This window comes from Cricetulus griseus, chromosome 2 (genome assembly GCF_003668045.3).
Source record: "Cricetulus griseus strain 17A/GY chromosome 2, alternate assembly CriGri-PICRH-1.0, whole genome shotgun sequence".
Classification (NCBI taxonomy): Eukaryota; Metazoa; Chordata; class Mammalia; order Rodentia; family Cricetidae; genus Cricetulus; species Cricetulus griseus.
The window spans coordinates 364776471-364848559 of record NC_048595.1 but is presented as its reverse complement, the minus strand read 5'-3'; the positions used below and the strand labels follow the sequence as shown (position 1 = coordinate 364848559).

General features: G+C 46.8%; 1 protein-coding gene across 1 annotated transcript; it reads left to right on the top strand.

Annotated features, from left to right (window-relative positions):
* The first annotated feature begins 11777 nt into the window (after positions 1-11777).
* Positions 11778-48506, top strand: Ube2ql1 (ubiquitin conjugating enzyme E2 Q family like 1). The gene is made up of 2 exons (XM_027400122.2): positions 11778-12575; positions 48375-48506. Exons 1-2 carry the CDS (start codon positions 11778-11780, stop codon positions 48504-48506), a joined length of 930 nt encoding a protein of 309 aa, XP_027255923.1.
* Positions 48507-72089: the final 23583 nt, after the last annotated feature.

Sequence of the window (72089 nt, the reverse complement as noted above, 5' to 3'; positions counted from 1 at the left end):
TAAAATACACTGTGACCAAGGAAATTCATAAAGCATTTAACTGGGTTTACACGTCCAAAAGATTAGCATCTATGGTAGTGAAGAATGGTGGCAGGAGTAGTTGAGAACTCTCATTTCAAACCCCAAGCTGGAGGCAGAGAACAGGTTGGCGATGGTAAGAGGGACTTTTGAAACCAAAAGCCCACCTCCAGTGACACACTTCTTCTAGCAAAACCACACCTTCCAATCCTCCCCAAACAGTTCCACCAACTGGGGACTAAGTATTCAAGCATATGAGCCTAAGGGGACTATTCTTGTTCAAACAGAGAGCTCTTGCTGGGGACACTCTGGGAAACGGTGGTCTATTTGTTTCTGCTGTAGTCTTCCAGAGATTCCTCTGGGACCCATGCTTACAGGTGAGCTTCTCTGATGTTCTCTAGCAGTTAATGTTGATGGGAATGTAAAATGCTACAATCACTTCGGAAGTGTCTGGAATTTTCACATGAAGTTAAATATATAACTACCCATTCACATAGCTGGGCCATGCTTTGCCAGCTCTGAAGAAAAGTAAAAATGCATCCTAAAAGATTTGAACAGGATCATTCCAGGAGCCATATGTACAGTAACCCAAGCCAGCAGCAAGCCAAATGTCCTCCAACAGCAAGATGGGTGAACAGTCTCTAGTGTCTGCACCCAAAGGTCATTTCCAGCCATAAAAAGCAAACTATCCCACACACAAGATGGCCCAGCCTCAGCATGAGACTATAGATTAATAGATGCTAGATGTATGAGAGTACATCTTGTATTATTCCATCCACGTGTCACTTGCACAGAGAGATAGATGAGGAGAGAGAGAGAGAGAGAGAGAGAGAGAGAGAGAGAGAGAGAGAGAGAGAGAGACATAAAGCAAATTTATGGTGATAGGAACCAAAGCAGGTTGCCTATGGTGGTGGAGTAGTAGGGGCTTGACTAGAATATGGTATGGGAGAACTTTCTAGAATGATGATGGAAATCCTCCATGTCTTGATTGAGGTATTTCCTAAATTACATATGTGCATATTTTTGAAAACCCAGAGTTATGCAGTTAAACTCTGTGCCTTCCAGTGCAGGTAAACGAATGCTCTATTTTAGACAATTTTAAAATCAGATTCTAGTACCAAACTGCTAGCAGAGTTAGAGAGTTTATTCTTGATTGTATTTTCAAAGCTGACATTGTAGCAGCAGACATAATGACAGCAAAATAAACAGCAAAAACATCTATTCCATCCCAGTGCTTTGAGAGTATGCAATACAACTGGGATACACATTTTCCTTGTTTCAACTAATTATGGGGATTTTACCCACCACCCTCAGCAACTTGGAAGCCAAATCAACTTTCTTTTCTCAGAATACTATGTTAGAACCTATATTTAGACCTAGCATTGAAGGTGACATGGAATAGAGACACTATCTTGACACAATGTCAGCTGTCATCTTGCACTTCCACACAACCGGAGAGCAACTGTCTTTGCCTGAAGCAAGGATGAAAAGGGCAGGAGAAATGAGACTACTCTTCTGGAAGTATCTTTAGGATTAAGCCATTTCTTCCTCAGAAAAGAATGTGTGACTCATCTCATCACTCAACTGGCAGAGAGAGCCTACATCCCATAATGACAAAAATCTTCTCAGATCCCTTCTTCCCTGCTCAAAAGCTAAGCTCAGCCCACAATGAACAGTTGAGGGACCCACATAGCTACTGGGTCCTCCAGGAGCCTACAGACCCACCTGTGTGAGAATCTGACCAATGGACATCCCGAGGTCACAGATGAACAGTGGGGCTGTTGTGTTCCTAACAGGTGCCACAGTGACCATGAAAGGAACCCATCAATCATGAGGTGCTCCAGGGCAACTCCACAGCCATGACCTAGGTGTGGGTTTGCACTGTGAAAGGATGTCAGCAGTATTCTCGGGATTTCAGCCCCTTCTACCTACTTCTTCAACATTCTCATTCTTTCTTTGGTCCTTGAACATCCCAGCATTTTATGTCCAATTATCTGGATTAAAATCTTCCATTGGAATACACAATGTAACCAACTCAGGGCTCTGTGTAAGGGAATGTATCCAAACACAGACTAATTGACTTTGAACTGGACTCTGGTCACTGTGTCAGTGCCACTCAGAAAGGGCAGTAGTTAGGGAAAAGCAGCTGCCTCAAAAACCCCATAATCAACACTGACTGTGGTGGCCCCAGGTGAAGGCTTGAAGCAAAGGAAAGCTCTGAGAGCAAGTGGATGCTGCTATTTGATTGCTGTGGAAGGAGTGGTGTTAACTATGGGAAACTGGAGGTTGCACTACTTGTGAAACAGTAAGAGGATTTGTAACTGTTTATATAGGAGAGAGACCAGAGACAGAGAGAGAAAGAGACAGGGGGAAGAGAATAAGCACAGAGGGACATCCTGGAATGTCCCTAGGAAATGAGCATAACTCAAAGAACTATAGCCCTGACCTTGTTGAAAACCAGCCTCAAGGATCTGAGTCTTCAGATCTCAGAATCTATAAAGGACCTTGAAGTCGCAATCTTGCCATGCCTGTCATGGGAGAGTTAGATTGTGACCTGGGAATAAGGAAGACACCTGATGAGGGGTGTCCTTCTGTATCTATGCTTCTCTTATTGGTTGATGAATAAAACACTGATTGGGCAGTAGCCAGGCAGGAAGGAGAGCTGGGGCTAACAGACCAGGAGAAGGATGGGGATAGGAAGGCAGAGAGTGCCGCCAAGAGACACCATGTAGCTGAGAAAGAGTAACAGGTCTGGCCCTTCTCCAGTAAGATAAGACCACGTGGAAATACTTAGATTAATAGAAATTGGTTAATAATTAAGAGAGAGCTAGCCAGTAAGAAGCCCTAGCAATTGGCCAACAATTTTATAATTAATACAAAGTCCGTGTCTTTATTTGGGGCAAATCGGCTGTGGGACCAGGCAGAACAGAAACCTCCATCTTCAGACAACTGGGATGGCTTGGACTTTGAGAACCTACATCTTCACACTCTTGGCCACCATTGACACTCAAATCATTCCCTTCTGACCTGGCAGGAAGTCACCTGTCTGAAGACCCAGGGATATGTAGCTATTTCCTCTGGACCAAAACATACCTTTTGGGAGAGAGGGAGGGAGGGAGGGAGAGGGAGGGAGGGAGGGAGGGAGGGAGGGAGATACATAAAGCTCACAAGATGCACCAAGCTGCTCCTAGAGTTACAGTAGTGAGCACCTGTGGGAGTAAAGGTTCCTGGGCGGGTGCTGCCTGTGGGTTTTACAGAGATTCCAAGGATGCAGCATTCATGAGTGACTACCCCAGCTGGAATGGGGTTTTGGTGACACTCTAGCTCAGTTGACCCATGCTCCCATAAGTAACAATTAAACTTATTGGCTCATCAAGCCAGACTTAGAATTCTTTCTTTGGCCTGCCCATACCCTCTCTACCTGATGTGCATAGGCATAGATGCCCCAGTAAGAGAAATACAACATCCAGCACTGACTCTACCCTTGCAAAGGGTTTACCTGTTCTCTATTGTCAAACCAGAATCAGCAAAACATCAGGGTACCAATGCTGTGTGTGCCTTATGAAGAGGTAGATCACATTCTCAAGGAATCACAGTGCAGTGTCAATCAATCCTTGCAGGAACCTGTGTCCCAACCAAGGGCAGTAGGGAGAACTGCTCTATTGTAGGTAAGAGGAAAGGCCAACAAAGAGAACAGCTGTGTGTGGTTGGAAACCTATGCTTTAGATTTTCTCCATGGAACTGAGCTGTAAAAAGGGAAGAACACACCAAGTAGTTATCCAATACCAAAATGCTCAACCTTGAAAACAGACATCGAAGTAACATTGTAAAGACTGAGCAGGTTGTATTTATGTATTCAAGAATACATATGCATATAGATATATGTATGTGACAGCAATTAGTGACAAGGAGGCCATGAATTTGAGAGAGAGCAAGGAGAACTATATGGAAGGGTTTGGAGGTGGGAAAGGGGAGGGAGAAATGATGTAATTGTAATCTCAAAAAATAAAATTAAAGTCCACTTAAGACAGTCACAAGGTAAAAAAAAGGCTCTTACTGCCACCCTATGTTCACTGGTCCCTGCTTATTTCTAGTGAGAACTTATCTGGACACACTTTATCCTTCTCCAGGCCACTCTGTAGCTGAAGGAAGTAGGGTCCACCACAGGTGCTGTAGAAATGGACAGGTTATTTGATTACAGTGTTTTCTGGAAAAAGGCAGTGACTGGAGTCACTATGGGAAAAGCATTAACCACCCTCTTTTATTACATGGGAGAGAAGCAAACTTTTTCCATTGACTCTAGTTAAAGCAGCCTAGCATGCTCCACTGGTTATGAGACAGGTTATTGCCAAGTATGGATTCTGCTATGGAGTTAGGTGTTATCTAAAATTCATATTACTTTTGTCAACCAAATTTTCTTTTAGATTCTGTATAGCTAATTAAGTCCAAGTCCTGCTAGTGATTCCCCCAGAATGCACTCTCCTGAAAGCCTCTGTCACAGCCCTCTGTTGCCACTTCCACTAACTGATCCAAACTGGTGAGGTGATAAATAGTCACCTTCCTGAGTTAGGCTTGGGTGGAAAACAGCAAGCATGGGATCACAGAGGTGAAGGCTTTGAGAAGCTCAAGGCAGTGAGAGCCCCATGGATTAGGGAAGAATGAGTGGCACATAACACAAGGCATGTGTGAATGAGCACTGTGTGCCAACACTATTCTGAGCAGGGACCATCTAATGCACATAGGAGGTGTAAAATCAGTCCTTGGTCTTAAGCAATGGGGGTCATCTCAACTATTGTGATCAGAAGGGGACACACAGAAGCCACTTTAAGAATTTATAATCCGGTGGGGTGTGGTGGCAGACACTTTTAATCCCAGCACTCAGGAGGCAGAAGCAAGCAGGTCTCTGAGTTCCAGTCTAGCCAGGAGCTACACGGTAAGACACTATGAAGCTTAGAATGTCACTCAGGCTGATCTGGGGACGGTGCCAGAGCCATCATCCCTAACTTTCAAAGCCCTGTGAGGACTCTTGATGCTGCTGCCTCCAGAAGCAGGTGACCCTCCACTGTCACCCCCATCACACCTTTTGGGCTTCTCTCTTCACCCTGAAGTTTCACTATAGGAATCAGATTGGCCCAAACCAGACAACATGCCTGTGCCTGGCTTCGGGAAGGAGTGGTTATACCTATACAGGCACTGTATAATTTACCCACTATTTCATAGTAGATAGTCCCAAAACATAATGGCTTACCCCAGCAGGATTTCCTCTTTTACCTCTCACAGTTTCTGTGGCTGAGGAACTCACTACAAGACTAGGGCCTCATCTGGGATACTCAAGGCTGAGGACTGGAGTCATCAATATGCCTGCCAGTAATTGCCTTGAGATGTCTGTGAAGACCTCAGCTGGGTTAAGGACTGGAATAGTCATACAGCTTGGGCTTGGGTTTCTCCACATGGTAACTGGGCTGCAGAGACAAGAGTTCTGACAGAAAACAAGCCAACTCAGTGTCCTGTGATGACAACAACCTCAGATGTCCCCTGGCTTCCTTGATGACCTGTACTCCACTGGTCAGTTGATTAAAGGGAGCACAGAACCTCTTCTCCCTGTCGAGAGCAACGCAAAGAAGACTTGAGATGGAATGATACATGGCTATGTTCTTGGAAAACACCATGTATATCAGGGAAATTCTCTAAGGGTAGGGGGGATTGTTGATGGTGTCCCTAGGGTACAACTAGCGCAAAAGTCTTCCCTGCCTAGTTCAGGCTGCAACACTTGCCTCTTGTTGCCCCACCTTCCCCCTTCCTTCCTTTGTGCTCATTACCTTGACTGAGACTCAGACACCTGCAGAAGGTGATGCCACAACCCAAATCCAGAGAAGTCATCCGGTCTGGGGAGTCAGCTCTCCCTCCCACAACCTGTATGTATTCCAGGCAGGACATGGACTTCTCTGATCTCTGACACCTGTTTTGGGAAATGAAGGACTGGGATTTTAATTCAAGAATACCAACAAAAGTGAGTATGTGTCCACCCTGTTTTGAGCAAATGCAGAGTGATTATGTCACATTCCCTGGAGTTTCCAGGGTTTTGATGTAGCTAGAAAATGATAGAGATGCCCTCCATGGAAAACTAGCTCTGGGAAAACAGAGCTTTCCTCCTACCAGCCCCACAGTGAAGGCATGCAGGGGGCTCACAGAGATGCGGGTGCAAGCACCACCCAGAACCAAGCTGGGGACCTAAATCCTGGTTCCCCCGGAACAGCTCAACCTCTTTGCATTTAGTTCACCTGACTATTAAACTAGGGTGGACACAGTGCCTACACAGTATCATTGTTGTGAGAACTAAGCAGGAGCTGCACACAAAGTGTTGGGGTGGTGCTTAAGGTGTGGTGCATGCCAACTGAATACAGACTTCGATGATGAAGAGGTGAAGGTGAATTGGTCCTGTGACCTTGTAATATCACAGATCCATACAAAGAAGCATCCATGTCAACATTTACAGTGACCTTAATGCATGCTCATGAGAACAAATGGCATGTGCAAATTTAGGGCAGGTTATTTCTTGACATGATTATTGCTGATGTCCTATTGACCTTGAGATTGGAGTTCGTAAGGAAATCATCAAAAGCACTGGGAGGCAGTCCTTTTATTATTTATTTGTCTGCTCACTCACTGAGATAGTCTTAGTTTGTAGTGCAGGCTGAACAGAAACTCACCATCCCCCTGCCTCAGCCCCTCAAGGACTAGGATCATAGACATGTACCACTATACCTAACTCTTGGAGGCCATCCATATAGGCAAAAATAAATGCACAAACCCTGTTCTGTCTTTGTAAAAACTGCACCTAGAGAGATGACATCTGGGACCATTGATTAAGGGCTTGAGAGGGAAGCCATTGGCAGGTGTGGCTCAATTCTCAGTGCTCTTCCTGTGTGGTGACTGTCTTAGTTCCCTCCTATCTGTGTTTTCACTCTCAGTTGTCCTGTGCTCTGACTGTAGATTCCCTAGCAGCTTCCTCCTCTAGCTGTCACTTGACGAGACCCCTAATTCTCCTTTGATATCACCATGTTCAATTAGGTGCATTCCAGCCAGCTGTTCTAAAGTTGTAAACTTTAATCATTAATAGGATGGGTTTTTTTTTTTTTAACGTCCATTCATCTTCACTGTGAGTTTGGAACAACCTTTCCCAGTGGTTGAGAATCAAGCAAATGGGGAGCGATTGTAACAAAATGTGTCTCATCACACATTTGGGTGGAATTTGATCTTTTCGTTCCTCCTGTAAGGAAGAAGTTTCTGGAATCTACCAGATTCAAAGTGAGGCAGTGACCAGCCCCACAGCCCCACCCCCTTGAGGCTTGCCTACCTTGGCCAGCATCCTGCAGCTTACATCTATTGGCTGGAGAGAACAAAGACAGGCAGCAGCACCCACCTGCTCTAACACAGTAAGCACCCTTCCAAGTGCCCTTTCTGGTCCTATCTTCTCAGTGTATCAAAGTGTGTCATTGTAGCTACTGTGCAACACTACAGACACAACCCTTCACTCTGCCAGCCCACTTAAAGGTTTTATGTGAACTATAAATACTTCCAACCCCTATATAATCTATGTAACTATTATGACACTGCCACATGGTAAGTCCCCAAATGGAATGTGTGTGACTCTCTTAAACATCCACACTTACAAATATGGGTTGTTGTTTTTTTAATTTTTTTAACTAACGTTTTATATAACATTTGGCTTCAGATTTTTTTAAGATTTTATTTTATTTTTAATTATGTGTATGCATGCATGTGTGCCTGTGAAGGCCAGAAGGGGGCATCAGAAACTCTGGAGCTGGAGTTCCAGGTGGTTTGTGAGCCACCATGTGGTTGCTGAGAATCAAACTCGGGTCCTCTGGAAGAGCAGTAAGTGGTCTTAACCGCTGAGCCATCTCTCCAGCCCTGGCTCTAAAAAAGCTTTAGACTTTTATAGAGTTGCTGGTCCTGGATTCTGTAGGTGAGGTGCATGACACACTTAACCCTGGTGCCAGTCAGTCCTGATGAGAACTCTTGTACCAGCATCAACATTAATCCTGATCATTTCACTCTCTAACCATGGCTACAACCAGACCCCTTGCTTAAATGCTGTATCACTCTGTCTCTGTTGCTACAATGAAACTCCTGGGTCACTTGCAAAGAAAAGAAGTTGTTTTGGCACACCACTGTGCAAGCTCAAAATCCAAATAGCATGTCTGGCATCAGCACTTTCAAGGACCCTGACTGCCTGTGTCACATCATGGTGGATGGTCTTCCCGTGGGAGTGTTTACAGAGGGAGCCAAAGACCAAAAATAACATCCCACTCAGCCCATCTCTTAAAAGACCCATGGCTATTAGTTTAGGAATTGCAACACATGAACCCTTGGGGGATACACCATATCCACATGAAACAACTACCCTAGAGAATAAGTGCTGTCAGAAGCAGGTGCAAATCGGTTACTGTCTGGGATTTCCAATGGCAATCCTGTTCCAGGAGGATGGACCCATCACCGCCCACATTCTCTGGTTTAGAGACCATGGCAATCCCATTCATCCAGGCTTTCTCATCTTCTCTGCTGGGTCAAAGGCACAGCAAATCAATCTCAGGCCAGCTGGTCAGTAGCAAGCCTGGGAACCTTGGGACCTGGGGTGGTAGAGGGTCACTATGATATGGGTCTCAAAAGGATCATCCCTCTTAGCATATGGCAGTGTGGAGCCAGCTGCTGGGTCTCTTTAGAACTCAGTTTCTTTGCCAATAAAATGTGTCTTAGAAAACTTGGGAGGGCTTCCGATGAGGTTAAATCATAAGGCACAAACTGTCTGATAATTAATATTGATTATCAGCTTGGTGTGTTTAAAATCACCATGGAAACATAGTTCTGGGCATGTCAATATGAGCTTTTCCAGAGAAGTTTACCTGAGCAAGGAAGAGCTACCCTGAATGTGGCTGGCATCATGCCATGAACCTGGGTCCCTGACTGAGTAACTATGGGGGACTGCAGAAAGCAAGATGAATTAAACTCTGCTCCCTGACTGTGGATGCAATGTGACCACCTGCCTCTGGCTCCCATTCCCATGCCTTCCCTACCATGATTGACTGTGCCAATAAACTATGGGCTAAAACCAACTTTTCCTTCTGTCTTAGAATTGCTATTACTGTGATGAAACGCCAAGATCAAAAGCAAGTTAGGGAAGAAAGGTTTTATTTCATTTGCATTTCTATATAACAGCTCATCCTCAAAAAGCAGTGAGGGCAAGGACTCAGGCAGGACAAGAACCTGGAGGCAGAAGCTGATGCAGAGGCCATGGAAGGGTGCTGCTTACTGGCTTGCTCATCATGGCTTGCTCAATCTGCTTTCTTATAGAACCCCCGACTGTCACCCCAGAAGTGGCCCCACCCACAATGGCCTGCCTTCTCATCTATCAATCACTAAGAAAATGCCCTAGGACTTGCCTGGAGCCTTATCTTACAGAGACATTTTTCTCCGTTGAGGCTCCCCCCTTTGGGAAGACTCTAGCTTGTGTCAAGTTGACATAAAACTAGCCAGCACGCCTTCCCTAAGTTGCCTTTGCCAGGCATTTTGTCAGAACAATGAGAAAAGTAGTTGATACTGACACTCCTGGCCAGCCTCTCTCATGCCAGCTTTTCACCATTTTATGCAGCCTGCATGCTTAAAGGAAGTAGCTCTCAGGAAGCTGCAGGCAGCTAAGTCTACCTTTTTGCTCTTCCTTAGTGATGATGATGATGATGATGACGATAGTGGTGGTGGTGATGCAAAATGATAAAAATAAGAGAATGCTATAGAATGAAGTCATAAACAAAACAATCAGATTACGACAAAGAGACCTTGGGTCAGCTTCGCTCTGATTTAACCAATAGCCTGAGCTGTTCTTAGTCCAAAACACTGTGTGGTTCCTGCTGAAAGCCAAAGGACTGCCAGGGCCTTTGGGGAATCCTCTCTCCTAGTGCAGTATCAGGTAGGCATGAACCTTTTGCTCCTCTATGCCAGTTAGGCTGGCTCCCCCGTTACATATCTACCCCCAAAGCCGAATTCCAAAACCCTTCCTCTCTGGCCTTCACAGTGACCTCACCAGTTATTTTCCACACTGAAAATTCAAAAGCTGGTAAAAGATGTTGGAAGCAAAAAGGCGGCACGCTGGCATCCAGAAGAAACAAGAACCAAGCGAGTGGCTCCCCCTCCTCGGCATCCACAAACCTGGTGCCAGTTAGGGTGGGATCAGGATATTCTCTGTACTTGAGAGATTGGTTTCACCTTCACAATTGGGCTACACACGCAACACACCGGATCCTTCACAGTTTGAACTAGTCTGACATACCTTTTAGTTGGAATTTTCCCCAGATTTTAAATGTGAGTTTCCACAGGCTAGAGGAAGAAGAGGCAGGAAGGGCTGGGAATCTGCAGGTGGAAGGTGGATCCCTTCCTTATGCGAGCTTTGGGGAGGTCCCTCGCGGAGGGGAACGGCACTGGGGGCGAGGGAGGTGCGGCTCAGAAGGTCCGTTCCCACCAACGGCACCGGTCAGCGGCAGAAAAGACATTTGATGTGCTTCTCCGTAGCATTTTGGAAAGCCGCCACTGCTCACAGCCTGGCCACTGAAAGCCAGAGACGCTATTGCCAGCAGGAGAGGAGAGGCCCAGTGAGGTCTAGGTGGGTTGGCTAAAGGTTTGCTTTTACTCAAGTCGTGACTTGGTTTGCGGCTGGCCTAGCCTCTCATCCCGCCCTCGGATCGGATTCTTTGATCTATCCGTAAGAAAGTGTCCCTCCTGCCCTCCTTCGCTCCCACCCGCCCAGAACTGTTGCGTAGAAACATTAGGCTCGTTCATCTGATTGGAAGGATTAATAAAGAGGTAGATTTCCACCTTTCCTCTCTACGTTGTCCTAAGGAGGTTAAGTGGGATGAGACCGAGACCCCAGACACGGAATCCAGAATTGGGGATAGAAGAACGCAGTGATTCTGAGACCCTCTTAGCGTGCTCAGGCCAACCCATTTCTGGCTCCTGGCTCAGGCAGCTCTCACGCAGCCCAGAGCCAACGGTGCGGGCGCGCACCGCTGTCTCCCCCCAGCGGCAGCGCGTGTGTCGCCGCAGGAACCCGGCGGCGGGGGTGGCACGGCGCAGTCAAGCCCGCGGCTCCGCCCCGCGCCCGCCCCCCTCCCGACCGGCAGTGCCGCCCCCTCCGCGCCGCGCTCGGCTCAGACGGAGCAGCCGCCTCTGCAATGTCAGCAGCCGCAGCGGCGGCGGCGACGAGAGCGGCAGTGGCCCGGGCCCCGCGGTAGCCACCAGCGCCGCACGGCCCGGCAGGCGCACAGCGCGACTCCGAGGCCACCTCGCCGCCTCCGGGGCGCCGCGGGCGACTCTGTGCGCCTCGGTGCTGCTCTCAGACTCCGGGCCAGCCGGTCCGCGGCCGCGCACAAAGGACCACGGACACCGGGCGTCCGGGGACTGAGCCCTGGGACCGGCCAGGAACAGCAGCGGCTCCGCGTCTCCACGCCTCCCCTCCCCGGGCGGCCGGAGCCCTCGCCGGAGCAGACCCGTCATATGACAGCGGCGACACAGCGGCCAGCGAGCTCCGGTACTACCAGCTCCGCTGCGCCACGGCCGCCGGCTCCTGAGGTGGCTCTCGCCGCGCCCCGCTGAGCGGTAGCCTGCCGCCGCCCCAAGCCCCGCGTGTCCCAGCTATCCGGCTCTGGACTCAGGAGCCCCGGGGAGCCCTCGCCAGAACAGAGCCTAAGATGGCCACGCTGCTCCGCAAAATCGGGCTCATTCGCCTGCACAACCGGGACACGGAGGACCCCAAACACCACCACAACCACCGCGGCGGAGGCGGCGGCCAGCAGAGCGCGTCGCTGCGCGGCAAAGGCGGCGGCAAGAGCGGCGGCCACAAGCAGCAGCAGCAACAGCAGCAGCAACAGCAGCAGCAGCACCCCGGGGGCGCGGGCGACGCCAGCCCGGGCCCCGGCAAGGGCAAGAGCAAGCGCGCCGCGGAGCTGGCCGCACGCGACAAGCAGCCGCAGCCGGCCGCGGGGCGGCGGGGCGCGGCGGCCGGGGGGCCCCGGGAGCGGGCAGCGGGCGCCAGGGCGGGGCCGGGCCCCGCGGTGGCCGCGGCCGCGACGGGCGGCAGCCTGGTGCCCGCGGCGCGCCAGCAGCACTGCACACAGGTGCGCAGCCGGCGGCTCATGAAGGAGCTACAGGACATCGCGCGCCTCAGTGACCGCTTCATCTCGGTGGAGCTGGTGAACGAGAGCCTCTTCGATTGGAACGTGAAGCTGCACCAGGTGGACAAGGACTCGGTGCTGTGGCAGGACATGAAGGAGACCAACACGGAGTTCATCCTGCTCAACCTCACCTTCCCGGATAACTTCCCCTTCTCGCCGCCCTTCATGCGGGTGCTCAGCCCGCGGCTGGAGAACGGCTACGTGCTGGACGGCGGCGCCATCTGCATGGAGCTGCTCACTCCGCGCGGCTGGTCCAGCGCCTACACCGTGGAGGCCGTCATGCGCCAGTTCGCTGCCAGCCTAGTCAAGGGCCAGGTAAGACTGCGGAGCCTTGGGGTGGGTGGGGGTTCGAGGCTAGGCCGAGATGAAAAGCGATGTCTGACCCCTCTAGGGGCAAGTGAGAGCTATCCCAACTCATTCTGAACAAACCTGCCCTAGGGACGCTTGGTCCCAACCGCCTCCGCTTCTTTTCCCTACGGGATTTCTTCCCGTCCGTTTCTGCATTCCAGCCCCTGGTCTCCAGCTCTGACCCTACTAGAACAGCTGGGCTCTCTGGCTTGCCGGATCTCTTGCTTTCTGCTTTCTGCTCAGTCTAGCTCCAATATCCTCCCTTCTTCTCTCTACTTCTTCCCCTCAGGCTACACTTCACTCTCCCTTTTTCCCCTCTGATGGTCCTTCCTTTCCCACAAACCCCTTTCCCATTTTCCATTTTCCACCCTCCTGGGTTTCCCATACTCTCCCCCCTTCTCCATTTGTCCACCTGTCCACTGTCTGTTTAATGGCTCTCTGGTCAGCGTGATTATCATGAAGGTATGAACTTTTCCTGAAGCCTAAGGACCTAGGATTCCAGCTCAGCACATCACACACAGGCACACATATACACGCTTAAACCCATAAAGGCATATCTATATACATATGTACACACACACACACACACACACACACACACACACACACATGCACACACGTGCGCGCACACACACATTTCTTCTTCAAACCTCTCGGGTGGACTCTATTCAGACCAGACCAGCTGCCTGCTGTTAAGCCCCTCCCCTGCTCCCTCCTTCCAGCATCCCCCTTTGTGGAGGTGAAAAGTTCTCTAGGAAGACTCTCTAGAAGTGTGGTTCCAGTCTGTACTAGTGTTAGATCAGGCCAGACTTCCTTCAGGGAAAGCTGCCCTGGCTGCCCCCCTTCTCAGCCTGGTACTTGCGCCTTCAAGGAACATCTCTGGAGTAAATGCTGGGCTTCAGTCTGTTCAGACCTTATTTCTTCTGGTTGTTAACTTGTGTCGCCCCCCCCAATACCCCCCCACCCCCTGCAACATGGGTTGGAAGCTAAAGATTCTACCAAACACAGAAAGGAATGCTAAGCAGGTCACCTGAGCCTCCTCACCTATTGCATCATGGGGCCACTTTACAGAGGTAGAACCCCAAAACTTACAGGACATAAATGGATTTTCTGAGATACATCTCCCACCCAGCTGCAGGGAAGGGCATGATGGGTTTGTTTCCGCATGTTCTCTATTCTTGGCCACATTCAAATCTATGGTGGGCATTTCCTAACATGGTTTTGTCAAGTCGCATTTCTTTCTGGCGTGCATGTCTTCAGTATTTCCAGAGAATTCCCATTTTCTTTAAAAGACACATCCCGCCCCCCCTGCCCCCCCCCCCCCCCCGCAGTGACCTCCACATGGTATCTGTACAGCCAGCTCATCAGGGTCAATCATTTCTTCCCCAGTGCCTGTCTCTACCCCTTTCACTGCAGGTGCACACACTAATCAAACACACTAATCAAATGGAGCTTGTTCTGCCCATTTCTCTCGAGGCTGAACGCCTGGGATTTAAAAAAGAAGAAGAAAAGGCAAGGCAAGGCATCCCAATGCCATCAAGAAAGTCCCTGCATCCTAAGCCATCCTGCCAGTCCACCTTTTCCAGGAGTCACATTCCCCATATTCCCCATAGGATTAGACGGGGCACGAGGGCTCCAGAGCAGGAGCTACAACCGAGCCAGGAAGGCCAATGCTATGACAGCCAGTTTCCTTCATCCCACCATGAGACACTGGCTGGAATACACTGTGCATGAGACTGGGCGAGGGGGCTAGCTCTATTTTCCAATGGGGATTACATGAATGCAGTGGAATGCCATGGTCATTTGCTCCTCAATCACTTCTTCTCAGGGAAGATGACTTGGAGGGTCAGAGACAAGGGATGTAATTCACCCCACAGCCTCAAGTCTGTGGCACTATGAACTTGGGGGATATTTAAGGCTCCAGGCTGCACTCTGAGAATCAGGGAAATAACGATTTTGAATGAAGAAGTGTCTTGATAAATAGTCTTTACAATTCTAGCTTGATGCTGCAAACAACAACTTCAATGTCCAGGTCTTGGCATATATGTTCTATTTCTTTATAAAGATACAGAGAGTCATTGCGGATGACAGCATTTCTCACCGAAAACAAAGTTACCAGCATTTTCTTCCACAATCTGATAAGCAATTAGACCCTGTTTCTTCCACCTTGCAGGCTGCATTGCATCATCCGATGAGACATTTTAGATGATGGTACATTTTAGATGATGGTCAAGACTTGGGACTTTTTAAAACAGCCATTTACTGTCTCTGCATTTCCTATCCCCTGACTTCAACATACAGTTCTCCAAAAGAGACCGATATGTTCTACACATGAAATATTCAAGTGCAGTGAAAGAATTGAAGAGATGAATTGCCATTTAAAGTTTAAGGACCTAGGGATGACGGGACAGCAGCCTCTCTGGTTATCTGAGGACTGTGATGCCTTGGTCCCTCTGCAGATCCGAGACTGAGGGCTGTTCACTGCACATGTGGTAGTTATCAAATTATTCCTATAGGTAGAGGTGATGGGGGTTGGACCCATCCAAACACCTGATTAACTATTCAAAGGAAGCCGGGCTTCCACTCACCCACAATCGCTTGAAAGAGCTGTTACACTCTAGTGGTGCCGTTCCTCTGTCCGTTTGCATTTCTTTTTAGGGCTTGTTTTCCTGAGCTGCAGTTAGAAAAGGATTGTTTGTCCTTAGCTTTCTGAATTGAGGAAGCACCCTTCCAGTGTCTTCAGAAAAAATCTCAAGGAGTTTAACATGTGACATTCAAAAACATTTGGTTGACAATGCTGTCTGCAAAGTCAAAAGCTCAGGTTTGTCCTCTGTGTGAAGAATTCAGGAACTTCATGAGGCTTTGCCTAGACTGAATGGGTGTCTTCTATTTCCAAAGTGGTTTTCACATTGCACTGTGGATTATTCTGAATTAAGTGAATGCATTTGTCTCTTATATGCTATATTCTGGGTATAAGGAGACATAAGCCTCTTACCTGTTTATGACTAAATCAGGAGATTCTAAATAGGGACATTCTTTTTCTTTTTTTTCAAAGATGATACTGAAATTCAAGAAAATCCTCTTGCAGCAACATCCTGAATGTTGGGGTTACAGGTGTGATCCTCCACACTCACGGAGAGGGGGTTGGGGTGATGGTTAGTTCCCTGCAGTTGGATGAACAGTTCCTGGGCCTTTGAGATAATCCAGTGCAAGTGTTAAAAGCTTTCAGAGTAGTGTTTGCCTCCTCTGTCATGCACAGAGCCATAAGAACACAACTCTTAGCTCCAATGTGATCGTGTTAGCATCGAAAAGCTTTCAGAGTTCTGACTTGGAACTGAAGGAAGCAGAAGTGCCAGCACAGAGCTTGCACTAGTAGGCATCACAAGCAGCTTGCACTAGCAGGTATCACAAACAGCTTGCACTAGCAGGCATCACAAGCAACTTGCACTAGCAGGTATCAAAACAGCTTGCACTAGCAGGTATCACAAACAGCTTGCACTAGCAGACATCACAAGCAGTTTGCACTAGCAGGCATCACAGTTTGCAATAGCAGGCATCACAAAGAGTGAAACTCCGAGTTCTGAGATTCCTGAGAGCAGAACCTGCAAGCCTAGGCCAACTGGCTCCAAGAGTAAAGAGGAGAGCTGAGTCACAGAGTGTCTCCAAGCTCACCAGCATGGAATGGGGCACATTCAATGGTCGAATGAGTGGTCAACAGCCCTCCCACGTCTGCAGATAAAAGGCAGATTATGCCCTAGCTCAGGGTTCTCTTCAGACATTTGCACACCTCCTGAGTGTCCCCATTTTAATTAATTAGCTATGATTGTCATCAGAGAACCAGATGGCCCCTGAATGACAGTTCTCGCTTCCCTGTCCCCTCAGAACTGAGTGTCTGCATTACCAACAGTAGTGACAGCAATGGCTAACATTTCCTGTTTTCAATGCCACAGTGTGGCCTGTCTGAGCACAGCAGCCACCAAAACTTTCAGGGGTGGATTCCTGACAGGACCATTATCCGGGTGTGAAAACCATGGCTCCTTGGAGTCAAGACAGCCTAACTGTCCACTTCAAGTTCTCATAACGTCTCAGAGGCCAGACTCCTGAGTCAATGGTGTGAAAAAAGGCAGTGTCTCATGCTGGGCCACCTGAGTACCTTGGCTGCTTCCAGGTGGTCATTCATTCATTGTCACCTACATAATCATCACTGTCACCCACACAGAAGCAGGGAATCAGCTCTCTGCATAAAGTTCACAGGCCCTCGGGGCCAAACCATCCTGAGTCTTAGTGTTTGGATAAAAGCTGGTGAGCCACTGAAGGAGTGCCACATTTCTAAGATTTTTATTGACAAGGGAACCTGGCAGGAATCACTGCTTTTCTGAAAGTGATGCCAGAGCAAGGGCTGTGCAGCCCGGATGGCAAGATGGTATAGCCCAGGAGTCACATGAGAGCTTGCAGTCTGCAGCCAGGTCTGTGCACCCTTCTTAAAAATCTATGTGTGACATTTTATTAAGTTTTTGAGAATTTCATACATGCACACAGTGTAGTTTGATCACATTCACACCTCAATCCTCCCCCTAGCTCCTTCCAGATCCAATCCCCAGTACTCCCATCTCTCTCAACTTCATACAACCCGTTGTCTAATTTGTGTCACTCATATGCTGGCTCAGGGACGAGAGCCCATCAGCGGTGCCTGGATGACTTACCAGAGGCCTTAAAGAAATCGACTCTCCCTCCCGTCAGCTGCCAGCAGCTTCTCAGCAAGATGTGGGTGCTCACAAAACACCACTCTCACCCCTACCCCCACTGCTTGTTTACTGGGGATTGTTTACTGGCAAGATCTTGTACAGGCCTTGCATAGGCAACCAAAGCCACTGTGAGTTTATGAGAGCAGGAAGCCCTGCCATGTTAAAAGACTCTGACCACACACACACACACACACACACACACACCCTCTTTGATAGTTTCTAAAGGTAGGGACCTCCTGCCTTATGTGGAGGTGGTGGATACAGATGTCCCATTTATCATTTATTGCTGAGCCCTCCACAGTCACTTACTCTCTGTACTTTGTCCATCTGTGAGTTTTTGTTCTAAATGCCCTCTGTCCAACCTTTTGACATTGTAATTTCATGTTATCCACGACACTCACATTCAAGAATGGCACAATCAATCAAGTTACAAACACACAGAGAGAGAGAATGAGAGAGAGAGAGAGAGAGAGAGAGAGAGAGAGAGAGAGAGAGAGAGATCTTTAAAGTAAGTGTGCAGTTTTGGTTTTGTGTTGGGTCATGTTCATAATTGTCCTGGAACACATGTGGCCCACAGACTTCAGGTTGGATGTGTCACACTATGGCAGAGAGTATAGAGTATACGTTCAGGTGCACACACAGAGTCAGAAGCAAAGCTCTTCCTTAGACCTCCCTCCAGAGCAGCAGGCCAAGCAGCAGCATTTGCTCATGACTGTACAAATACACACCGTCATCAAAAGCGACCCACGTCATCAGCTGTTGAGCTCCTCAAGCCTATGGTTTCTTACCTTCTGCAACAGAATTGTGTGTCCAAAGCTTTGTTAATTTGCAAGAGCTGTATCCTGGAGGTACCATAGCCCGGTGGTTCCGAGAACAGACCTTCATTCTCCCACAACTCTGAAAGCTAGCCATCAAAAGGCAAGGTGTGACAGAGCCTGCTTCTCTAGAGGCCTCGGTCCTTGACCTGTAGATGGCGTCTTCCATCTTGGTTTTCACACCATTTTTCCTCCATGTGTGTTTCTGTTTGGCTTCTTATGATGATATAATCCTATTGAACTAGGGCGTATCTTGAGGACTTCATTTTAACCTGATAACCATTAAAGATTCTCTCTGCAGATAAGGTCAGGTCTCCAGGTTCTGAAGGTTGTGGGTTCAACATTTAAACTGGGATTCGGGAGACATGCCTATAGCCAACCCATATGGGGATTTATTAACTAGTTCAACATCTCGGTTCCAGAGAGTTTGCTACTGGTTTATAAAACATCGTGAGTGAAGCCATGCTGTAAAGGCACAGAATGATGGATCTTGCCTGCAGTGCCAAGCCAAGAAATGTCAGGACACTCCAAGGGAAACCAGGGAGCCTATATCCTGCATAGTGTCAACTAGGGTTGGGGTAGAGAGTATTTCTGATTCACTCCAAGAGACAAGGGTTTTTACTCTTATGAGTCACTCTGTTGTCTTGTCCTGTGCTGCATGGAAGGGACAGAGATAATTACCAATGACGATGACTCTGCAGCTTGAAGTATCGATATGCCTGACTAGTTGAAGAAAAAAATAGCTCCTTATTCTCCTATCAAGTAGGGCAGGCAGGAGGACACAGACAGGACTCTGCATCCTAAAAATAGCCCCACACCAACCCAAGCGCTCCGTTGAGAGCTCCCACCCCCAGCACCTAGCACAGTTAATAATAGGAGCTACCGACTCTCCTGCCTAGGGAGTCCAGAGAACCAGAGTTTGCTAGAACAGGGTGCCCGTGTGTGCTTACCTTTCTGATTTAACTGATGGGGAGATCTTTGTTTGAAGAGACAGCATGTCATTACTATTGTGTCATGGAATACTACATTGAAATTCTGACAGTAACACTGCCCTAAGACTCCAGTGTCCCCTCTACATCTCTTTAATCCCTAGGAATGAGTCCTCTGGATCCAAGTTTAGAGGTAGAACAGCCACCCTAATACCCCAACCATGTTGAGAACAAATAAGGAACCAGCCATGGTGACTCTCATGCCAAAATAATAAAATAATTAATAGTAATAATAGAACAGAATAGAATAAATGAACCACTTATATGGGTCCTCCATTCTACACTTCAACTATCCCTAGTGTGGATTTCACTACTTGGTCACTACGGTGGGGGGGGAAGGAGGGGCAAGAAAGAGGAGAGGTGACCACGTGACTGCTTGTCCTTTCCTCTCTGCCAGCAGTTCTCACAAGTGGGGATACATCATGTACCTGATGGTCTTAACTCTTCCAGTGCTGAGGCCCAGTCCTCAGAGCTTGACATCATGGTCTCAGTTCAGACCCTGGCAGAGGCTGCTGGTCAGCCTCTCCATGGCCACCATGAAAGCAAGTCTTTCCTTCCCTCTGACCACTTACACAGCCCAAGGAGGAGAAGGCTTGGGAGAGGCAGTGTGCTCAGGTCAATCCACTGAGCATCCCCAGGTCCAGCTGGGCAGAGCTGGGGAGGGGGGCACCATCTGTGCATAACCCATTAGTTGGAGCATTTTCAGGGCTGTGCACACTGAGCCCTGGGACTTCTAGGTTCTGTTGCTGGTGAAGCCTGTGGAGGGCTGACCTGCCTCGGAGAGCTCACCGTCAGTTAGAATAGTGCACAGCACATTTTGTGGCAGTGTTTGTTTTTTTGTGATTTTTTTTTTAAAGGAAGTGCACATTTGTAGAATGTCCACAAGTGTGGCAATGGACAGGAGCCTGGGTGTGCACCCGGGACTTGGATAGGAAGCGTCCCCAGCTGGTTTAAGTGACTTTTTCACAGATAACATCCTACTTAAGGAAGCCAAGCCTTGACGGGGAGTTTGCTTATTCTCCCAGTGTGTTTATTTGCTAAAAGTTAGGAAGATGGGTATTTCCAAAAGTTGGGTATTTCCAACAACTGACGGAGAACTCACCGTAATGGCAGCACTACTTCCAACAGGGGCCATGCTTTCCCTTTCCCATCAGTAAGCGGGTGCAGTGGCTCAGATGACCTGCTATGGCCTCGTTGCCAACTGGTGTTTGTGCTAAGGTTTGATTGGTTAGCTATTTCCTCCTTGCCCCTGGCATCAGTCAGTCACCCACTTGCTGAAGGCCTTCCATGATTTATAGTGACATCACCCTTGACTTTCCTGTGGTATCTTTTCTCTACTCTGTGCATTGTCCCCGGTCCTCCTCATGGCTTGTTAATCCCATGAGTCTGGGAAGCCAGGAGGAAAGGCTGGCAATTGAGAGTGGGTGTGGCTGTGAGAACAAGGAAGGAGTTAGGGAGAGGTGTGCCTTTCCCCAAGCAGCAAGGCAGCTGTATTCAGGGGACTCACACATGAAGGGATTGTAATGTGTGTTCTCCTGGTCTCCAGTCTCCCTACAGCTTCTACCCTCCCCCACCACTTGCATGGTGCAAACCTCTTGAAAATACAAGCCTCTTTTGTTCAGACTACACGTTATGAACCTTCCAGAACACAGCCATAGTCCACCAGTACTGCTCACCACAGTGGCAATCCTCCATTCTCCATGGCGCCCACCACAGTCCCACCAGCCCTTCCTTCTGGAATTGCCTTCTGGCCTTGTTCACTGGAAAGAGCCCCCTGTCCATCCTTCCGAACTCTGCCAACATGTCCTGGCTCCTCCAATCACAGCAATGGCTTCCTCCTCTGAGCCCATCCTCACTGACTACAAAGCACTCCTTTCCTGCCCGTGCTCCCAGGAGCCGTGTGCTGGCGACTGTATTTTCCCTCTCTTCCCATTATCCCTCTGTCTGAGCAGATGTCACACTCCCTTCCCTTCCCCCTTTCTGCGGTGTAACCTAACAATGAGAATATGCATCAGATGCTTCTGCTGCCGGTGAAGGATTTGGGGAAGGAAAAAGAAAATCACATTGGCAGTACTGGGCCTTTCTGTTTTGAGGGCCCAGAGGCTTGCAGCTACACTCCCTGAGAGCTGAGGGCCTATTGCTCCAAAGTTTAGAAGCCAGAGACTTAGTGGATCTCTCCTCTCAAAGTAGAGGCTCTCTGGCTTCAACTCCCAGCTTCCTGGTCCTGGCGCCTATCATGAACCTATCTGGCCCCAGTGAGCAGTGGCAGCAGACAGTGGCAAGCAGCAGCAGGGGTGCTTTCTTGTGTTCCAGCACAGAAAGAAAGGGTAGTCCTCAGATGCTGGGGCCCTCAGTGTCATGGTGACGAGTGTAGCTCCAAGATCTAGGGTGTCAGGATTCTCAGCCCTTAACAGTGAGCAGTATTGCAGCTCTCAGGCCAAAGGTGCCTAAGAACTTGGTCCTTGGGCAGCTTCATAGAATTCTCCCAGAAGCCAAGTCCTGCAGCTTCTCATCTTCTCCTTTTCCCAGCCCTCTGCCTTTTCTGCCCCCAGGAAATCACTCCAATGGGTCAGCTGTTCTCTCATGACTACCACTGCTGTAGCCGGCATGGCTACCACGTTTCTTTTTTCACGTTACCAGCTCAGCCCACTGGACTAACAGTAAAGATCAAGTGTAGGCAAGGGAAGGCTTCGGATAAATGTCTTTTATTGTCTAGATGTTGCAACACCAGAGGACAGCCTAGGAGGCTTCTCCTGGCTGACTCCAAGCATGAGGAAGCAGCCTTCGTTAATAGCTAGAAAGGGAATTTGGTAAGGGCACCTGCCAATTATCATGGTGCTGGATGCAAATGAAAGGTTACATTTGCACCAGTCACTGTGGTCTCTCAATGCAAATCAGTGATTGTTTGTGCCAGCTAACCAGCCTTCTGCTGGGCCACTGGGGAAGTGCTTCACCTCTCACCTAAGCAAAAACGGACTACAGGGTCATCTAGAGCTCCCCATGGCTTGTGATGGCAAAAGGTCTGGTGCAAGCTGTTTTGAAACAGTCTTTGGCAGCAAGCAGCTGTGATTGCCATGTCGCTTCCTCAAGGCATCATGGAGTGTTCAAAGCAGCCAGTACTGGCATGATGACAGTCCAGCTGGCTGCCTGGCTGATAATCCTTGGCTTCAGGCATCTGCATCTGGGGCACAAGATAAGTGTCTAACAGCTGTCGGTTGGGGAGTGAAACTGTCCCAGGACTTCAGTTTGTTTAAAGGGAAAATGAACATTAAGAGGGGTGCTTACACTAAAGGCTTCCTGTTAACATTAACAGTGTTTTGAGCATGTTTAACGGTGCTCTGACAGTGTCTAATGCCTACACAGTCACTGCAGGGAGAGTGGGGTCCCTCTGTTTGGTCGCCTTTCCTAAAAGCTAGCTGCTTGCACAGTTGCTTCCATGGATCGTTTCATTAAATCCTAGCAGCAGCCTATGAGGTGGGTGCTGTTTTCATTCTCACTTTACAGAGGAGGAAACCGAGCACTCTCAGGTGAGGACTTATGTGTCAGAAGCAAATCGGGGAGGAGGGACAGGGTTGAGGCACCCATCAAATGCCCAGGACCAGAGCATCTAATTAGTCAGCTGCCACCACCCAAGTGCCGTACAAAGTTGGTTTGTTCGCCAGGGGTGACTGCACATGGTGTGATGTCCTTCACACTCAGAGTGTCCGCGTGGCTTCAGCTCTCAGGAGGGGCAGTGTGTCCATCAAATTAGGGCCATGGCTCTGAAGTATCAGCAAAAACCCAAACTCCACAGAAGCTTGTTGAGCCTATTGTGAGAACAGTAAGCATGCTTCAATTCTTTGAAACTGTAAGAAAAAGATAATTATCACCGTTTTATTTCTCCTCTATGCAAAAGAGAAAGGAATTTTAAAGATTCTGAAAATAACTCAAGAATGAAGTGCTTTTTAAAGATAATTACCACATTGGCAAAATCAGTAAGATTGAAGAAATTACTACTTTAAAATATAATTTCTGTAAAATAAATACCAATTCCCCGTCACAATATTTGGCAAGCATTTCCCCTCACCCCCAGAAAAAATCATTAGGTTTTTGATGAGATGCTATCTCTATGTTGATAAGGTCACACCCAAGTTAAAATGTGCTCAGCCCATTCAGGAATTGCAGAGAAAAATCTCCAAGTAAATGCCATTAAGGGTACTTTCTGTTTTTAATCTTGAAAATCAGACTTCTCCAAAATTCAGAATATGGAGTTACAGATTTTCCTTTATCGCAGCAGCAGTAAATAACAGCTTTTCCGGGATGGGGTCATATTTGGATCTGATGGGAACACTTCTGACAGTCACTGTGACTACTAAGAGTCAGGAGTGGCGTGATATCACTTCACAAGAAAAGTTAGCTGGGATTTTGATGTGATTATTATCAAATACATAGTAGCTACAAGCATTCATTTGTGCGGGGATCCTTGGAGGTTAAGAGCACATCATATACAATGTTCTTTCCAGGCAAGGGAACATTGAGATAAGACAGGAGAAACCTACCAAGAATGGAGTTTGTTACAAATTTAGTGAGTTATAGGTGGTTAGGCATTATAAGCCAATGAAACATAGCTTTTTTAAGAGTCATCAGAATATCTCTTTACAACACTATATGCTATTTCACCTTCTTTGGAAGATACACAGAATAGTATATAAATCATAGTTCTGTTGGCTTTGTTGTTGTTTTGTGGGGGGCACATGCATTAGGCATTGGGCACTGGGGCGCACCCCATCTCCTAACAGGAGAAGAGACAGACTGTTTATCTCAGGTGTCATCCTTCATTGTTCATCTTTAAGAAAAGAAAACAAAACTAAAACAGTCTCTCTTCACCAAATAGGCTAGCCTCTCTGGCAAATGAGCCCTGTGGAACTGCCTGTCTCTTGCTGGAGTCTAGGGCTCAACTCTCGTCCTCAGGGTTGCAAGGCAAGGACTGTACCAGCTACTCTGCCTTCTCAGCCTCTCACAGTCAGAAGCCCTTCCTTGGGCACATGCCTGCAGGTGTCTGAGAGCTTATCATGGAGTGAGTGTCTGTCACCTCTTCTTGTCTTTGTTCCCTTCCTTCCCAGTTGGCCTGGAGAAGGCAGAGGACCAAAGGGAGGTTTCTTGCCCACAGTAGCAAGGCCGAGTTCTCTGGGACAGCACCTGCATCTCATGTACAGGCAGATAAGCAGGACACTAAGGATTTCTGCACCCAACCCTGTGCTCAGTGCCCTTGAACTGACTTTATGATGGATGTTATAAAATATGACAATCTGTGAGAACTCAGAGAAGGAATTTTTTGACCGTATCAACCCATAAAATTACATAAAACTTTAAAGACATTAACTTAATTCATAAATAAGACTAACCTGATAAAAAGTGAGCTTGAACTCTACTGAATTGAATTAGGGCAATGATTTTATTAGTGATCTCCTTTTAAAAGGATCCTGGCATCTGCCTTTTCATTAGCAGGGATGACTGAGGTCTTGTGTTTGTCCTGAGGGTCAGGCAAGGAGAAATAGAGAATCCTGGAGCCTCTCCCCCAAGTATGTGGTCCCCGCAAGGTCACCTCCACAGAATAATGCCTTTAGAAGCACAAAATAAAACACGTTAGAAAACTGTCATGGTTGGCCACAGTTACTACATCTGAAATACAATGAGCTGAGCTATGAGGTTAAGTGACACTCCACTAACACACTATCAGAACCAAGAGGCACAGCCAGCAGCCCCCACATCTGACAGTCATGAGTCTCTGCCATGTGTACAAATGTGGACAGCTGTGATGTGATGATTTTTTTTCTTTTAGAATGTGGAATTCCTTTTCTGTTTGCTCTATTGTTTGGGTCAGAATCTCACTCTCAGCCCAAGCTAGCCTGGAACTCACTGTGTGACTCAAGCTGGCATGAAGCTCACAGAAATCCGCCTGCCTCAGCCTGACAAGTGCTGGGATTGCTACTGTTGACGAAGTCATGATGTTGTTATTGTGATTTAATTCAAAGAAAGTTAGTGAAGGTAAAAGGCTTTCCCATTCAGAGTCACACAGAGTGCTTCCCTGGGAGCACTTGGGTCACAGCTCCGGGAGCACTTGGGTCACAGCTCCGGGAGTACTTGGGTCAGGTAAGAAACTTCAGGTGGTATCTGCTTTGAGATTATGGCAGTCTTGGGAATGCTTTTAAAGCCTATTCCACAGCTCATAGCCAGAACCTTTAGGAGAGAGGGTTACAACCTTGTGTGGCTTGGTTCTACCATGTTACTATTGGGTAGGATTAAGAGAAAATCCTGAATCTGGAGGTAGACACAGGCTCAGATCTCATTATTCCTCCTGACCACACTTTACTTCTTGGCTTAAGGTGCCTCCCCTAAAGGTGAGACAAACTCAGCCCACCACACAGAAGCTGAAGTATCAGTGTCTCCTGCCCACAATGACATCCAGTTGGCTCAATTTTCCCACACTAAGTCCCAGCTCATCCGAAGAAGCTCAGGGTAGCCCCCCCCCTTTTCATTCTCTCACCACTGCAGCCTCTCAGGGTGAGTCTTTGTCATGGTCTTTGGGGACTTTGTTTCACCCCATCGCAGTATCGCCCATCATCACACACTAACTTCTGATAGTGTGTGATGATGGACAACACCCACCCAAGACTGACAGCCCAGGGCAGACAGTACTCTAGTTATTGCCTTTCTGTTGGAAGTTGGGAGTTTTCACCTGGATAACACTACTCAATTCTGATCTCCTAAGAATCCTGTTCTGTGACTGAGAGATGGCTCAGTGGCTAAGAGAGGTTGTAGACCATGCATGAATCTGAATTCAGATCCAAGCACCCATGTAAAAAGTTAGACGTGTCCACTTATGCTGTAGTATCAGAGTGTGTGGTTGCGGGCGGGCGGGGGTGTTGCAGGGTGCAAAGGTAAAGAATCATTGGGGTTTGCTGGTCTCCAGGCTAGTCTAGGAAAGGATTTCGTCTTTCCATGGTAGTGGAGTCTACAGGGATAACTTAACCAATCTGGGGCCTGGGTGTGTTGCCATAACTACCAATGTAGGCATGACGTGTTTTTGAGCATCGTGGTTGGCAAATAGAGACAGTTCTTCTCAGCAGCTCAGACTGCTTCCTTATATTTATTTTTCATGTTTATTCGTATTTAGCATTTCTTTCACTGAATCTCATCTCACTTGAAAGCTTTTCAGTCATCCTATCCTACACAAAATCTTGAGAGTCTTCCATTTGCACCTTCTCTCCAGTCACGTCTGCAGCTCTGAGAACATGCTCAAGTCTTAGCATCATGCTGCATATTCCCAGCATGATCAGAAGTCTCTGAAAAAAAATCAGCCAGAGCCCTCCCCAATCCTAGGGATCCACACTTTGTTGGAAGGGCAAACTCAGCAGGGTCTGCAGTAACTTTCAGTCAGTGGTGATGTTCTGTGTCCCTGGTAGGAGCCAGTGGCTCAATGGACATAAGCAAGGGGACTTCAAGTTGACCTCAGGACTGTTGAATGACCCCATGTTTCTCTGTGGCTCCCCTGGACACATATATTTGAATGTTTGGTCCTCAGTTTGTAGAACTGTTTTGGGAAAGGATTAAGATATGCAGCCTTGGAGGAGGTGTGTCTCTTGAGTGTGAGCTTGAAGGTTTCAAAAGCCAATCCATTCCAGTTAGAGCTTCTCTACCCCACCGCGTGTGTGTGTGTGTGTGTGTGTGTGTGTGTGTGTGTGTGTGTGTGTGTGTGTGTTTGCTTGCATACACCTCCAAATTGGAGATAAGATATAAGCTCTCACCTAATGCTATGGCCCCATGCCTGCCTGCTGCCATGCTAACCCAAATGTGGGAGGAATTGCATGAAGGATGCCAAACAAGCTGCCCTCAGAGTTGTCAGGAAAGAAGTGGGGGCCTGACCCATAGGGGTTGGGATCTATAATTCAGGTGCTGAAGACAAAGCCTCTAATTTGTGTTCGGCTTTAGAATAAATAGAGCATTTGGGAGTTTTGGGAAGGGATTTTGGAATAAGAAACAAGGATCCGGCAGGTCTTGGAAAGCAAGACAAGGGCACTGATTTCATGGGCTGCTAAGGGTGACATGACTGAACCATGATGTACCAGGCTGTCAGTAATCACTAAGAACCCTGGCTCACTACCCTTTCTATGGAACACAAATCCCAAGGGCACCTTCTTCCCTCCACGTGGTCTCTTGTTGGAGCATCATATAGGGTCCAAGACAGGCAAACCTCTAATGATTGAAATGTCTACCCAGCCTGCAGACTAAACAATTGAGCCCATCAGAGGTTTCAGAAAGTACAAGACCACCCAACCCTCACTGTGCTGCTCCCAGGGCAGAAAGGAGTCCCTCCACAATTGTGGGACCAATGACCCGAATCTGATGGGAGTGCCCTTATTTCACCATTAAGTTAGGATTCCCAGCAAGGCTAAGGGGAATGTTAAAGTCGCTGCTGCAGGGACATGGCTGACATTTCCAGCTATGAAATACACTGTGAAAGACCACTTTGTAAAAATTGGGTCTCAATAAATATAAGACATTGGCATCAACTGATCCTGTAAGTCAAGCCCAGGGGAATGGTGCAAAGCAGGACACATAAGCCCTCTTGTCTTCCAGAGGCATGTGTCTGTACATCACACAATATTTGCTGTTTGACTTTTCCTGTGCATGTTACTCTTTCTTACATAATTATGAGAACTGGTACAATCTTAATTTTGTACCGACTCTTAATTTTCTACACCTCCCTTCAGTTTCTTTTATTTTTCTGCCTCCTGCTGTTCCTTTAAATCAATAAGTGGTAACATTCAGAGGTTAATAAATGTTTTAGAAAACAGTGCAGAATATTCAAGAAGGTTTTTAACTTTGAGTCGGGTGAGTAAATTTTTCATCCATCACTTTCTCACACCACATCTTTAACATGACATATATGCAGGGGAAGATTATGAGTTTGGGGAGCAGAAACTACTGGAAGAAAATGAGCCCCATGAGGGGATATAGGGGTGCACAATGTGTGCTCAGAACAGACATGGGGGAAGACATGAGACAGGTGACACCCTCATTTTTCCTGGTTCATGGTACAGTGGTGCAGATTTGTAATAGGGTTCTGTAGCCAAGTCTCATTCTAGAATATTCCTAGGGCTTTTAAAAACAAATGCCTTACGCCACACACTGAGCAAAGTTAGAGAAGTAGGCCTGGTGATCAAGGTCACATGCAAACCAAGACCCCAGTGATTTGTGGGAAGCGGTGATGGGTTTAGCACCATCTCCTTGTGCTATGAGGATTCCTTTCCTTGTACAATTCATATGAGTTTTGCATATGAATGACAAATCCCACCTTGACAACATTCCAAATGCCAGGTGATGAGACGCTGTCTCTAGACAAAAGAGAACTGGAAAACGGAGCAAGTGGCTACCACACACACCTCCTGGGTGTTTCTCCACTTGTCTGTTTAATGTTCCAAGGCCGCATCAGAAGTGGCTGCTTCACTGATGTAATGGAAGGTGCTTGCTCACTCCTGGCTGCATTACCCAGTTAGAGAAGGCCTTGGACAGCATATGGAGGTCACCAAGAGGACAAGATAACTCTTGGATCTGAGCTGCTGACAGCTGGAAGAAGGTGGCTGGACTCTGAAAGGCATGGCAGGAGAGGCTGCCTTGGCCCTAGAGACTTCATTAGTTATACGACAACCATCCCAGGGAACTCCAGTGCAAAGCTAAACCCACTAATGGTCCTTTGAGAATGGATTCAGTCTGACTCAGTGGGCAGATCTTTTTCCCTCGGGGTATTTTAGCCCTTCAGAGATGAGCATCAGGACCTTAAGGGCCAATGTCCTGCTCCCCAGAGAGATAACGAACATCACCCTTAAGTAGGACGTTTGAAGCCTCGACACAGGATCAGGACACTTCTTAAATGGAATGACCAGTGTTTATTTTGTAGACTTTCCTAATTTCAGAGCTGAGGTAAGTTGTCTGGTAACTGGGAGCTGCTGCCTCTCTAGAAGAGATGATATTTTAATTTCATAACAGCAAGTCAGGAGGGGAGGGAAAGTTGGGCTGTCACCAAGTCCCTTGTGCCAGGTTCCTGTGTTCCTCAAGTTTGGATAGCACCTTTTGGTCCCTATGGATCTCTGTACCATGTTAGGACAGGCTCCTTGCCGGCATGCCCCCTTTTTGCTTGCTACCCTAAGACAGAGCTGGTTTGGTGTTGGGTCCTAGTGAATCTTCACCTTCCTGTTTCCTTCTTCAAAAATCAGGGCAAGCATCTACCTCCAGCCTTCTTTAGAACTCGGCAATCTGTGACATGAAGTATTTTCATTGTGGCTAAGTGTATATGACTAGGTCACAATCCTCTTTCAGCATCCTAAAGTCAAAGCTTCCTGTTGTGTCTCCCCCATCCATCCAGGCTACCTCACTGTCCCATCCTCCACAAAGCCTCATCCCTTCTTCTCCCTCAAGGCTCCTGTGAAGTGAATGTTTGCCTTCCGTCCCCAGAGCATTCTCTGGCAATTTCCTTGAATAGCCAAGCCATGTGTCCCCACACCCAGGAGGAAACAAGCCCTTAACACATCTACATGGTACTCCCAAGCCATTGCAAGATGTGTCTGTGAAAGCACTGTTGCTCAGCCATCTGTGTTTGGGTTCCATTCTCATTCGTCAAATGTGGAGAAATTCACAAAAATATCCACCTCCGGGTGGGGGGGGGGGGGCTGGCAGGATCATGGAATTCCTTGGACTTAGAGGACACTCGGTAGATGTCTCCAAATGAAGCAAATCAGGTGCCCTTGGGGTACAGCAAGATTATGAATCATTAGAGAAAGCTGGAGGGTGCTGAGTGCCGGGTAATTGCAGTGTTGGAAGAGTGGACATTTTTAGCAACAAAGCCACACTCCTCGCAAGGACATTCTGCAGTTGACACCAAGGACAGAATAGTTTCACTCCTGGCACCACAAGCATTCCATGCGATTTGAAGTTTCTGCTTTTCTCTCAGCATCACATTTGCCAGTCAAGGTATTTTTGTGAATGTGAATTGGCTCTAGGGGGGTTTGTTTGTGACTGGCAGCCTTTGAAGTGTTGTTTTGCTGATTGCCTGGAAATCGGCAGATGGACACTGGAGAAGTGAACCAATTCCTCACTGTCCTGAGCCTGCCAGGCAGCATGTTCAGTGTGAAATTTAGCCATGTTTGAAGAACCAAGTCCTTTTGGTTCTTTAAATGATATGATTTTTCTTGCCTAGTTATAGTCACATCCAAGAACAATTAGGAATCGGTAGTTTTAACAGTTGAGTAAAACACTGAACAACCCCAAGTGAGACCACAGACTACTTCCAGGCATATCAGGGACAACATCTTTGTTTATTACTGTGCACCTTGCATTTGTTCTTACTTCACTCAAAAGTAGAGACATTTGTTAGAACATCCCTAAACATCACCGCCAGTCTGCCACCAAGGCTCAAGATCATACTACCATCGCCCTTCCTTCTGGCTCCCAGCACAAAGTGATAGAGTTCATGCCTCCAGCCACCCCACACTTCATCTGCATTCTTCTCCTCTAAACTCTGCAAGAATGAGGCAGGCTTAGTTCCATGCACTGAAGTCTATAAAGGGTCACCAAGCTGCCAGAGGCCTGGCTGCATCACCTGGGTCCAGCTGCTGACTACCTAGATGGCCCTAGACATGTTTCCACACATGGCCACCAAGGCTGGCCAGCCCCAGATGTTCAGGAGATTCTCCACAAACCTCCTGAGTCATACATAGCCTGTGATGACAGCGAAGGCTTGAACATAGGTGGAGCTCAGGGAATCCTGCTCAAGAGGGTGAGGAAGGATTCTAACAACCAGAGGGCTCAAGGACACCACAAGAAAATGGCCCACAAAATCAACTAAGCAGGGCCCAAAGGGGCTCATAGAGACTGAAGCAACAATCATGGCCCTACAGAATGTGACCTAGGCCCTCTGCATATATGATACGGATGTATAGCTTGGTGTTTGTGTGGGACTCTTAACAGGGGGAGCACAGGTGATCACTGACTTTTTTTTTTCCTACTTATGGGACCCTTTTCCTCCTACTGAGTTACTTACCTCGTCCAGCCTTAATAAGATGGGATGATGTGCCTATTCTTTTTGTTTATTTGTTTTTTTCAAGACAGGGTTTCTCTGTGTAGCTTTGGAGCCTGTCCTGGAACTTTCTCTGTAGATTAGGCTGGCCTCGAACTCACAGAGATCCACCTGCCTCTGCCTCCCGAGTGCTGGGACTGAAGGAGTGGGCCACCACCGCCTGCCTGGGATATGCCTATTCTTACTGCAACTTAATATGTCATATTTGGTTGATATCCCTGGGAGGCCTGCCACCTCCCCCAAAAAAGGATAGCTAAGGCTTGGTTCTCTGCATGTGCATTCGTACATATGTGTATGCAAGTGTGTGTAAAAATGTATGCAAGCATATGTATACATGTATCTAAGATATTTGTAAAGTTATAATGGATATTTAAAATACTTATATAAATTTTTATTCAAATAGAAGGCATGTAGATATTTACACCTTAACTTCAGGGAGATATATCCCCAATGTCTGCAATATGACAATTAAAATGATCTTTAAACTTTTCTCTTCCTCTAAATGTGCCTAACCCTAAAAGGAAATTGAACAACAAATGGCATAAATGGATTTTTGTCTTTTCCTGCTGACTTCAGTCATCTGCCCTCAGAGTAGTAACTGTTTAATGGAGAAATAGATGGTTCCCCAGTTCCATCCTCCAGTGATGCTTCATGAAAAAGCTGGGATGGGGCCCTGCCTCCATCTATAGAAAGCCAGGCATGGTGGCACACGCCTTTAATCCTCATATCTGGCAGAGAGGTCGGATGATTTCTGTGAGTTCCAGGCCAGACAGGGCTACAAAGCAAGACACTGTACTACAGAGAGAGACAGAGACAGAGACAGAAAGAGAGAGCTGACTTGGAGAGGAGCTGATGGTAAGGGGCTATACTACCATTCAGGCTCAGTGGGTGAACCAGCAATAACCACAGGATTTCTCCAAAGACTCAGAATTATCCAGCACATAGAACATAACATTTTATCAGTGGCCTCTGAGACCACATGTCCTCCCCAGGGATCATCTCTGTCCCATAGTCCCATGGTTGTTTTGGCACCAACAAGCCAACTCTAGTTTGGTGTGTCAATCAGTATTACTCTATAGTTCTTTCTGTGACTGTCAGAGGCCTGTTTCTTCCTGTAAGGACCAGGAAGATCCTGGGCAGGATGCCAATGTGTGCGATTGTGGTGACGTGCTGGTTGTCTAATATCTATGGCTCTCTGATTAGAAGGCATCGTAGATTTTTGTATGAAGTCTATGCAGCAGCACAGTTTGAAAGTGAAGAGTGGACGTTCTCAGATCCCGCCTCTCAGAGGTCGAGTAGTTTCTCAGCATTTCCATATGCTCATGTGACCCTCACACTTACACAGGACCCTGGGCCACCCCTGCACAGTGGCCTGAAACTCACACATCTTTCTGCCCATACCCACCAGCCTTCTTTCTGGTCAGTTACCCCTTTAAAGATGGGTAGACCCACCACAGCCCCCTGAAAGAACAGAAGTGCCTTGGACGACTGAGCAGGCAGCCAGGGTCCTGTAGCCCTTCCCTGTTATCAACAGTATGTATAGGACATAGACTACACTTCAGAATTCCTCCTATGCTCTTATTGCCATAAACGAAATCTCACAAGGGGGGTGCTGTATCAAAGGGTGTGGTCACACTGCTTACTGATTGGACAGATGTCAGCACATTGCCCCGGGAGAAGTTACTATTAACAAGCCCCTGACCTCTTCACTCCTGTGATCATTGGTCTACCTACTCTCACGGGTAAAACATGGCTCATTTTTTAACTTATATTTCCTTATACTATTGAGATTTGACATCTGCGCATTAAGTTTCCTGGTTGCATGGGTTTTGTTACCAGTTTCTTAGAATTCCTTCATTTCTAGCTCTTCTTTTCCCCTATGGGTTTTAGACGTTACCAGTATTTTCCAGTTCCTGCATTTTCTCTGTTCTCCTCCTCCAGTGTTTTCATAGAAAAAAAACAAAGCCTGTGTTGGAAGTAGTTCCATCCATCCATCCTTCACAGTAGATGCTGTGCATAGCCCACTTCTCTCCAAGCTCACAGGATGCACTCCATCTGCACCAAACGGCCTTTGGTTTCCCTTCACTTGGAGTCTCTCTCCATCATGTGGACAAAGACCAGCTTCACCTCTCTGCACACAGTGAATGGCTTTCTTGTCCAAGCTTTTTGTAGCTAATGAGAAAATTTCAACTATTTGTCAAGAATTTTACTCATAGCAGAAAACTCTGGTCCCAACAGGTAAACAGGCCTGGCCAGTGACCTGCACTTCAGAGCCAAGTCTCATGCAGGCATGGCTCCTGTATCTGGTCCCCATCCCGACCCTGAACCCATCAGGTCCACAGCTGCTTCCTAGCTGTACCCACAAGGGACTCACAGGGCTTAGCTTGCATGCCCTTGTTGGAAGCGCCCATGCAGCAGTCGGGTTGTAAAGGAAGTGGAAATAACAAGAATTACACAGCAGTTTAGGGGGCATCAATGTTCCCTATTGTGTCACATTCCTCAGAAGTAGCCTGGCCTCTACCACTTCTGCATACCCCATTCTGCCATCTTCAAATAGCAACGTTAGTGTGATATTGCGCCCTGGTGACAAGAAAACACCCCAATAGCACAAGCATGAGTGAAAGAAAGCCAGGGAGACATTGACTGGGTCACTGCAAATAGGAAGACTGAATAAATGATGATTTTTTTTGTTAGCCATTAAATCATAAAGCAAACCAAAGTTAACAGAGCCGAGGGGAATCAATTTCTTTTGCCAGTGTACAAAATCCACCTAGATGAACTTTCCCATTATGAGGAAGGGCAGTTTTGGTGGCTTACTCTTTTGCTCCTCCATGGCGTCACCAGTAAACAGCCGCAGCACAGCCCACTTTCATTGACGTTGGTGGATTTTTACTGTGAAGCCCTAAGTGTTCTGAAATTGCTTCCTTTTTGAAGGATAGTCACAGAGAATCTATGGTCAGAACCTGAGTATGAAGACCCAGCTCTGTGGTGTTAAGATGGCATGCATGTGAGATCTAATCACATGCATGAGGTTAACATGACAATAGTCATTGAGCCCATGTTGGTTACCTGGCTAGCACAGAGCCTGGGCTCTCAGGATGTTAATGATAGCATGTGTGGCATGGTGACAGCTGGCTATTCCATAGCTCAGTGAGGCTGCATGTCCTGGCTCATTGAAGAGGTATGGAAGGATTCCAGGAGTCCACGAGGGGGCTGACATTTCTGGTGAATGTTCAAGCATCATGGGGTCCAGTCCTGATTCTACAACTAGACAAAGGTTTATGGTGCTGCCCTGCTACCACAGAGAGATCGTCTGCCCCCCAGTTCTCCAATTGTTCATTTGCAAAAGTACAGCTGTATTTAAAATTAGCCTGGCTACCACACAGGATACATTGAGAAGTGGTGACGGGTACACCAACCTTCCAACAGTGGCATAAGGGCTGTGTCCCGTAATAGGGGGATAATTCCACAACAGCCATTGTGTGTTGCTCCATGAACTTGCCTGAGCACCCACCAGAATGCTGGGCATAGAGCTGTGCAGGGCTTGCAGAGCTCAGTCAGATGTCAGGGTCAGGGCTTTTGCTGTAGTGTGGAGTGAGAAGTGAATGCAGTCATAAACTCGACAAACCAACATTGCACGGTCTACAGCTGGCTGTGTGACTCTGCACTCCTTAAATTTGGCCTCAGCTTCCTCCTCACCAGGAGAGATTATGGAATTCTCACCTGGGTGAAGACTGGGAAGTGTGCACATGTCCTGAGATCAGGGTCTGGCACAAGCTTTACCTTGAGTATGCAGTAGACATTGTTTGAAGGTTTCCAGGGATGCTCATGAAATTAAGTGGAGTTCTTTTCATTAATATAATTCCTGCTCAAAAAAGCAAAGGCTGTATTGCCACGAACTCATCCAAATCAAGGAACTGTCAGAACATACCCTCAGAAATGACTTGGAAGTAAGAGCAGCCACCGAGGTTACTTGTGGAGAATGTCTTTTTCATTTTATTAGATCAGAGAGAAATCATCCCGTCAGTTCCTCTAAGCTTCTCAAAAGAGACTAGAAACTGGGGTTTGGAATCAGCTTCTTCGCTTGATTGTGATCTTAAGTCTATTTCATGGTAAGAGAGCACTATGTTTTGGACTGAGGTCCCCAACTTGTTTTGGCAACACACACCAAGCTGCTTCCTGCCGTATCTCTGCCCCATTTCATTGGCACAAAAAAAAAAATAAAAAAAAAGGGTCTCATTTACTCTGGAGCCAGCCAGCCCCAGTTGCTCAGAGCACCTGTATAATAAGAGCAGATTTGAAAGAGATTTTGAAAGATGTAGTGCAGCCCTCAAGTCATATGGAGCTTTTCTTCTCCTCCAGCTGGCTGGAGCACACTGTGTGGTTGGTATTTTCTTTGTACTCGGGGCTCTGGATTGCACAAGACATCATGTTAGTAGACAGTGGGGAGTAGGAAGGCAATGTGGGTGGTGGTGAAGGAACAACTGGAGGAGGCTGGGGTGGGGTGGAGGGAGCCATAAAATAGAATGTTCTGGCCATTGCTGCCTAGGACCTGGAATCCCCAGCCTTACAGGGGATGTAGGCCCTGAAGGTGTGGGGAGAGCAAGCAAAATAATCTAGAAGCACTGACTTTTCAACAGGAAGGAACAGGGCCTCCAGGGGATAGCCTCTGCTGATGGCTGCTGGGTTTCACAGCCAGGCCTGACTTTTGGAGACAGGGTGATTCTATAAAGTATATTGGGATGACCTGTGTGAAGGGTGTCACATCCACTTAAATGACTCAAAACAAGCACTTTGGGGCCCTTGGAATCATGGTGATGAGCAGTCTGCTGAATCACCTGGGATCCTAGGGATTGGAAACTCCTGGTTCCCCTCCTCCTTACAGGCAACAGTCCTAGCAGGGAGGGGAAGAGTCTTCATTCTTGCTGAGTGGATGCTTGCTTCTGCACCTACAGCCTGCTACCTCATTAGCGCCTCATTAGCAGACACTGCACAAAACAATCCGGAGGGTGTTCTCGGGGCCTAACGTATCCAATGGTTACAGCGTCTTATATGGAGTTTGGTCATTAAAAGTTTTTCAGGGCCTAGAGGTCCAATTTTCCACAGGAGGAGGCATCAGTTTTAAGATGGTGTTTGGGGCTTGCCCGCTGGGTCACAGAGCAGCTGAATTCTTGCTGCCTCAGATAGGGCACTGTTGTGCTTGCTCATTAGGGAAATGGGCTAAGGAACAGCATAGTCTAGGGGCGAGATTGAAGACCAAGGACAGAGGCCTCATTCGGACAAGTGTGCTCCTGAGCTCAGCGTGTTTTGGAGAAAGGGCTGCAGGGAACAGAAGTCCCTGTGAGCCACAACATGTTTATGGCAACACTCCTCAGTCCCTTTAGGGTATGGTATTGCCTTCAACACACTTTGCTAATGGCACTGTTTTCTTGACAGGAAAACATATTTGGGCTTTGTAATAGTCACCTCACTTGTCCTTGTTGAACATTCCCTGCCATCAATAAGTAAACCAGTGATTCCCTCCAACTCCAGGAGAGTCTATCTAAGGCAGCCACACTGCTAAGACCTTAGAGTGGTGGCCAGCATTGATGCCAAAGTTTCTAGATCCTTGACAATTTAGGCTCTTCTGGGGCATCAAGGGCATCAAGGTGGATCTACCTCACACACCCACACCTACCCAGCCACCCATATCCCTCAAAAGAAGCACTAATAACCACAGATGTCACCTCAGATCATCCACCTTCACCTACCTGCTTAGACTCACTAAACCCCACTACCTGAGCTAAGCCCTAGTCATGATCTCCTCTAAGTCACACTGATGAAGAAGCAGACACTGCAAGACCATTGTGAATTCAACCATGGCAAGGGTTCTCAACAATCACCAATGCAGCCCAGCCCTTCGTCCTAAATTAGACCTGTAGCAACCGCTGTCATTGTAAGGGGCAGAAGGGAATGCCTAGGAAATCCATCCTGTGTCCCTCACCCAGGGCAACTCTGGCTGCACCAGGCGTGCACTCTACACCACCAGGAGTCTTTGTGACACCGAAGACTTTAGAGAAATAGCTCCCTGGAAGTTTCTCTAGCTACTTTTATGATGAGGCACTAAAAGGAGATACCATGGGAAGAAAACTGATCATTTGGATCTTGGAAATGCCCAGTTTGAGACAGGGAGGAGAGAGCTGTGTCTGGAAGGAGTGGAAGCGGCCATTGGATAAGTGTTAAGAACTGAAACTGTAAATGTCATGTCCCTGAACATAGTGGTAAACTGAGGACCAGATGGGATGTTGATAGAGTGTAGGCAGCTCTGTAGAAACCGACACCCCCATCCCCCACCCCACAACATTCACTGTTCTTCCTGGAGGCTCAACACTCTTCCATAATGAGTTTGACCTTCACCTGATAGTATATGAAAAGCCACACCTGGGATACTGTGCTCTGTCCGTAGAAACTGTGCCACAGAACCTGGTGCACTTCTGTCAAGCAAGTGCATGGATATGTGTGATGGTTGAAATTCAATTTCCTATCCTCGTGGACACATTTGGTAAAATAAATGAAGTAGACGTCCATATAGCCTTGTTGCTGTGTTTTTCTACCAAGAACAAACTATTCTAAGAAAGTAGTGAGTGTTTTATGTGGTGTGTGCCCAAATCATAACGTTTTTTCTCATTTCAATTTTCCAGAAAACATTTCTCAAGTTAGTGTGATTTGTTTAATGCCATAACTCTTTCCCCATCTGCAAACGCCAGTGCTGTGATATGCAACGTGAACTTTCTCTGTCATTACAAGTCCCGTTGCTTAAAGAACAGACCACAGCCGTGAAATGTCACAGCAAGTGCAAAGGCAAACCTGTGCCCCAAGGTTGAAAACCATCTGCACAGTGAATTCCAGGCTCACTTCCCTGGCTGCCTGAGAAATCCTGTACTCCTTCTTCATGATTTTTTTTTTTCCAGAACAAACAGTTTTTCTCCAAATCATGGCATTCTACGAGCAGGGGCAGACATCAGAGCGAAGTTGCCCTCTCTTCTGGCACACCAATCCTCTGGCACTGTCTGCTGCCACATTATCTAGGACCATCTTGGTCCCCTCATTTGGGAGGGGTTCCTCTTTGAGGACATTGCCTATTATCTGTGCCAAAGGAACCGAATAACAGGAGCTGTGAAATAAAGAAATGTTCCGATTGCTCGATGGCGGGGAGTGATCAACTCAGGGGCAACTGACAGGGGAGAGTTTTGGGTCAGAGACAAACATAGTCATACGTGGAGGAGATTGAGCCTTGTCAGAGCCCGGCTTTCTGCAGAGAAAGGACAGAGGGCAGGTAGGGTAAAGGGTGAGTAACTTTCATCACATCATGTCTCCCTGGAAGCCATCTGCTCGGCTGTGTGTATCACCGAGGGGTGTGTCTTCCCCGGGGACAAAGATGGTGTAGCCTCTTCCACAGTGTGGCTAGCCATGGGCCATACATTTTTGTGTGATGCACTAGGAAAGCCCCTGGGCCAGACGATGACTGCAAGAACAGATGGAGACATCGCTGACATCATGGGCTTGCAGCAGGTGTGTAGCTGTGGACTGGAATGAACAAAGTTGTCCCCAGCCCCAACAGAAGAGCAGGAATGAGTCTGGATGGGTACAGACCTCTGTAGTGCTGGGAGAAGGAAGCTTGATTCCATTTTCAAAATGTGTCCCAAGGAGATGGAAAAGGTGGTGACCTAAGGAAAACCTACCAGGAAGGAAGGAAGTAGGACAAGATCTGAAGCAAGAGGCCAAATTGACATGGAAAATACCATCATTCCTTGAAAGTCACTCACAGAGTATACAGTCAGATAGAGTCATCTTCGACTGGAGGGGGCGTCAGAGTGGGGACAGAAGCATTGGTGGGAGCAGGGGCAGCATGGATACACTCTCATGGAGCTAAGATCAGGCACAAGATGTTTAAGTAAATGCAGAAATACTGATATAACATAATCTGTAGGTCTACCCATGAAAATAATGTGGGCCTATAAGGATATTTCCGTAACTGCCCACATAGAATCTAGAATGATAAGAGAAAACACAGGAGTGGCTGTGTACCAGATTGGCCCTTAAAAAGCAGTATCAAAAATAAAAAATAAAAACAATGGAGAGGGCTGGGAATGTTGCTCAGGTGGTAGAGTCTGGAGTCCATAAACCAGGTGTGATAGTGCAAGCACTTGGGAGACAGAGGCAGGAGGGTCAATCAGCGTCATTCCGTACTTCATTTTGCATTTGGGGCTAGAGTGAGATACATGGAGTTCAATCAATCAACCCACAGATAGGAATATATCTCAGTTGTACAGTGCTTACCCAGCATGTATGAGGCCCTAGGTTCAACTCCTGGCACAGCACAAAAGTAAATATTCAAGACAGTGCCAAGTACTCCTTATGGTGGAATAAGATTGCCCTGGTAGGGTGTTAACTGTCAACCCGATGCAGCCTAGAGTCACCTGAAAACTCTCTGCTGAGTAAATATGTCAACTGGGCTGGTCTGTGGAGACAGATCTTGATTGTGAATTGACGAAGCAGAGCCCCGCCCACCTGTGACATCATCATTCCCTGGGCAAGCTGCCCTAGCCTGCATAAAAGAGCTGGCTAGGCACAAGCTGGAGAGCAAGCTAGCAAGTAGGGTTCCTCATGGTTTCTGCTTCATGTTCTGACTTGTGTTCCTGCCCTGACTCCACTCAGTGATGGAGTGTGGCCTGGAAGTGTGAACCAAGCAGACCGTTTCCTCCCCCACGTTTTATCATGGCAACAGAAAGCAAGCTAGAGCAGGTAACAGGAAAAGAGCAAATCTCTGGGAAGATGGGGAAGGTCAGAAATAGCCATAAAGGCAGGGTTAGCAAACTCAATGTTTATGCAGAGTGGGGATAATGAGGTACAGGCTTGGAGCTGCAGACTAAAAAGGGGGTGTTACCAATGGCAGGAGAAAGCTCCCTATGGAGGAAGCCATGGAGAAGCCAAGGAAGGAAATGTATGGGGAGTGGGTGTCACTACCTTGCCTGTCCTCTGGTATATGGGCCACCCTAGCTTCACAATCAAAGATCCCGTTGTGATAATCTGGCAGTGGTGTTCCGAGTTGTGTGGCTTTCAGCACCTCACTGATTCTTCTGTGTCTCAGTTACTCCAAGTGTATAGAAGGGCACTGAGCCCAATTACTAGGATGCCCCAGCATATCTATGTTGCTGGAGTTTTCTTGTCCCACCAGGTCCAACTGCTTCAGCCCCAAATGAACACACAGAGAGTTATATTAATTATTAAACTGTTGACCGATAGCTAGGGCTTCTTACTGGCTAGCTCTGTCTTAATTACTAACCCATTTCTATTAATCTAAGTATTCCCATGTGGTCTTGGCTTACAGGAGAATGCCCAGACCTGTTACTCCTTTGGTGACTACATGGCATCTCTTCTCAGTCTCTCTCTCCGCCTTCCTTTCCCTGAATTCACCTCATCTCCTAGTCTCACCTACCTTCCTGCTTCTATTGGCCAAACAGTGTTTTATTCACCAACCAAAGAGAATCACATATACAGAAGGACAGCCCCCATCAGCCAATAAGAGAAACACATATACAGAAGGACATTCCCCATCAACCAATAAGAGAAACACATATACAGGACATCCTCCCTCACATCTAATGTGAGGACATCTGGAAAGCAGTGTCTGGCACATGGTGGGCAGTGTCTACCTTCAGCGATGTCTTGCTGTCTCCCCACCATGTTAACATAAACAGTACTGGGCCCCGCCCTGAGGACCCGACTTCTCAGGCAGAAGTGTGCTTATGATTCTCGAAACACCAACTTTAAAATGATCATCTGATACCGTGCACGCTTTTAGCACAAGTGTTGCTTTTTCTGCGTTTGAGTCCTCCAGCAAAATACCATCTGCTGCAGTGCAGACTCAACAATTGCTAGAACTTTCTTTAGGCTGGAGAGGAAAATGATGTTCTGGGTTTTTTTTTTTTTTTTTTTGAGAATCTGTGAAGTATGCCTTTGGCGCTGCCAGTGGCTGGGGAATTTTCATGGCATTGTTAAATAAAGTGCCTCCCGCTTTAAAAAACTTCTCAGTGAACACCATCAAGATGCACACAAAACCAGTGATAGTTTGTCCTCCCATGAGGTTTCACAAAACTAAGAGTATACCTGAATCCATAAACTGCTTAAGAACTGGGAAAATATTTGGGACTGGGTTAGACAATCTGTTGTCACTTACAATTTCTCAGCAAGGGTGTGATAAGGACACATTTCCTGTTGCTTGGAGTGGCTTTGCACTGAGATACTGTTCTCTTACCTTGCACCTAAGAGTCGGATTCTTACAAAAATCATCTATGATCCTCCCATCATGGGGACCATAGTCTGCCCATTGTATTCATCCACTCATTTATTCATTATTTCCTGTACTTATTATTTCATCTTTCATCAGGCTGAGGAGTAGGAAGCCCTGTGCATCGTGCTTTCCCAATGTCTCTCGCTGCCACTGGAGACTTTTCAGATGACAGTGACTTGATCAGTCCTTGGGGAGTCTAAGCTGGCTGCCCACTTAGAGCCCCTTCATGTATAAGCTGCACTTCCTGTTAAAGAAACATATTTCTTCCCAAAGGCAGCAAACACTAAAGCAATCAAAGAAGGAGAGTTCTCAGGCTTTGATGGGTTGTAGCTCAAGTAGCCATCTGCATTGGTTCAACTTTCCTTGTCTCTGTGGCCAGATATCTGACACAACAAGCCACCTGGGGAAGTAAGGATTTATTCTGGCTCAGAGGTTGAAAGGATGAAGTCCATCCTGGCAGGAAAGACTTGGCAGAGTGGCTCCTTGGAGGAGGGGGCACCTCAGTAGAACCAGGAAGCAGAGACAGGCCTTGAACCAGAACAACTTTAGGGCTTGTCCCCAACAATATAATTCTTCCAGCTCAACCCATTTCCTAACTATTCCACCACAAGCTGGGGACGAGTGTTCAAATACATGGCCTTGTAGGGGGCATTTCCCATCCAAACACCTTCACACATCTAAGACTCCTTAAGAACTGCCCCTGTGGGTGATTTTGGGGCCACATGACCTGTGTGTCCTCACTTGCTCTCCCCATGGACCACACAAGTTCACCACCATAGGGGTTATTGACACATGACAGGGAAAGTACTAGCGCCAAGGGAGAGTGACTTCAGAGAGGTCTATTGTCCACTAGAGAATGGATACAGGCCCCTTCTCTCCCTCACATCTGTCCTGTGTACCCTCTTCTTGATAATCATTTAGATTCCTTGGTGTGAGAGCCAATCCAGCCACCCCTACCCCTTCAGTCTGGAATTCAGATGTATAGCCCAAACCCAGCCAACACAGACTTAGCCCCTAGCCCTGTTTTCTACTTGAGCCAGTCTGCTCTCTTGTTCCCACCACTCTGGCCCCAAGCCCTGTCCACAGTTGCCTTGTTGGGCTGACACAGTGTTGCCTCTGCCAGGTCTTCACCCTTCTCTACACTGTAAGAGTATCTAAGATGACCAAACCCCAAGCCCACTAGACCGCCTACCAGGAAACTCATGCCAAAGACAGCCTGACCCAGTGTTCTCTCTAAACTTGTGCTCTTCTGGGCCTGACACACTGCATCCTGCTGGGATTAGATGCTCCTGGGGCCTGGAGAGAGGTCACTCTATCCCCATTGTCCCCTTTTGTGTGTGGGATTACAATCTCTGAAAATGTGTAAGTGACTATTCTTACCCAAAATGCTTGGGACATGAACTGCTTCAGATTTTCAAACCGCCTGGCACATCATGCCAGAGAGGGATTTAAGTGAGTCTGTTACTGGGTGTCTAAACCATGAAAGGAATCCTGAGCCACCCTTGTGATAAAATCCCTTCTGAGAACACAGGAACCTGCATGCAGGCCAGGTGCCAGAGACTAGAACTGAGCAGGTGGGCTGACAGGCACCAGTGCTCACTGGAATGCTCTAGGTCCCTGGAGGTGACCCACCAATCTCAGTAAATATTCCTCCAGCCTTCCCAAGAAGCCTCTCCAGAGGCCTGACCAGGATGTCTTCCCTGGGTCTTCAAGGTTTCTGGGGTACAGAGCCTCCAATCTCACCAGCCCCAGCTCTTCTGTAACCATTAGCAAGGGGAGGAATAGAATAAGCTGGTTCTGTATAAGTCCTGAGGATCAGGTGAAGTTGCTGAGATGACCTAAGTGAAAACAGCCAGACAGCAGCTGTTCACCAGTAACTCTGGGTCCTACAGAGGCGTGAGGGGAGTTAGCAGTCTGGGCTTTTCACTTCAACCTCCACTGACATTCCAGAGCATCTAGTCCAAGGGCATGCTCCCACAGTCTTAGGCCCTCTGTCTATGTCCTCCTGGCCCTCAGTGTTGTCACAATTGGAAAGAGTAACTAAGCTTGGGCCTGGGCACATAACTGACTGACCTCCAGATTGATCCATGCAGCCTGGACCTCCCTCTGTTCAGTAAGAAGCTGGCCTTGTGGTAACTGCTGGGCTCTGGTCAGTAGTCAAATCCCTTCAGGGAACTGACCTGCCCCCACAGTTTGAATGTCACCACTATGGTGTTACATTTGCCCAGGCTCATATGACAAGCTATGTGCCTGTGTGCATTTATAGATACTCATGTATATTAATTACATGTGTGATTCACACATAATCAGGTCATGCTAATGGCTGCTCCAGGCCCCTTCTATCTAATGCCTCACTTTACCCCAGCCAGAAAGGTCTTTTTCCTATGGCTTGAGTGCCCTTTTCTGTGACTGGGCAACTGGTTTCTTTGAAGCCATCTTGCCAGTGTTGTGTCTTACCTGCCCTTTTGGAAACTTACAAATGCATTTTGCTTAGAATTTGCTTTGAATTTCCAACCTTAAAAGAAAGTCTGCCCCAGGCGGGCCTCCTTTCAAGTTTCTTCTGGTTGTGAGCCTTCTCTCTCCAGACCCACACCTTTCCTCCGTGTTCCCTCTTCCCTTCTCCTTTTCCAAAGCTGGGCTGGAAGACATTTAGGATCTGATTCAGCCCAGCAGCCAGCATTGTTCCCACTCCAGAGACAAGGGCATGTGTGTCTGCTGAATAGTATGGATGGGCCCAGGCCCCTTTGCTTGGCCCTAAGCCGGATATCAGTTGGTAATGACTGGTCTCCCAGGACATTTGACATTGTCTGGACAAGAGCATTGTCATGCCAGCACCTAGTGGAATTAGGCCAGGCATGATGCTCATGCCTACTCGGTACAGAATAACTTTCAGCAGACCTATCCTGCCCAAGTGTCACTAACACCAACAAAGCCAAAACAAGCTTGTACCTTCATCGTGTCCTAAAGCTCCCAAAGGTGGCATGGCTTTGTGTTTTTTAAGTCAGTGCCCAACCCACTTAATGAATGAAGCCACAAGGAGGCTGAGGGTGGCTCTGAAAACTGACGGTCAATGTGTAGGTGGATACAGTGCAATGTTAGAGAGGACCACTCTTTGGAGTCACCTAGAAGCCTGTTAGCTGCTAAGATGTGGGGATGCCTTCACATTTAATCACATGGCTGTCCTCCCTCATCCAAAAGCCAGAGCTAGGTAGGCAAAGTGTTTGCTGTGTGAGCAGGAGGCCCCGAGCTTGACATCCAAAACCCATGTGGAAAAGCATGGTGCGGGGGACGACATGCTTATGATCCTAGCATTGGGGAAGCAAAGACAGGAGGATCGCTGGACTCACCTGACAACTCAGCCTAATCAGCGAGCTCCAGACAAAATGAGTGATAATGTATCAAAATATGAGTGAGTGGTACCTGAGGAATGACACCTGAGTTTGACCTGTGGCCTCTGTATGCACATACATTAAAGCCTCCAGCAAAGCAAGATTAAACAAAGGCATACCTAATGGCTTTGTTTCACAGGTGCAGGCCCAGCTCTTGTGTTCTTATTAACCCTCTTTTTCATCACAGTTGGGCTGAACCCTTAAAGGTTGGGGAGGCAAATACTAAGTTTCCCTGGCACTGGAGAGAGAAAGGGCACCAAGTATGTTGTGGTAGACTCTGCAGGATGACACTAAGTTCTCATAGTGTAGTAGGAAGAGAGTCACATCCAAGTGACACTCTCATGAAACACAAGTAAAGGTAGTTGAGAAGAAATGAGAATTATCCAAAAGAAGTGTCTGAGTCTAGACTCTGATTATCATGTGAAAACAGACGGGTGCTCTGAGAGTAAGCCAGAAAGTCCTTAATTGTGTCTCCTTCCCAAGTCTCCGTGTTTCCAACTAGTTTCCTTGTCTCAGCGAATCTGTAACAAGTGTTTAGGCAACATTTCTTGTTGCTGCTACAAAAGTTCTGACAAACCTAATTTAAGGAAAGATGGGTTTATCTGAGCTCACAGATCCAGGGTACAGCCTATCACCGCAGGGAGTCATGCCCCCAGGAGTGTGAGACAGCATCAGCATCACAATCCGTGCTCTGTGAAGAAGCAGGGATGGATGAACGCTGGCTGCTCAGCTGGCTTTCTGCTCTTTTTTAGTCAGTCTGGGACCCCAGTTCATGGAATGTTGCCAGCCACACTCAGAGTGAATCTTACCACTCAGCTAATGCAGTCTGGACACGGTCCCTTACAGACTCAGCAGTGGCCACAGGACATGTGAGAGGGGGTTCTTCTCTCCCTGTCTCATGGCACTGTAGGACACATCAGTGAAAACAACTCAGCCACCTGGCAGAACGGGGAAAAGAAATGCTGCTTTTGAAACCTAATGTTGATCTGTGTAACGCCGAAGTGGCCCATCTGAAACGGGCAGGCCAGGTGTACTCGCTGCAGGACCGACAGCCTCTCACGGGCTAGCTTAGTGGAGAGAAGGCACTGAACTGCCAGCTCCTGGCAGCCTCTCTCCTGCCGTCAAATTGACTTCGTACTGGACTCTGTGTTTATGATCCTCCCAGAAAGAGAGAAAAGCAACAAAGGGCCACTTGTTCCACTAGGAGTTTGCTGGTTGTATCTTCTAACAGTTGGGACTCTCACAAAGAATGGGCAAAGTTTGTGTTCATGACAAAGCCACCAAGTGTTCTATAATTACTACAAGCCTGTTTGTCTGGGTTGGGTGTTTTAATTCAGAATACTCAGTCAGACCACCAGTCATCAGTACTGTACAAAGGGATGATGAGGATGGTTAAAATACCCACATTATTCAAAACTGTATGGTCTCATAGACGTGTAAACCAACTGCCCTGAACAAACACCTTCCCCTATATCTGATGCCAAAGCTTTGGTCTTTGACCTCAGCCACTGCTGTTCGAGTTCTAAATCTTGGTGGCCACTTGTTATAGGGTATAACCACCCTTCATAAAGTATGGACATATATAATTAAGCATCAGGCTCATACCCTGGCAAGATTTAGGGACATCATTACAGTCATCAGGCAGATGCTGTCTCCTCTCTCCTCCCCTCCTCTCCTTGGGTCCTTTTCCCTTTGAAAGCTCATTGGTCAGCCTGGAAGTCATTATAAAGGGTGTCAGGTGTCCTGGATAGCAGGGACATAGCAGCCAGCCAGGGGGCCATTGGACATGCAGAGCACTGGTCTCTGGATTCCTGCCTTGTGTGAATAAGAAGGCCCCATTGAACTGGAAGTGCAAGCTCTGAATTCACGCGTGTGAGCTGCCCTTCCACCCTCAGGTCTCTGGGATCCAGCACCCCTGGATAAAGATTTAGAATCCAGTCCAGCATCTATCACTTGGTTTATCAGAAAGAGCTAGGGTTGCAGCAAGCAAGGTGCCACCCTCAGCGTATTAGGGTGGTAGTGGAGCAGGACTGTGGTGTAGTTTGAAGACCAGCCTCCATTTCAAGGTCCAGTACATGCACACAGTTGCACTGACATATCAGTGTAGCATCCCAAGAATGCAGAAAACCTGTTCCGTTACCAAGAAGTAGTGGGCAATGGGATGCGGAAACTTGCTGGCTGATGGAAAGCGTCTGTGTCTTTAGGGGTGTTTGGGCCCCATCTGTGTATAACATGTGCATGCTTGCTCAAAGAGAGAACTAACCCCCGGGAAAGCATGACCCTGATTAGGAGTGAGCCAGGACATCCACAAAGCCAAAGGGGACAACTCAGGTAATCAGTTGCTTAAGAAGCTAGATGACTAAGAGCCACAGCAGGCTATCCAGTAAGGGCCCACTGCCATCCCAACTGCTGGTGACAAACCACAGGCTCTTGGATATATGTTTGTTTCCATTGTGACACCTTTTTTTCTGATTTCTCACAGTCTAGCAGGTATGTCCCTACCTCTGCCTTTGGGCTGCATGTGGCTGAGGATTAGCTATAAATTTGGCCCAGCATGGATATATAAACTTACTGAAAACATGATTCGATGTTTTTTGCATTCTTTCTGTTACTCAACTATGTGTTTTTTAAGGGTGAACTTCGTAGATAAGAACATGTTGTCACATATCAAATGGTTGGACACGCCCAGCTTCTCTTCACAGTCTTCTCAGTCACCTTAACATGGACCAGGTCCCCTAGCCCATGGCACGACCCGGGCTCCAGCCATTCAGAACACACACAGTCTTTTTGAGGAGTTGGTTCTGACCCCTGACCCCCACCTGCCTCCAAAGCTGTATAATGCATGAAATGACAGGAGGGCAGTAACTGCTCCCAAGACTGGACTTTAAATTTTAGTTTTTAACTGATGGCATTGTGAATGCATAATATACACATCTATGTGTAAATGTATTTATTTCCATGACTACCAAAGAAAACCCAGAAGTTACACTTGAAGCGTTCCAGTGAGAAGGCTCCCATCTGAAATGGTGCTGTAATCCTAATGGATCCTTCAACTGTGTCTCAGGAATGCAGGAAGGCTGACTCCCAGCCTCACAGACTGAACCAGTTTGGATAAAGCTGGGCTGTGGTTTGGGGGAGGGGGGTGCCTACACACCCAAAAGCTTACAGTCTGGGGCTCCCCAGTGGGCTCCCTATCAAAGCTGGACACCCCATATCTGTTCCATGAGCGTGTCACATCGTCCTTGCTAGTGGTCAACACATCTCCATTCCGTCATCAGGAATACCCCACCGCCCACCGCCGTATGTTCCTTCAACAAACCTATTAGGAGACAGTCCGTCTGCTGAGACTCTAACCTGGTGTCTTTCTCCATCTCACACAGGGACGGATCTGCAGAAAAGCCGGCAAGTCAAAAAAGTCCTTCAGCCGCAAGGAAGCCGAAGCAACCTTTAAGAGTTTGGTGAAGACTCATGAGAAATACGGCTGGGTCACCCCGCCCGTGTCTGACGGCTGATGCCTGCACGAACCCTAGACGCTTGAGCCGCCCGTCCGTCCACACTCCACCCTGCCATCTCCTCCCACCGCTGCGCATCTTCTACCCTTTTCTACTCCAGCCAGAACTGTGTCCTGAATGCGAAGGACACGCTTAAGTTATTTATGAACTGATGTGTTTACGGAGAGAAAGAGCGAACTGTTCGGGATTATGTTTCCATAACAAATGACCGTCTCTAAGTCACTTTAGAACAAAGGCCGAGATGATGGTGTTTCCCAGGCCCCGCCCCCTACCCCCGCTGCCCTCCTGTTGCATTGCCCCTAGCTTCTTTCCATGACAGCAGAGCTCTGAGCAGCCTGTGGGAATCTCAGTGCCCCGCCCACCTCATTTCCATGTACAAGGCGCTGTTCCCAAGTCAGGAGCACCCCACACCACTGGGCCCCTCTGGCCCCTGTTTGCTGTGCTCTGTATCTGTTTCTCTTCCTGGCAGGTCGACATCACTTGAAGATGTGTCTTTTTCTTTCTGTGGCCTGTGGTCTGCTGTGATGACATTCAGACCTCATTCATGCTCTGACCTTTGGCTCATGAAAACACCAATCTAACGCTGCCAGGTTCTAGTGCTGACTTAGAACTACAACTGCCACTTGATTAAAATGTGCTCCCATGCTTACCTTGCTGTGCTGCTCTTCACAGGTAAATCAGTGCCATTTGATGAGAGGCAGGGGGTGCTGCAGCCACCAGGGAGGTTCAGGACATGAGGTGCACCCCCCTGGGGCTCAGAGCAGCAGACCGGTCCAGGGGAACATTCTCATGTTAGGGAATGCTCCGGCAACCGTACGGCTGTGTCCATCTTCTCTCAGTCACCAAAAGACATTTGCCCATTTGCTGAGGTCATCGGACTCATTTTGTCTTCCGTGCTAGTGACAGGAGACACCAGAACTGCCAAAGGACACCAAGTGACACAAGGAGGACTTGCATGACCTGATCTGTTATTTCACCCGCTAGTCACTTGTGTGTCCCTGAGGTTGAAGCAAGAGCACCCTCACTGTGGTGTAAAACTTCCTGTTATTTAATCTGCCCCACACTTTCATTTTGCTCTTCTGTTAAATCACCTAGAACTTTCTAAGAAACTCCATGAAATGAGGAGATGGTGTTTATGATAACATGCAGAAAGAGGTAAAAATGTTCATTCCAAGTGGAAAATCTTATTGGACACATTTTAAATAAAACCATGCATACCTGACACCCGGCCTCCAGAATCAATCGTTGTGAGCTAGCCTTCTACTGGAAGTCAGTCTTTTGCTTTCTTTCTTTCTTCCCTTACTTCCTTTCTTCCTTTCTGTCTGGTGTGTGTGTGTGTGTGTGTGTATGTATGTATGTATGTATGTATGTATGTATGTATGTATGTATGTCTCTTTTAATGTTTTGCCTGTATGGATGTCTGCACCACATGAATGCCTGGCACCTTCAGAAAACATTAGAATCCCCTGGAGTTGGACTCACAGATGGTTATTAGCCACCATGAAGGTGCTGAGAATCAAACCCAAGTCCTCTGGAAGAACAGTCGGTGCTCTTAACCACTGAGCCAGCAATCTAGCTACAGTGGACGGTTTTCATCTTCATTTAAAGTGTTAATATTTCAGACGCTGCCAATACTAAAACATGGGTCAGGGGCAACATTTTACAGGATAGAAGCATATCTTAGGAGCCCAGACTTGCAAATGTCTGGTCAACTAAAACGGTTCCAGGGAGTCAACTAGAACCTTACCAGAAAGCCTGGCTGTATGACTACAGGCGGTGCTCAAATGTTGCCACTTGGATCTTCCAGCTATAAAGACAGAGCCAGCTTCTTGGCTGATTCCATGCAATTACTTGGACAGCTTGAGGGGCTTCTCATTGTTCAAAGATGCTTAGGGACCCAGAAAACCTCATCGCAAAGGCCAAAGACTGGCTCTTCCCAGTGTGCCTGGGGGCCAACCAAATATACCCCATATTGTCATTCTGCTTCTTACCATTTTTTCTTTTGAGACAGGGTCTCATGTATTCCTAGTTGGCCTCAATCTCGCTATGTAGGTGAGACTAGCCTTGAACTCCTAATCATCATGCTCCCGACTCCCAAGTGCTAGAATTATATCACTTTGCCCAGTGTATTTAGATCTAGGGCCTTGGACACAGTGGCATGTATACTAGGCAAGCACTCCACCAATTCAGCTACAGCCCCAGCCTTCTTACCACTTTCCTACTCTCCCCAAATATACAAAGCAGCTGCAGGACTAAAAGGACAAGATGCTAAGAGTGGCCTGCCTGCTCAGTTTCCCCCAAAGCAGCCATGATCAAGAGAAACTAGATGGCAGGAAGTGTGCAGACTTCTCCATCCTGAACACCAACTTTTGGCTCGTGGTCTTTGTACCCGTGGCTGTTGGTTGTTATGGTGTTCCTTCAGCTGTGGACCTTGAAGACTAAGGATGCAAACTGTTCCTCGGATACCAAGGAGGACAATGTCTAGACAAGCTCCTCTTCCATCCAGCACTTTTGGAAAGAGATGCACATGCAAAGCTGGGTGACTGAGTTTTGTTTATTGGATGAATGAAAAATGCCCCCCTCATTGTTCCAAGGTGGGCTATTCTAGAAGTGCAGCCAAGAGACTTGATATCACCCAATGGCCCTGTGACTTACAGCCACCAAGTGGGGAGGCCTCACACTCAACTTCACTCTTTCTGGCACCTGAAGTTTAATTTATTTTGTGTGGCATTTGTGTTATTTTGTATAAGTCTGGGTAACAAATCAAATATTTGTTTTTATCGAAATGCCATTTTCAGGTAGTGAGAGGGTTCAATCAGTGAGGTACCTACCATGCAAGCTTGAAGAGCTGAATTTAGATGCTCAGAGCCCATGTTAGGAGCCGTGCACAGTACCATATGCTTCTAACTATAGCTTAGGAGAGAGAGGGGGCAAAATAGGCAGATCCCTGAAGCTCATTGGCCAGCCAGTGTAGCTGATTAATTATCAAGCTTTGAGTTCACTGAGAGACACTCTCACAAAACAATAAGGCCAACAACAATCAAGACAAACCTGAGTCTCTGGACAAGTGTGCAATACCACATGCACTAAAAAGTTTTCAATTAAAAGACTAGAATGGGTCATTTTTCAAATTTTGAAAGCAGTAGGGGATGATTTAAAGTACAAATATTGCTTTGACTCTGTCCACCAGAAGCCACCTTCTCCACGGTCTGCACCAAGACAGGGCAGTTAGGTGAGGTGCACCATGTCCACTACATGCCAACCACAACTGTTGTGTCCTGGGTGGACCTCACTGTACCCCCTCTTAAAGTCGTGCCTGTTCTGGAGCCCAGTGTGAGAAGGAAGCTCACTCCAGGCCTGGACAGTTCCTGGTATCTCACTTCCACAAAGCTAGCAAACTCATCCCCAGCAGGGAAAAAGAAGATGGCTGGCCAGAGAGCAGAGACGCTCAGATCCCACCATCTCTACTTACCAGTTAGAAGTCGAATCAAGTCAGAGGTCAGAAAGCCACAAGAACAAAAAAAACGCAAACCGTTGAGCTTCCTCACAGTGCAAAACCCCTTTCTGCAGCAGAGTATCTTGGACACCCACCACAGCCTGCAGACACCATGCTGGCACCTCACATGGTCCACCCAGTAACTTTGTAGAAGATGGAGAGTCACTGGCATCTTAGAAAGCCCTGCATGAGCTCTCTGCTGCTATACCCACCACCCTGGCTATATGCATGATACTCCTGCAAGAGTCATTCATGAAAGTTCATCACTTAATGATCCAAGGTTTAGCTCCCTGTTACAGACATTCTTTCCCAACAGTCTGGTCCCACAGCCGTGCCAGCCCCAAATGAACACTCAGTGACATATTAATTGTGAAACTGTTAGCTAATAACTAGGGCTTCTTATTGGCTATCTCTGTCTTATTTACTAACCCATTTCTATTAATCTTAAGTATTTCCAAATGGTTTTATCTTACCAGAGAAAGGTCCAGGAACCTATTACTCCTCTGGCATCCTACATGGTGACTGCTCTCTGCCTACACCTCCCAAAATCCTCCTCATCTCCTAGACCCACCTATCTTGCTGCCCTATTGGCCACAGTGTGTCATTCATCAACCAATAAGAGAAACAGCTAAAAGGGTGACTCCTAGGAACATGTGAAGCCATCACAGATCACGTCACTCAAGTTCTAGCTATTTGTGTAAGCCAGACACTTCCTCAGCAGGAGACTCTCATTGAGCAAGTGAGGTTTGTCCATGGCTGAGTGAGTGAAAGAGAGAAGGTCTCCAGTAGATATGGAGGAGGCTGTGCCCATTCTCATCATAGCTATGGGCCACATCCTCACTGCCTCCACAGGGGGTGCTGACAGCTCCTTGATTTCATCTTCAAGGACTTTGTTCAGAGGCCTCATCTCAGAGGAAGGACGCAGCCCAACCCAGCTATCCAGCATGGCATGGGAAGCTACCCTGTGTGTAGAAATTGCACACCAGCATTTCAGCAGAGCCCTTCTGACAGTGTAGTGATATATTATTTATGATCTATTAAAGCCTGCCTGAGGATTCAGAAATCCAAGTCAGCCACAAGGCATGGAAACCAGGCACACACCTTTAATCCCAACTGCCAGAAGCTAGGAGGTGGTGGTACACACCTTTAATCCTAGGACTCAGGATTAAGAGATTGACAGATCTCTGTGAATCCAAGGCCACACAGACCTACACAAGAGTGAATCAGTCTAAAAGAAAAGAGAATTATAGCTCACACCTTTAATCCCAGCATCATCGAAGTATAAAACAAAAGCAAAATCTCAGTATTAGGCATTCATTCTCCAGCCACACTAAGCAGAGGTTACAGTCTGAGGCTTGGTGAGAGCTGGTGGAGACAGGATCAGCCCCTTCAGCCTGAGGGAAAGGTAAGAAGCTAATGACTGGCTGCTTTGCTTTTCTGATATTCAGCTTGAAGCTTGAACCCCAGTATCAGCCTGTGGGTCTTTTATTAATTCGTGTTACATGACAGCATGAGGAATTTTAGTGGAATTAGCTTTGTGAGGAAGTAGAACTTGTGTCCCAACAGTGTAAGTGCGATCATTGCATCTCCTTGATGCACTCCACAGAGAAAAGAGTCAAGGCCAGGGAGTCAGTGGGTTGGCCAAAATCAACTGAGTCAAAGCCAAGGTCTTCGGGCTGTGGCTTCCTACCACTTCGTGGTGCTTCTCATGAGACCACAAGACAGTTCATGTGGGCACACATGAGGACATACTTTTTTCTAACACTAGATCTGGTGTCAGGGAAACATCTGGGGTAGTTTACTCCATGCTAAAGCAGTGGGGTACAGGGGTGGAGCTTCCCCAACTGGAGCTTTGGGGATCTGCAGTGGGGACTTGTAATCACAGTCTTGCATTTATTTATTTGTTTGTTTCTGTTTTGCTGTGTCTGCCCCACTATTTTTTTTTACAGCCTTCGTTTCTCACAATATTAACTATCATTAAACCCTAGGACCCATCTAACCCACAGCATGTGCCCAATGAACTAGAAAAGCAGAAAAGTGTTGACACTTGGGAAAATAATGAGCAAGGTTAGCTTGCCTCATGAGCAAACATGGCATCTAAGTGTGCTGGCCAAACAGATGAAATCAGAGGTTTCAAAGAGAGTGCAGATCCAAGAGGAAGCAAGATTGTAGTCAAGACTATAGCACTCCAGACAAAAGCACAATGGACTGAGGACTTGTGCTGGCTAGTTTTATGTCAACTTGACACAAGCTAAAGTCATCTGATAGGAGGCACCATCAATTTTTTTTAAAGTCTCCATGAAATCTTGCTGTGGGCAAGCCTGTAGGGCATTTTCTTAATTAATAAATGATGGAAGAGGGCTAGGTCCATTGTGGGTGATGCCATCCCTGGCCTGGTGGTCTTGAGCTCCGTAACAAAGCCATGGGGACCAATCCAGTAAGTAACACACCTCCATGGCCTCAGCATCAGATCTGGCCTCCAGGTTCCTGCCCATTTGAGTTCCTGCCCTGACTTCCTTCAGTGATGAACAGTGATACTGAAGTGTAAGCCAAGTAAACCTTTTCCTCCCCAACCTGCTTTTCCGTCATGGTGTTTTGTCACATCAATAGTCACCCTAACTAGGACAGGAGTCAAGCATAATGTCTTCTTGGGTCTCTGAGGCATGCACAATGAGATGGAGAGCCCTTTGCCACTTCCCCTGCAGAGGTGGGATATCCTTGCTCAGTAGACCTGCAGCCAATTTGTGTCACTACACCTTGGGCAGTAGCTGGTGATGACATGAGATTATCTGATATCAGAGCTAACCCTAATCATGCTCCTTGGTTGGACACTGTGTGGATAGAGTTGCCGTTGTGACAATGGAAGAATAAGGTGCTGAGGTTCCCCATAATTCACTCTGACACTTCAATGATTACTCTTTTCAAATGTATTCTGCAGTCCTCAGAAAACAAAATGCATGCAACCCTAAAATGCAGAAGAAGAGAGTTTTGTCACTGGAAAATGGTGAGGACATATGTGTATAAAACTACCCCACCCTCCTGGGGAAAATAACGATTTTTGGAAAGCAAGCCTTTGAAATAAGTAAATGAAATGCCTGTGCCTGGAACATCTGCTATGCCCCTGGTGTATTCTGCCTGGCAGTAGTTAGGATTTCTTTGGGTTTCCCCGTGTGTGTCATCCTCTGAGATGTGTTGGGGCAGCTTTCTGCTGTGTCATGCCCATGGGTTTTCTATGCTTTGACTTTCTTGAGATTTGCTAAATGGAAGCTCTTCAGCATGTATGGGTCTGCTCCCTACAAATTGATGAAATATAACTGAACTAACAGCGTATCCATGTGAGGCAGAGGGCTTTTTTTTCTTCTGCCACAGTCTCATTGTAAAGATGCGTGGACGTGTTTTCTGGAGAGCTTGGCACAGTTTCTCAACATAACTGAAATATTGTGCTTAGCACAAGACATAGCCCATATCAGCACTGAATTACAGAGACAGTGCTTCTGAAGGCTTAGGGCACAGTTTTAAAATATCTTAAGCATAAGTTATTTAAAAGTCACTTTGGCTCACTTTTACATTGGTATATGTCAAATCATGTTTTATTTTAAACTCCTTAATGGAGGGGTTTCTTAATCCTTGACAAAATTCATAGTAGGCTGGGGTTTTTTTCCCTAATAATGAGCTTTTTTTTTTCTTTTAAGCTCTGAAATCATGGTTTTAGGATCTGCTGGGCACACTGTGGAGTCATACAACCTGCATTTCCTTTTTACCTCTCCCCCCTGACACTCAGGCTCATGCTTTCCAAACTGGAAACATGAGCATCTATTCTTAATGACTGCTGGGACAAAACAGGCACTCTCTGGAGAGCAGGAAGCTCATAGCCTGGTACATAACACCTATGACTTTACAATGAAATGGACGTGGTACAACCAAGGTGGTGCCCGCGGTGACTGTCAGAACCAGGCTATGCTTTCCTCCTGGGTTCAGTCCTTATCTGAGGCATTGAAGACACAGATCTACAGGCACTAACAGTGATCCCTAGTGAGTGGAGGGGTGGGCAGAGGCTGGGCATGTGCTGGATGTCACACACTCCAGGGTCAAGCCAGCCGTACTTGTATCTGAGAATTGGCAGGTGGCAGCCGGCAACCCCGTGTGTTCCGGAACATCACTTTCTTAAGGCAAAAGGGTGGGGCCTGGACCCCGATAGCAATTTCAAGTGTGCTCAGTGTCGTTTTGGTGCAGCAGAATGATATAAATGTTCTAGACCCTTCCTTGAGTGCCCCTGATGTACTGTGTGAAAGAAGTCTGTTTCCCCCTCAGAGTACATTCCATATCTTACTAATAACAGGAAAACAGAAGAAGGATCGAGGCAGGTCTACACACAAACTGTTCACAAGTGGAGTTAAAGTGTATGGCTCTTGTTTATTTTGAGGAACAGGTTACACATGTGACTTGTAGTGATGGCCTGAGCAGAGGCCACAGGGTGGCAACCTGGACAGTTATGAAACTGTGTTTTGAGACAAGCCTCAGTCCACGTCTCAGGCTGCCTGATTGTAGCCCAGACTGGCCTTCACCTTGATACAGTCCTGTTGCAGGCTCTTGGGTAAAGAATAACTTGGGTAAAGAATAACCTGTTTTGGTCACTTACAAATGGCTTTTCAAGTGACTGCTTCCTATAATTTTGAGTGTCAAACCCAAGTATTCTAAGCAGCATATGTGAGCACTTCCGTAATAAGTATTTCTTTTTGTTTTCTTTTCCTGTATTTGCTACGACCCACTATTTCTCACTACCGTAGTCAGCGCAGTGAGGAAGATGTGGTCGCAGTAGCATGCAGCCTTACAGGAACAGACGTTAAGTGTAATTGATTTTTCTAATCTGATTTTACTTAAACATGGTCAATTACTTTCCCTTGTCACTAAAACGTTACATTATGTCAATCCAAAAGCCAGGTCTAAATCTAACTTCAGGGGACATGTCAAGCTAAAACTTTCCAAAGTTACATTCCCTTTTGAATGGCATTAGCAACTTGCCACTAGAAGTTCTTACTTTGGCCAAATCCTATGTGATACATGGGTGCACACACATGGCTTGTGTGGGTTTCAATAATATTTCCAGTTAGCAGACAAAGCAATGGTTCATCAAGGCATTTTCACTATGTGTATCCTTACATGTTGTTCTTCTGGCTTACTCCGGTTTGAGCCTTTCATTTGGCTTTGGCTTCTGCACTGGATAGTATTGCTTTTCCACAAAACATTACTTTCCAACACAGCACACACTTCCTGCTCTTTCTCCTCCTATTCTGTGACATTGACTTTTCTGGGGACCTTGGAACTCACCTGCTGGGGGTCTTATGTCCTCTACCACTTGTCTCCAAAGCCCTGGACATTTTGGCATCCAAGAAGCAGACATGTCCACATCCAGATGTCAGGAATAGAGGCTGGGTTTGGCAGAATGTATCTGTCACAGGCAACAAAGAAAGTGTTTGTATTAAATGAAAGCACTTGGAAGAGCCTCAGAGGTCACTGGGAATGGACCTGGTCATTGGCCATGATTGTTTCATTTGCTCTCAGCTAAGGCCTCCACTTGTTTCCTTCCAGATCAAAGAGACTTTCAATTTTTTCCTCTTGTTTTTACTTTTGTTTGTTTTGTTTTTGTTTTTATGTTATTTTTAATTTACTTTTCTCTCATGCATTACATCCTGACCACAGTTTCCTTTGCCTCCCCTCCTCCCAGGCTACCCCCCACCCACACACCTCCCCTTGCCCCCAGATCCACTCCTCTATTTCCCTTCAGAGAACAGCAGGCTTCTCAGTGATATCGTGCAAACATGGCATAACAACTTACAGTAAGACTAGTCACATCTCATATTAAGGCTGGATAAGGCCACCCAGTAGGAGGAAAGGAGTCCCAAAATCAGGCAAAAAAGTCAGAGACAGGCCCACTCCCACTTTTGGGTGTCACAAGAACACCAAGCTACACAACCATAACATATATGCAGACGACCTAGGTCAGAACCATACAGGCTTTCAAAGAAGCTAAATCTGACAGCTTCTCCTGGAAAAGGAGATTCTACAACAAGGAAAGCAAAGCCCAGGAGCCTGGCTTTCAGAAGGTTGTTTACAACATAGATAGTTAAATTCAGACTCTGCCATCCTCAATCCAATCCTGGGATCAGAAATAGAGCCTGCTGGTTCTAGTTATGCCATCTTACAATATGAAAATATCCATGCTAACATATACATGGGAACAGCTAAAAGGTAGGTGCAATCTTAGAACATGAAGGAAATTCATATGTGTAATATAGCATGCATAATTACATATATATGTGGAAAATCTATATATGCCAAATAGTAGTCCTTAGGGAGGTATATCCATGGTCCTTCCATCTTAGAATATGAAAATATCCATGCTAATACATACTTGGGGACAGCTAAAAGGTAGGTGTGATCTTAGAACATGAAGGAAATTCATATGTGTAACATAGCATGTATAGTTACATGTATAATATATAGGAAGTACATGTGTAACTGTGGAAAATCTATGTATGCTAAATAGTGGTGCCTGGGGAGGCATATCCAAGTCCTAGCTTCCACAGCATGTAAATTAATATCTGATAGCATGCTGAGTATAGGCTGGACCCACCGTCCAGTGGCTGGTATCTTTCCAAGAGCAAGTCAAGGTGAGGCTTGAGAAGTGGACACACAGAGAAGCCAGTAGTCTCTGAAAAGTTGGGTCTACAAGGCAAGGACAGCAAGGATGACTGAGCCACTGGAGACTGGTAAAGAGGCATCAAGGACCACTCCTTGGCTCTGATGGTCCCTCAACTTTAGCCTTCTGGCATTGAGAATACAGAGAACAAATGCCCACTATTTTAAACAACCAAGTCAATATTAATGTACTGTCATAGTCCTTATATGGTGAGAAGTGTCTCTTCCCTCAGAAAAAAAGGAGTGAAGGGAAGCTGAGAGAGGAAAGGGAGGAAGAGGAAAGAAGAGAAGAGGAGCAGGGGGGGAAGGAAGAGAATGTCTTCTGTCCACCTGAACCTTAGTGCACTCTGCTACCAGGATCTCATCAGACATTGTTGATTCCCATAGCAGGCTTAAGTGTTAACCCCCAAAGGGTAGCAAGGGACCCACTTCACCTAGAAGGGATGACAGTTACAAAAAAATATGGATTCTTGTCCCATTTCTTGGTCATAGTTACTGTAAGGCCTCCCCGAAAGGGAAGATCCTCACTCAAGTCTTGGGATGATGCAACCCCCCAAGAACTCATGAGAGACCGTCCTTGCTGCAATCGCACGAGGTTTATTGACAGGAGCCAGCGCGCTGGGGCTGAGACTCATATCCCACTCAGGGGTAGAGGAGTTTCGACCCCGAATGACTGGGAATAGGGGTTTTTTAAGGAAGAAACCACAACCCAAAATACCAAGAATACCAGTGAGGGAAGAAACCCCAACCCAAAATACCAAGAATACCAATGAAGGGAAGAAACCCCAACCCAAAATACTAAGAATACCGTGAAGGGTCCCGAGGGAAATCACAAGGGGGAAACTCCCTATTCCTTAAGATTGTTTGTAAGATTCTAATCTAACTTTTTATGGCTACCCTTTTCCTGGAACAGAGTTGCTGAACCAGATAGCCACCCTATATCCTAGGCCTTATTTTGTCTGCTGAGGGGAGTCTTCTTTATCCTGGCCTTTCATCTCCCCACTTCTTCTAGTAAGTAGTTCTAATCATAGAACTAGATATCAATGTCTTCATGATATTGATTCTCTTGACCTTGTAAAGAGCTATATTGCTGGTTCAGATCGTAGCCCCAAAGACATCAGTCCATGATAAATGGCCCCTGTAAAATGGGGCTAATACAGACAGGACCCGACATAATGGCGCCGAAACGTAAGGCTGAGAACAGAAGAAAGAAGTAATAGGCACTGCAGAGAAATAGATACCTCAGATGTGGGAGTCTGAGAAAAAAAGAAGTCAAGTGTGGTGAATGAACAGCATTAAGACAGAAGTAAAACTGTATATCATTGTAGAAAGGGACACAGATAATTGTAGACATGAAACAGGAAGATATTAGTCATATGACAGAGACTTGAAGTGTTGCTAGTTAACCTTAAGAGTGAAAATGTGCACAAGTGTAGATATGGAACAGGAAAATGTCAGATAATAGAGAAGTAAAATGTAGTGAATTAGCCTCCGGAGTGAAAATGCATATAATTGTAGATGTGAAACAGAGAAATATTAGTCAGGTGATAAAGAGAAGTAAGTTAACCTTGAGAGTAAAAATGTATATAATTAGAGATATGGGACAGAGAATTATTAATCAGATGATTGTATATTTACTTGGGTATATTTTAATAGCCAGGACAGCTGATGTAAAGCAGAAGACCTAACAAAGATCAGCCAGGGATCCAATGAATTGTTTCAGAATTTTGTCTCCAGGCTAATGCAGGCATCATCTGGAATAATGGGGGATACAGAGGCTGCACTCTTGACTGTAAACCAGCTAACCTGTGAGAATTCTAGTGCAGCATGCCAGGCCGTGCTAAGACCTTGTAGAAAGAAAGGTGACAGAGATGAGTTTAAGATTTGTTCAGTTATTGGACTGCCTTACACTCAAGGGTTAGTGATGGCTACTGCCTTACCAGGGACTTCAGTTAAGAATATGTTATCCCTACAGAGAAAGCAAGGCATAGGGAGGAAGAAAGGCACAAAACCTTCTGGAGGTTGCTTTGGATGTGGTCAGAAAAGGCACCAGATCAGACAGTGTCCCAACAGAGGAGAAAATAGGGAACCCAGTTTGTGTCCGAGATGCAGAAGAGGAAAGCAGCCACAGATGACCTGCAGCGGGCCAGCCCAGGCCTGAGGGCAAAGTCAAGATAAGGCCAAGGCCAAAACCTAGGAAGTTTGAAGCCTTGAGAGCCGCTGCCATGGCCGACGCCCAGCCAAGTGTATGGAAAATGCTAATTGATGCAGCCAATCAGAAACTGCTTTAATATCTTATAGAAAGAAGGGTGACATAGATGGATTTGGATTTGTTCAGATTTTGGATGCCCATAATTCAAGGATTGGCTATAGAAGTTGTGTTACAAGAGATTTCTATTAAGGGTGTTTCATTCCTGCAAACTAAACACAACCTAGGGAAAATGGTGGCTGAAAGATGTGTGTATGGTGTGGCTACACATGTGTGTATGAAATGTGATTGTGAATGCATGGAAACTACTTGAATTGCTTTGGATATAATTTAGAAGCTACTTGAATTGCTTTGGATATAGTTAAAAGGGATATCACGTCAGTCAGTGTCTTAACAGAAAAAATTGGCAATCTGTGCCCTCAGAGCCAGTTAGTGAAAAATGGCCAATGCCTGCAGCATGACCCAAGAGCAGATGATTCCATAGAGCTTACAGAGGAGAGGATACAGGAATTCTTTCACATTGTGGTTAAAAAAGGAAATCAGGGAAATGGAAGTTAATACAAGATTTGAGAAAAGTTGCTGAAGAAAGCCTCAGGGAACTGCTGCCCTGTTAGTCCCCGCCTAGAAGAGTGTCTATATGGATGCAAATGAGACCATGTCAGCTAAGATACAAATGAGACCATCGCAGCTAGTGAGAGCTTTGCAGGTTGGATTAGAAGAGACTACTTACAAACTTCAAGTAACATTCAAGAGTTATTTGGGACATGTTATATCCTAAAGAAATTAAGCCTCAAAAATTAGAAAAGATAACTTGCAATTCGAATGACTTTCAGAAGTTGTTGGGAAATATTCGATGGTTATGTCCTTTTTTAAGAGCACCTACTGGTGATTTGAAACCATTAAGTGATATTCTAAAAGGAGATATTTTGGCAGAGAACCAAATGTAATACAAGTTCCTATACCAAAGAGCAAGTTGATTGGTTGTTTCAAAACAGTGATTCGTGGGCAATCACTTTTGCTCAATTCTCAGGAAAAACTGGTAATCAGTTTCCAGCTCATAGACTGTTACAATTTGCACTATTTTGTTCTTTTATATTCCCCAAAATTGTAAGGAGTAATCCTGTTAAAAAGTCATATGTTAGTTTTTACTGATGGAAGTGCAGTTTATGTTATAGATGACAAAGAATATGTAGAAAAAAACAGCTCCAGCTGTAGCTCAGATAGTTGTTACGAGCTGTTACAATGGTTTTTCAGTTTCTAGTAGATGATTCATTTAAATTATATACTGATAGTCATTATGTTTTTGAAGCTCTTCAAGTAATAGAGACAGTTCCATGCATTGGAACTAGTAATGATCAGGTTAGAAAATTATTTGAGCAAATTCAAAATGCAATTCATATAAGGAAATTGCTGTGCTTTGTGGGTCACATAAGAGCTCACTCAAACCTTCCTGGCCCACTGGCTGAAGGGAACGAGTCAGTGGATAGATTAACAAAATTGGTCGCTTTATCTCAGGTAGAACCAGCTCAACAGTCACATAACTTTCATCATCAGAATAGCAGAAGTCAAAGAAAGCAATTTGATTTAACTAGAGAGACTGCTCATCAAATTGTCAAACAATGTGATGTGTGCCCACAATATTTACCTGTAACTAATTTAGGAGTGAACCCTCAAGGCCTGCTTCTTCATCATTTATGCCAAATGGATGTTACTCATATTGCAGAGTTTGGCAAGTTAAAATACATACACATGACAGTTGATATGCATGCAGGCTTCTTAATGGCCACTGCACAAACTGGAGAATCCACTAAGCATATGACAAGTCACTGTTTAAAATGTTTTGCTTATGTGGGAATTTCAAAAGTGATAAAAACAGACAATGGATCTGGATATACTAGTAAAGCATTGGAAAACTGATCACAAATCAGGCATTCCTTATAATCCTCAAGGACAAGGAATTGTGGGGCATGCTCATAGCTTCTTGAAAATCTAACTTCAAAAGATAAAGAGAGGTCTCCACATGATGCATTAAATCATGCACTCTTCATTTTAAACTTTTTGAATATGGATGCCAGTGAGTAATCTGCCGCAGACAGATTCCAGCGTGATAGAACTCGAGCAACTTTCACTCAAGTAGAAAGATCCATGCACCGGGCAATGGAAAGGGCCCAATCCTGTCCTAATTTGGGGTCGAAGGCATGTTTGTGTTTTCTAGAAGAAAGAGAATAAAGCTCGGTGGCTGCCAGAACATGTAGTGAGATGTATGGAGCAGAGAAAAAATGGACCTGAAACCTCGGAAGCCTGCCCAAGGCAGCTCAGCGAGATCCGCTGAACCTGTGTTCCTAACCCTTGAGGTAATCGAATCTACAGTCTGAGAAAGAAAGGAAACAGTTCGAGATTTCCAGTTTCTCAACAGGCCTGCTTCATAGACTTCCCAGACTTGTGGGTTTTCATCCGGGAGCCTGACAAAGGACTGGATGACTAGCAGTTGCCCTCCCCACACCTTAAAACAGAACTCGTTTTGCCAGTTTTTCCCTTTGGAGAAAAAGGACTCATTTAGAACAACTGAACACTATTACGAACTGGATGAGTGGCAAAAGCCCCTCCTCAGTGTTTGAACAGGACATGGACAAAGAGTTTTGCAGTTAATATTCAAGGACTATGATATTTTAAACTTGATTTTTGAACTTCTACAAGTTCACGGAGCATTGGACTTTCGACAGGGAAAAGGAAAAAGTTTAGAATTGTGGAGTTGTTCATACTCCACCCATCATTAGAACATTTTATTGTCCTTTGATTGAATTGAAATGATGAGAATTGTACCCCACCCAATTTGTATGTTTATTGTTACTACTCACATTGGAATTGTTAATGTTTGTAACCTTTGCTATGCTATGCAAGTGTTTATGGATCTAAGAGGTCAGAGCTCATTCTGACAGGAATGTGATGTGTAGCTTATATGTCTTTGGATACAATGTGATTAGAAAGGCAGATTTAGACTTTAAAATTAGCCAGAGGCACTCAAAACATTCCCATACCAGTTTCAAAAGGCCGTTTTAACTTGGTTCATCCACTCCTTTTACAGAAGATTGTTGCAGCCGTGAAAGCACAAATGTTGCTTGGCATTTATCAAGCTTGCTGGTGAGCTCTCATTAAAAATTTGGCTTAGAGATGCGTGGCATCGGGCTATGCCCCATCCCCCTAATGTTCTTCGTTACAGAGGCTGTTTCGACAAGGACTAGTAAAGTCTTCTTACCTCCAGGTGACCTAAGACAGGTCATGCATGACGTAATGCATGATTCAAGGATGGGTGGATTTAAGAGGGCCACCTAAGACAGACACAGCCATCTGCCATGTTGCAGAAGCACAGGTATTATTTTATTAATTTAAGAAGGGGGAATTGTCGGGGGCCTGAATAATATTTTAGAAATATATTCCACCCAACCATGAATTCTGAATGCTCAGAACTTCTGTTGTCCTTTAGATGCCAGCTGATTACTGCTGGATGGCCTGGCCTCGGTGGGGAATTGCTCCTATTCTGAATAACAAAAGACTTGGGCCAAGGTGAGTCTACATCCATCCTGAGGGCTAGTGAGATGTGCTGGTATGGGGTACCTGAGGGCTTGAGTTCATGTCTCTAGGATTAAGGGAAATGTTTGCTATCAGCCCTTTATACATTATAATAGATGTTTTCTGCCACTGCCCCCACCTTTGGATGGTTATTTAAGATGATGGAAAAATAAATCATGGCCTTCAGTATTAACTGAGAGCCCTCCTGATATGACCAGGTGTCTCTATCTCGTCTTTAACGCAGTTGGAGAGTTAGCATATCCCTCGTCCACACTCCCCCACTCAGGATCAGACCCAGGACTGTTCGGCTGATTCAGATCACAGCCCCAAAGACATCAGTCTGTGATAAATGTCCCCTGCAACATGGGGCTAATACAGACCAGACCCAACACTTTCTGGCCAACCTGTTCAACCAAAAGGGTAAGTTCCACCAGCATGGGACCAACCTAGGCCCTCTGCATCTGGGTGACAGTTGTGTAGCTTGGTCTTTTGTGGGGTCCCTAGCAGTGGGAACTGGACCTGTCCCTGATGCATGAGCTGGCTCTTTGGAACCTATTCCCTATGGTGGGATGCCTTGCTCAGCCTTGATGCAGCGGGGAGGAACTTGGTCCTGCCTCAATTTGATGTGCCATGCTTTGTTGACTCCCATGGGAGGCCTTATCCCTTCAGAATGGAGATGGAGGAGGAGTGAATGGGGAAGGTAGGGGGAAGTGAGGAATGGGAGGAGAGGAGGGAGGGGAAGCTGTGGTTGGGATGTAAAATAGACTTTTTAAAAATATGGGAAAAAAAGGAGGGTAAGCTCCAGGTTTAAGTGGAGACCCTGTCTCAGAAAATTAGGTGGGAATTGGTAGAAGTAGACACCCAAGGTTGAGAGGAATTATCTAGATGAGGTTAGTCTGTGGGGAATTGTCTTGATGGTTAATTGATGTTGAAGACTCAGCCCACTATGGACACTTCCCTAAAAGGAGTCCTGGACAGTATGAGAAAAGAAAGCTGGCTAAAAGCAAGGATGCCTTTGTTCTCTCTATGCTCTCAACTGAGGGTGTGACATGACTAATGGCTTGAGTTTCTTCTGTGACTCCTCTACAACAAAACACTGTAACTTGAATTAAAGACAAGTAAACATGTCCTACCCTTCGTTGATTTTTGCCACAACAACAGAAGTGAAACTGGAACACTTGGATTGTGGCTACCTCACTTCCTCCCCTCCCACCTTCGTCACTCCAGCAGCCCAATCCAGGCTTTGCTGTCAGCTTGGAAATTTGCTCCTGTGTCCACACTCTGCCTCCATCCACAGAGCAAAGCCCTCCTTGCTCTGAGATGTGAGGTTCACCCCCAGCAGAATCCTGTTCTCCACCACGTTCTCACCTGCACTCCAAGAGCCTATGAGGCCGCATCCTCCAAGAAGTTCTGTGCTGGGAGAGGTAGGGTGCTGGAGGCAACCATCCCCAGATGTGGCAGTGCCAGGCCCTGTCAGCCAATCAGTCTCCCGAGAGTGAAGCCCAGCAACAGGGTGACTAGTTGATGTGAGAAAGAAGAGCAGGACCGCCACGATACCTGTTGGTCGGGCACCCCACACATGTCCGGCATTTCACTAGGAAACCAGTTGACTCTTTGGGGAATTGGTTCCCAGCTGCTGAAGAGCATCTTTCTCTGTTAATTGGTTTTTCCTCCATCTTATTTGCTCTAAGTAATTAAATGTTTGCCAAGTCACCAGCTGATGACCCCAAGCCTGCCACTCGGTGCCGAAAATGCTCCTGAGCCCCGACTCATCCGGCTCTTGTGTGCCCAGTACACCCTCCCAGCTGGGAGCATCATCTTGTTGCAATGGCAACATCAGGAGAAAAGGAAAAGAAAATAAAACAAGTTTGGATGTGAAAGGATCAACGTTTTCCGTAAAGGCAATTATCACAGGAACATGTGCCCAAACCCTGAGGGGTAGTGCTGTGTTTGGGGGCGGGGGGGGGGGGACGCCTCCCTGTGGCCCTACCCTGGCTCTGGAACCTACACACTGACACTCTGAAAGTCCAGGAGGAAAAGCCTCCCAGCACAAATCACCACTGTCTGCGGCACACACAAGATTTGCAGCTCTAGGTTCATTGTTCTCCCACCTACCTGCCGGAATCAAGCAGGCACGCAGCTGGGCTGCATCTTTTGAATGATTGGCAGATTCAGTAAGGCTTGTTGAAGGGTTAGGCAGAAAGGCAAGGGGACAAAGTACCTGGAGGAAGCCGGAAACTGTCTCCAAGGGAGCAGATCTGAGAAGCCAGACGCTGCCCCCTTGTGGCCATCAGCCTCTAGTGGCTAAGCATACTGGGGGCTACTGATGAACCAGGGTAACTAGGTAACTAGTCACTGTTCCCAAGTCCTTACCAAGGCAAAAGAGACACCAGGTCAGATGTAAAGTAAGCAAACACTGCGTTGCCAATTCTCTCCTGAGAGCATTTCATCTGGAGAAGGCCTGCTTGGAAATCCAGGTGAGGTGACACTTAATTTGTCATTGGGTACGAAGGCTTCACAGCTGAGCAAATCTGCTGGTGCCTTCCAGGTCCAAACAGAAGACCCAGAATTCTCAACCGCAAACAGAGCTCAGATTAGCCGCACAAGCAAGACCTGAGTAAAAATACCCATCTAGGACCCACGTTATCATTGATTTCCTTTTTCGTTTCTTTATGTCTCTTCCAAGCTACTTTCTTTCTTGTTCCTTGTGAACAGTGGGTTGAAATGGGGATGCGTCAATAAAAGATGTTTGATCCTGCTTTGGGGTCATTCCGTCTGTATCTGCATTTCACGTGGGGCCCAGCAGGGACCTTGGAAATAAAGAAGCCCTGCCAGGGAGCGGGCTGTGTGGGCCCAGAAAAGAACACTGAATGGGTCCAAACTGCCCAGTTGAGTTTCCTAACATCTTATTTGTGTGGGTCCTTTTTTCTTCCCACTTAGGTAGGGGGAGGGGAGGGCAGTATATTAGCTGTAATTTTTTTTTTTTAGCTTAAAGAGAGAAGGGTGAAAGGGACAAAGAGAAAGCATAAATGAAAAAGGAGAGAGGTGGTCAAGTGACTGGGGGCAAGGAGGCTTAAAATATCCGAGGAGCTGGTGTTCTGGGGAATAAAGAACTGGAGGGATGGAGTGACCTGTTTTCCCCATGTCTGGTCTTGGTGTGAGGATAAAGGACAAAAGCATGGACATTCAGGGTATGCTGAGGGGACTGTGAAAGGACTCAAGGCATTATGCTGGCCTGCCCCTGTCACCTGGCAGACTGCACTCAGGCAGTACTCTGGTCAGCCAAAGAGCAGACTTTGATTGCAAAGTCTGTACCTGATGCAAAAAACAGACCCCCACCCACTTCTGCTCTCCCCAAATCTCTTTGCCACTCCTATCTTTCCCTCTCTTTCTACGAGGTTTCCCTGGATATACGACTGCTGTGTGAGCCACCATCTGTGTCACACTGTCATGGAAGCTGCGGTAACTGTACAGACTCTTCAAAGGTACCCCCAACCCTCAAACGTACTGGACACTTGTCCTCCTGCTACCCTCCCACAGCTGTCATCACAGGAAAGGGACCTGTCCTGCAATCCCCTTCTGGGCACAGGACGTTTCCTGTCTCCTTCTCTTCTGTCCTCTCTCTGTGTCTCTACCTCTTTTCTCTTTCCTTCCCCTCTCCCCCTCCCCTTTCTAATAAAACTTCTCACGTAAGCTCTGTCTGCCTGGCATGTTTGTCCCTCCGCTTTGGTCACCCTTGCCTGCCATGGAATCGGCCAGGGTCCCCCAGGCAAGGTTCCCCTCACGCTTTATCATAACAGACTGCAAGTGCGAGCTGTGGGGTATGTAGGAATCTACTGGAGATCTCACCCCCTCCGTTACCCTGGGCCTGTCTGGGGACTGAGGGCCAGGGGCTCTATTTACCAATGAGAGATTTTAGGAAGAGGTATCACTTCCAGATGACCAAGGACCAGATTACTCAGTGGTGGGGACCAATCCAGAAAGATGTCTTACAAACTCCTCTTGAGACCAGCAGCAATGAGCAGGTCAAACCTGTACACTGTGACTGTCACATGTGGAGGCCCATGTGAAGGCCTGAAGACATATACCTGTCTGGTGTTCCTGCGGGTACCCTAATAGACTCCATCCCACCTCGCTGGTGGAGGAACTTTACGTGTTTGCTGAAGTCTGGGACCTTGAGATGGAGCCTTGTGCTGGACTGTTCTATAATCATCTCAGGGTCATAGGAAGATGGGGACATCAAGGAAGATGGGAAGATGGAGAAAAGCCAGAACCAATCATCAGGCAGCATGTGGGCAGGAACAAACCTGGAACAGATGGGCTAGTGGAGCCTACGGAAGGCTCTGTTCACCCTGGACTTCAGGATTCTGATTTCTGGCCCTATGTGGTGAAAACGTGGGCTTCTCTACACTACCATGTTTGTGTTGTGTGTGTGTGTGTGTGTGTGTGTGTGTGTGTGTGTGTGTGTGTGTGTGTGTTCCATGGTGCATGTGTGTGGAAGCCAGAATAAAACTTGGCGTGAGTCAGTCATCTTTCTCCACCATGAGGTCAGTCGTGAGGATGGAACTCAGATCAGGCTTGGAAACAAGCACCCTAACTCAGAGCCATCTCACAGTCGCACACCTCACCCACAGTGGGGACACACAAAGGACCTGACCTTGGTTGCAGAAGAATGAGGGGAAATGTGCTCAGATGGACGTAGGTGTGATAGGAATCATTGGAGTAGTACACAGATCTACAAGTGACACAGACAGGGGCAGAGAGATTGCATCAGCCTTGGATGACACCAAATCATGATAGCCATGCTGAGCAGCTGGGGCATCTCTGGCATCTGGGATTCAGGAGTTCTTGGGAGTAACAAATTCCAGTCCTTGACTGGCAAGAACCAGGGTAACCCACTCAGCAGTCAGCGGGAGGTGAGGGTACAAGAAGAGTGTGCTATGGGGGTAGGGGGACAAAGAGTTAGTGTACTCATTACTTATCTCACTGCTCTGACAAAAACAAGTAAGAGAAGGGCTGTTTCAGAGTACATTTCATCACGGAAGGGAAGTCATGGCAGCAGGAACTCGAGCGAGTTTATCACATGCATCCAAACATGCCAACACGGAACAAAAACTGATGAATATTTTCTCCTTTTTATTCAGCCTGGGACACTAGCCCAGAGGACAGTGCCACCTTCCATTTACCTAAGCAAAATTCCTTCCTGGAGGTGTTCAAAAGGGTTTGTCTTCTAAATGATTCTAGATCCTTTCATGTTGACAGTCACCCCTTGCCAACTTAATACCTAGACATGTCACTTTAAGCCACACCTTTCGCCCCTAGTCCCCACAGGTTCTCAGACACCTCATTAGGCCAAATGCACTCAATTCAGCTTCAAATGTCCCCATAGACTTTGGCATTTCAACACCATTTCAAAGTTTTGAGTCTCTTCTGAGACTTGAGGCAATCCCTTGACTGTACAATCAAAAAACAAGTTATATACTTCCAGAATACAGTGACACAGATTAAACATCCTCATCCCAAACAAAGGATGGATGATATAATGAGAAAAGACGAGGCCAAAGCATGATCAAAATTCATCAGGGAAAATACTAAATCCTGGAGCTCTGTGTTCAGCATCTAAGACTCATAATGGCTTCATCTGGGCTCCAAAGAGAAGGTAGCCCCTTCTTTTCCCATGCAGGTGGAGGTCTCAGGTTACTAAGCACTCTGTCAGAGAAGGAGTGCATAGCTCAAACTGAGTAGGGTCCTCAGTTGCTGAATCCCCTGGGCTTGCCTGCCTCAGTGAGAGGATGTGAATTTCCATCAATGTTGATGACTTGCTAGGAAGAAAGAAGGCAGTTAACATTCCTCACCTTGGGGACTGGGAGCTTCCATCTTTCAGCAAGAGGCACCACCCTCTTCAAGTATTTGCAAGTCCCATGGGTGTCATGTGAGAGTTTGGGGTTGTCTTAATTAAGGTTTCTATTGCTAAGAAGAAACACCATGACCACGGCAAAAGGAAAGCATTCAATTGGGTGACTCACAGTTCAGAGGTTCAGTCCATTATCGTTATAGTGGGACATGGTAGCATACAGGAAGACATGGTGCTGGGGAAGGAGCTGAGAGTTTACATCTTGAACCAGAGGCAACAGGAAGTGGTCTGAGACATTGGGCATATCTTGAGCATAGGAGACTTCAAAGCCCACCTCCACAATAGCACACTTCACCAACAAGGCCACACTTCCTAATAGTGCCACTTTCAATGAGCTTATGGGGGCCAATTATATTCAAACTATAACAGGTGGGTATAAAGCAATTACTTTAAAATCTGTAGTCTTTTAACTACCAACGGCTTCCAAGCTCTTGAAGTCTCTGTCTTCCATAATTGCCTCGTTGCACCCTCTGCTCATTTTTCTTCTGGGTTTTTTTTATCTTATCTTGTTCATTTCTGTTTTATCTGTTTCTTTTCTCATCACTGTGACCAAAGACCTGACAAGAGCAAGTCATCCGATCTCAAGCCCAGAAATTCTAATATCCTTGACAGACTCCTAGTCCAGGGCATCTACTTTCTGCTGTAGATGCTGTTCTTTGCTTGTTCAGTGCTTAATCTTCCCAAAGGCAGTGAGCATGTCATCTATAAGGAAGGACAGAGAGGGTTAGAGTTGAAAGGTCGCTGATTTCCCTCAAGCGGCCCCTGTTTTGAGCTGGATATATGTGTCCCTGTGAGTCAGATATTGAAGCTGTATGCAATGAAACCTAATGCAATGTTTAGAAACAGGGTGTGTATTGGTCAGGGAGAGAGAACCAATGGAGTGGATATATATGGGAAGATACATATTATAAATAGATATGCTGATATACAGATATGGATTCATAGTTACATTCATAGATACTAGAAATGCACATAGATGCCTACATAGCTGGTCAGGAGAGGATATACTAATTTAACTGGTTTGCATTTATATGGAAGTTAAAAAGCTAGGACAGACCATCTGCAAGGTGGATTCCTTGAGGTGCTATTAGTTCAGTTTGGTTCAAGACCAAAAGCGGCAGAACCAAGAAGAAGTCTGAAAAGCCTGGGAACAAGTCTCAGAGGCCATTGAGCCTGGTATCCTGGTGTCCCAGGGCATGACAGGGGTGTCTAGGCTCTAAAAGAGAGAGACAGCACCCTCACGTCTTTTTCTGCCTTTTTGTTCTGTCCAGAATACTAAGAAGGTTAGACCCTGCTGCCCACACTGAGGGTGGTGGGTCTTCTGCACTCACTCAGCTGACAGTGATCCTACAACTCTGAGTCCAAGATTCCAGGATTGGGAAGGATATACAACTGCTGTGTGAGCCACCATCTGTGTCACACTGTCATGGAAGCTGCGGTAACTGTACAGACTCTTCAAAGGTACCCCCCAACCCTCAAACTTACTGGACACTTGTCCTCCTGCTACCCTCCCACAGCTGTCATCACAGGAAAGGGACCTGTCCTGCAATCCCCTTCTGGGCACATCTTGGAGCCTCCTGCTCAACATAGAAAGAAGTACAGGCTGTGGCAGGGAACAGCTGCTCCTACCTGCATGAGTGAATGGCTGCCTGAGTCCCTCCTGGGAATCCAGCCTGTACTAATTTATGTCTGACA

Excerpts from the sequence above, each read along its gene's own strand:
- Ube2ql1 (XM_027400122.2), top strand. The coding sequence starts at position 11,778 with ATGGCCACGCTGCTCCGCAAAATCGGGCTCATTCGCCTGCACAACCGG. Across the intron at positions 12,576-48,374 it reads CCAGCCTAGTCAAGGGCCAG|GGACGGATCTGCAGAAAAGC; the intron begins GTAAGACTGCGG and ends CATCTCACACAG.